This window comes from Triticum urartu, chromosome 4A (genome assembly GCF_056163025.1).
Source record: "Triticum urartu cultivar PI428250 chromosome 4A, HENAU_Tu73, whole genome shotgun sequence".
NCBI lineage: Eukaryota > Viridiplantae > Streptophyta > Magnoliopsida > Poales > Poaceae > Triticum > Triticum urartu.
The window spans coordinates 281,947,214-282,018,562 of NC_141876.1; the positions used below are offsets into that span (position 1 = coordinate 281,947,214).

Genomic DNA, 71,349 nt, shown 5'->3' on the forward strand with positions numbered 1-71,349 from the left:
AGATGAGGAAGCACTATGGTGGTGATGGTGGCTATGGAGATGTAAATGGAGGGCGCTAGGGTTTGTGGATGAATATGATGATGATGATGATGATGATGTTCTGGCTATTGTCGACGCTCTCCTCCGACTCCTCTGTTGATATTTCGATGGGGTCCCATTTATACAAGTTGTCCACGTAGACGATCTACCTCAGTTTCCATGCCATACGAACATCGTCTTTTGTGTTGCTTTCACAGAGACGCCTCTCGTTGATTCCTTCTTTCTCCATTTTCCTTCCCCTCCATTTCCGCACGTGATCTCTTCCCTGTTTAGTCCATTTCTGATGGAAACACATCAAAGAGAGGATTTGTGGAATACTTTTCATTCATTAGTCATTAGTAGCAATATCTGACAGGACTAGACTACGGACTGCCCTACCACTAGTGCTACCGGACACTGTGTCTTGGTGGCTCGCTCCGACGGTGGAGTTTTCGATGAGCACGGCATACCATGATTTATGCCAGTCACCGTTATGGAAAGCCCCCTTACCCCTAAAGATTAAGATCTTTGTGTTGCAGTTATTACACAATCACATTCCTTTGGGGACAGAGGTTCTTAATTGGCACGGCCCGGGTGATGGCATGTGCCCCCTTTGCGCGGTACAGATACCGGGACCCATATCCTATTCTCCTGTACGGCGGCGCGGGTGTTATGTACGTTCATCCGTGTTGCGCTGGGGCCCGATTGGGAGGCCCTGAACCTCACGGAGTTCCTCCAGTGCAAGGCTACCCAACAGTCTCAACATAGCCGCTTATTCTAGCTTATCTTTGCAGCAATGTCATGGACACTTTGGATGACTCTCCGAGGAAAGTGTCTGACTCCTTCAAATTCCTTGCTTTTCTGCAACACCGACATCCACTCTCGAGGCAGCATGAGCGTGATCGTCTCGGCCTCGTGATGGATGCACTTCTGGCTACAACACGGCAAGTATCATCCTCGTCACGCTGCTTGGCGACAACCACTAGGTGGCTTTTTTTTCCTATTTCTTTTATGTTTTCTTGGGCATGTGTGTGCTGTTGCCCCAGCCGTCATTCTTGGTAAGATGTTTGGATGCTGGTTGTATGAATCATTGCTTTATTTATAAAACGGGGCGAAAGCCTATTTCAAGAGAGAGAATTCTTCAAGCAAGTGGAAGATGAGTATGTTATCAATCTCTCCGAAAAAGGGGATTGTAGAGTTATATTATAATTTCCTTTGTTGTTTAGTAATCCTTCTTAATTGTTAGAGGCATTGCATATTTTGCTACTATTATCGATATATGGTCATTGATTCATTGATGATGCTATGTTACTACACATTTGTTGTCCTATTATACTGCATTGCAAAACAAAATTACCAAGGAGCAAATTCATGTGGCTTGCCATGAAAGGAAGGACACAGCTTATTTCAACGCCTTGTTTTCAGAAGCTCGGTAAAATAATGCTTCATATGTGTCAACAATATTTCTCCTGGATTAAAGAATTTCTTCAGGCGCAGCTGTTTTAGTCCACAAACTAGAAGCATCCATCCAGCTTTTACTGACCAAAGAATCGTCCACGCGTACGCCTACGCTGCATGATCAACTAGAAGCATCCATCCAGCTTTTACTGACCAAAGAATCGTCCACGCGTACGCCTACGCTGCATGATCTTTCGGGCTCATTTCCACCCGCGATGGCTCATCGTTGTCAGAAGAGGATGAAGAGGAGGAGGAGGACGACGAGTCCGTATGATGCCCAGAAGGGCCGCGCGGTGGCAACTCTGACCCGTGTTCTTGCTGACTACCTGGGCAAGAAGAAAACACACGTCAGAACCCTCTATATTTTTTTGGAAACTATCACAATGAGAATAGATTTGTTCCAGCTCACACACACTAGTCTCCAATTTGTTCAGGCATGTTCCTCAGATAGTCTTAACAATCTATAAATTGTTTCAATAATAATGAAAATAATAAGTTGCATGATGATACCATTTGGATATGGGGTCCAATACAGTTTCCAAGTGCTTGCTCGTAGCACAAAATACGACAATTTCCTTACCCCTGTATACTAATGAATGCAAGAAATATTGTTTTAACTATACAAGCTAGAGTGGTCGCATGATTAGGCAGGTACTCTTACAGACAGACCAATTAGATCTTCTCTTTATTTATTTTCAAACAAGGAAAATATTTCAATGATTAAAATGTCTGACCAGTGCTATTTCTTCCTCTATTTCTACTTCAGTTAGAGCTGACAAATAGAATCACTGAAGCGATGATTCGTATCTCACCTGCATTTTGGGGAACTTTAGGCTGTAACTTTTTCGTGTGCTTCCTTATAAGCTTCTTTGTTTTTGTTATAGTTAACTGCCGAGCAAATGGAGAAAACTCGATATCATTCTCACTCCGTTCACCCTGAAAATCCTGATCACCATCTCCTTTCATAGTCTTCAGGACAAAATGCATTGCTTTCTTTTTTTGTGAACTGAACAATCCCTTCACAGAGGTGGCAAATCCATCACCAGCACCATCACTTGGTTTTCTAAGGAAAGATGGTAGTTGATCAGAGTTCCCACTTTCATCACCATCGCTGTCACTCAAATTTAAATCATTGGCAGCGATTAATCCTGCAGTTGGCTCTTTTTGGCTAGTGGATTTAGCTTTAAACTTTTTACCCTGTAAAAAAGAAGCGACGTCTAAGTCAAAGGATTGCCTTGAACCTTAAAGATCCATACAAGGCATCGCACGATCTGCTATTTAACTACTTAGCATTCAATACGGAATGCCATTCAGCTTCAAAAGTTAGAAAGCAAAATGAAAGAAAAGCACCTGCATGCCAGTTACTGACTTCAGTACTCCCCATACAATATGTTTCTTCACTCGTGAAAATAGTCTTGGCCATGTCCCAGTAAAATCTTCACGATGAAAGGTATCCATGAGTAGCCTTACATCACTAACAGCAAATGGCAATCCCTCATACGTGAGAAGCAATTCGACCTAGCATATCATCAAAAGCTTACATTATATGGAATAACAGCGAGCATATTAAAGAAAATTTCAGCAGGCTGTGTACTACGGTTACTACGTTGCATAAATAAAACATCATTTGATGAAGTATATACCAACCAACCTGGCTTATCTTTATATTGCGGAAGTCCATCATCTTCTGAGGTCTAGATTGCTTCACCTCATTAGGTTCTACAGGCTTCTTCTCTTCACGAGCAGAACGAGTTTGGGCATTTGACTGACCCTGGATTTGTGAAACAAGTTCATTAGCTACAGATTCAGCCACATTTTCCTCCCATGTTCTGTCAAATGATGACTGGTTACTGGGACTGTTTGTTTCTGCAACCGAAGTGCCTTTCTTAACTCGACGTGTCCCTGCTGTAGTAGAGACTTTGAAAAGTTCCTATATAAGGAAAAGGAGAAGCACAAAATGAGCAACAAAGGAGAAAGCATAATTAATAAATCACAACACAAATACCATGAAATGATATTTTAACCTGCCGCTTTTGTGGGTGCTGCTCATCACCAGGGAAGAAATATCCCCACATCATTCTGTACATTGATTCTGTTAAATAAATTTTCAGTGGATAGATGTCCACCTACATTAACAAGGTAGAAAGGAAACACTGTCATTCACCAAACTGTTTCTTTTGAGCAAAACCATTCACTATGCATGTATATACACAACCGAAAATAACCTGACAGTAATACTGTTTAATGTGTATTCATACAGCCTGATCTGTTACTCTTGTTCTTGTAAACTACAGAGTTGGGTAAAGCTAGCAATCAAAGGAAGAACATTCTTGCTAAACTCCAGTTCATCAAATGTAAAATCCACTGAACCTACCAGCAAACTCTCAATTACTGAGTTTCCATCAGTCGGAGCTCCTTGCCTAGCATTAACACGAAGCATTGCATTCCTGCATTGAAAATTAGTGTTGAACCATGGTTCCTCAGAATGGAGAATATATGTTCTTCCAAGCTAAAATGAATCAAATACATATGAATCAGGAAAAAGAACAGAAAATGAAGAACAAACTGTAAGAACAAAAGTTCAGATTCAAATATCACACTCGGCATCCATGCCTTTAGCTTAGTTCACTCCTTTGTCTTAATGGAGCCACGGTTAATCTTGGATGTACTTCTGCTGAGCTCAACTCACACAGAAATGAATAGAGTCAGAACCCATAGTCCATGAACTCTACATGTGTCACTTATTAGTAATGCGCGATGCAGATGCTTGGAGACATGCTTACCAAAAATAAAATGTTTTTTCTTGCCCCGCAGCAAAGGCAGGGTGCTAGATTTTTAGTGCCGGTGCTTGATTAGACACTACTCCCTCCTTTCCGGTTTATAGGGCTTATCTCAAAATTTTAGTTTTTCCATTTTATAAGGCTCAATTTGGTTGTTCCCCATCACATGTTCAGACTTCAAGGTGCATTAAATCATTGCATGCAAGTATTAAGAGAAAACTGACCAATGCATGCACTTTATGCATGCATGCATTGCAATTAATGCATTCGTAAACATAATTTTTTGAGGAAAACAAGAGCATTAATTGGGTGCTTTTGCAAAATACAAAAAATATTCCACCACTCATCATCTACCTTGGTTGGTGAGATTTTTGAACTGAGCCTTATAAACCGGAAAGGAGGGAGTACTAGTGTTAAGGTTCTTATGCTTGATCACCATCTAAGCTTCTATAAAGAGGTGCTTGCATAGAAGGAGATAACTCTCAGACGGGTGCTTGGTGCCGTGGCTATGCTTCTCTTTAAGTGCCCATTCAGAAGCTTCTTGCATTGTGCCTTTGTGCATGCTATTATATATTTCATTTTTAGCAGTATTCCAAAGTTACACTAAGATATATTTAGTGTAGCTATCTCCAGCAAGTAAACTATAAAACCATCTTAAGCACCCACAAAGAGGTGCTTGCATTGGCGGAGATAACATCATACGGATGCTTTGCGATACTTTTTGCGTTGCACCTTTGTGATGTCCATCTAAGCACTCACAAAGTGTAGCTGTTTTCTCTCTCTCTCTCTAAGTGCCTATGCAGAAACTTCTTGCACTGCACCTTTGTGATGCCCTTATATATTTCACAGTTAGCAGTGCAAAGTTGCTTTGAGATATATTTTGTGTGTGACAAAGTTTCACATAGGCAATATTCCTGTTGTTGGAAAATGCAGATCCCAGACTAAAAGTAATATCTTACAAAATGAAAGAATCTGCAATTAAGTTGGCAAAATGAGAGGCTGAAGAGTCCACACATGCCTAAAAGAACTCTCACGTCACTTTATTCTTGCAAAAGAGATATTGTAGTTACTATCGCTTAATGCTGCAAGGGAGAAGAAGCCATCCTTACTTGCCCCATTCAGACGGTGGATTCCAGGGTGCAACAACAGTATCTGATTTTGCATTAGCAAGACCATTTCTGAGAACAAACAACTTGGTTGTCAACTGAGCAATGCCTATGTCTTTGTAGTCCCGGTCAAAATCATAAATCTACATATACATACAGAAAAGGTCAGCAAAAGATCTAAATAAGCATGCACATTCTGTTATTCGGAGAAGAAACTAAAGATAATATTGTATGTGAGCCCTTGTTCCGTCCGGCCCATAAGGCCCAGGCTAGTTCCAAAAAAAAAAGTTGTACTGCCGCTTTTCTGTTCGCAGGCTAGTTCCAAAAAAAAGAAGTTGTACTGCTGCTTTTCTGTTCGCCTTTTTTTTCCTTTTTTTAGGGCTTATTGAGTTGTGCCATCAGCAGAACCCTTTTGCACTTTGTCTGTCTGCTACTTCTGCGTGTGCGTGTGGCGTGAACATTTGTTGGATCTTGTGGCTCTTGTGGTTTGTTTTATGTATAAAGTGAGGCGAAAACCTTTTTTGGCAAAAAAAGGGGAGTCGGACTCCACTCAAAACAAAAAAGAGGAGCCAGATTGCCTTAAAAAAAAAGAGGAGCCAGATCATGTCCGGTCAGATGCGTCGCTCCACACTAGAAAAGCACGAGGTGCGTTCTCTCTCTCGCAACATGGTAATCAGACCAGGTCAGGGCACTGGAGACGGCGGTGCCGGCGGCGGGGTCCGGTGAGGAGGCGGCGGCGCATCTGGGCGTGGCTGCTGTGCGCCAGCTGCGCGGGCGACGGCGGCCGGCTGGGTCCGGCGAGGAGGTGAAGCTGGAGGCGGCGAGCTTGGCTGAGGAGAGGAGAAGGAGCTGCAGCTGCTGCAGCTGAGAAGGGGAGGAGGTGATTGGAGAGGAGAAGGAGGAGCTGCGGTTGCTGCATGCTGTTTGTGGTGAGAGGGAACGACATGCTGCTGCTGATTTGCTTCTGCGTGCGTGCTGATTGGAGAAGAAGGGTTTGAGTGACCAGATTGCGACCAGACTGTCCAGTAGGGGCTGTGGTCCTGAAGGTGGCAGTGACTGCTGCTGCTGTTGCTACTCAGTTGCTGGAGTTGGTGCTAGTGGAGAAGAAGAGAGTGTGACTGGAGCTGCTGCTGCTGCTGCTGGGCTCCTGGAGTTGGTGGCTAGTTTCGTGGTGCTAGCGAGCGTAGAAGAGCTGAGTGGCTGCTGATTGCAGAGGAACAAGGCAGCACTAGAGGTGGCACAGCTAGGAGAAAAAGAGGTGGAGGCAGTCATGGGGGCTGAACTGATCGCTGCTATAAAGAAACTTGCGCAACTCACGACTGCGAAGGCTGCGAGGGGTCAACTCTTCCAGGTGGCGTAATTGTTGTGCCTAGTAGATCAGGGGTTCAAGCTTGACCTCATGCCAAATGATGTCAAGCTGAACGGCATGAGCAGCTACCTGAGCTAGTTGAGGCAGGCCTTGTTGATCTTGGAAGACAAATGTCTGACGGGGTATGTTCTGGGAATGGTTGACTGACAAGGAGAGCTCAGAATGGAAGAAGTGGAGTGTTACTGGCTCCCTGATATTGGCCTCGATGTTAAACTCCCTGACTCCAGCCATTGCAGTGTCTGTTGAGGCATTACCGAATGCTTTTGCTGTGTGGAGCCTGCTGTCCGTGAGGTATTCCGGTAAGGGCCACCAGATGCTCGTGTCCCAAATTGAAGACAGGGTCCATGTTGTTCCTCAAGGTGATAGAAGTGTGAGTATGTGCAACGCCCCGACCAAATCCATCAGTCCACCCACCAGTTCCTGGCCGTTGCGCCTGGGATCTAGACTGGCCCCACAGACCAACACTATCCTTCCTGCGCTTAACTTTGAGGTTCCTTTCGGATGGGCTCCCGGAAAAGAAGCTGCACCTTGTTGATATGAGTAGTCTTCCATTCCTATTAAGTCGGGATGTCACATATACCCCCCTCAAAGGAACCGACGTCCCCGTCGGCCCAGCAAGAACGTTCTCTCTTGGCACACATCTGTTCGTGCTAGTACCAGCATCCACATGTGCCATGTGTATGCATCACTAACCCGTACACGGCCATGTAACCGCGAGGGTCGGCTCTGATGCCAATTGTAACGCCCCGACCAAACCCACTGGTTCCTGGCCGTTGCGCCTGGGATCTAGAGTCTTTTCTGCGCATTTTGTCCACACTCTGAACACCCGAGATTAATTTCCCAGTTGGTCACCCATCCTCAAATTGCTCCAAGCAAAGCACGCTTAACTTTGAGGTTCCTTTCGAATGGGCCCTTGGAAAAGAAGGTGCACCTTTGGTGATATGAGTATACCAAATCGGGATGTCACAGTATGTGAATGAGCTGCAACATTTTTGGGCAGATCTAGATCAGTGTGATCCTGTTGACCTTCCACATGCAGAGTCCATGGAGATTGCCAGGAATTGGGTTGAGCGCAGGCGTGTGATGCAATTTCTCAAAGGTCTAGATCAAGGTTTTGAGAGCAGCACAATGTGCTGCTTCATCAACGATGCTTTTGTCCTTGATGAGGCCATTGTTGCGATGTCCCAAGAAGAGGTACACTCTAGTCGAGAAGAGGAGATGGAAATGAATCTGCTTATAGAGTGGCTGACCAGTGAGGTTTTAGGGGTGTTATAATTGTGGTCAAACAGAGCATATAAGTCATTTCTGCACTGGACCCAGAAGAGGCAGAGGCCGAGGGTACAGTGGCAGTAGCAGCCTAGGTGGTCAGAATGGGAGTGGCGGTTCTTGGAATGCTCCTCATTGAAATGTAGCTGCTTCAGTTGAAGGGAAGCAGCCTGCAGGAGGACAGAAGACTGCTACGAGCTATGGCAATTTTGTCGATACAAACGAAGGTAACATTGAATACGCATCAATAGCAACCCCATAAAATAAACTCGGAATGGGTGCTTGACTTTGGAGTATCATAATATGTTGCTGGAGACTTTAATGAGTTTAATTCTTATGTTCCACACTCTCTCCTTTTGTGTTAAGGGCATCATAATACCGTAAACCCACATGTGAGTAAGGGGATCATGAGCATATCTCTTTTTGTGTTAATCCGCTGTGATGTATGGACATATCCAATGTTATTTATCAGTGGTGCAAAGTATCTCCTTATGTTGATTGATTGCTATTCTCTGATGACTTGGGTCTATCTTTTGAAACATAAATATGAAGTGTTTCAGTGTTTCAAAGTTTTTATGCACTTGTTCAGACTTAATTTAATGTGAAAATTCAAACACACGGATCTGAAATGGCATTGAGTATGTTAACAAGACCATTGGTGCCTTCATGTCGGACAAGGGCATCCTGCATCAAACATCTTGTGTGGACACACCTCTTCAGAATGGGGCGGTAGAGAGGAAAAATTGCCACCCTCTGGAGGTTGGCCCGGGCATTGATGTTCACCATGAATGTGCCCAAGTTCATGTGGAGTGAAGCTATCATGATGGCCACCTTTTTGATCAACCGCATGCCATCCCGGGTGATAGGTATGAAATCACGGTGTGAGTTGATTTTCACCGAAAATAAATTCCACGTTCCTCCCAAGGTGTTTGGTTGCACTTGCTTTGTTCGTGATCATAGGCCATCAGTCAACAAATTCGATCCTCTGGCAGTCAAGTGTATCTTTATTGGGTATTCTTCACGACAAAGAGGTATACATGGCGATTCCACCTGGGTTCTCGACTTCTGAGACCGTTGGCAAGGTAAGAAGGCTGAAGAAAGTAGATGCAGGCATGGACAGCCCGACATCCCGGCCGGGCTCGGGCTCAGCTTTTCCGTCTGTAGCCCGGTCCGGAAGCCCGAAGATAAGCCCGAACAGGGCATAAACCATTATTTTATTAGATATATAGATATAATATATATTTTAAATATCCTGAAAATTATTATTTTAATCAAAAAGTGCACTGATTATTTATTTCTGGCGAGGCCGGGCTCGGGCTTGAGATTTTAAGGTTGGGCTTTGTAAGGCCTGGCCCCGAGAATGCCCAGGTTTAGAAGAAAGCCCTTTACGGACTGAAGCAGTCTCCAAGAGCTTGGTTTGACAAGTTTAGACTGGTGGTGTGTGACATAGGGTATGGACAATGCACTGGTGATCATACATTGTTTTATAGACACTCTAAAGGGAAACTAACCATCCTTGCAGTTTATGTTGATATCATTATCACCGGTGATGATGACGTAGAGATAGTGGTAGGAGCTAGGGTTCTACCAGGTCTAGGCCAGAGATTGTAGGGGAAGGAGGGAGCTGGGCGCGGGTGAGCACGCGGCCGGCGGCGGCTGGGCGCCGTCGTGTGCGTGGAGGAGGCTGTGGCGGTGAGAGAAGGCGGTTAGGGTTTAGGGTTCCGGCTCCTCTGGGAGCAGGGCAATAGAATTGTCTTATTGCTTAATCCGAAAAAGAGTCTTACAGCTTGTTTATATAACCACCGGGCCGCTGGCCATCTCCACCGCGCCGCTGCCCTCCCCATCCGCGCCGCTATTCACCCCCTCCGGCGCCGCCACCGCCCAGATGCCGGCGCCCTCCACCGCACCACCGGCCGCCGCCTATACCCCGGAGGAGGTCACCGGGGTCCTCAACGACCTCGTCACAGCCGTCCAGGGGATACGGCCGTACCTGGCCAGCCCCTACGGGCCGCCGCCGCCCCTGCCGCCGATTGCCGCCACCGGGCCGCCGGCCCTGCCGTGGTACTCGCCGCATCCAGGGGCCTCCGCGGCGTTCGCTGGGACGCTGCAGCTGCCGCCGCCGCCCCGCAGTGGCCGGCGCTGGCTCCCGCCGTGCCTCTAGCACCCACCGCCTCCATCCAGCAACCGCCGCCGCTGCAGGCCCCTCCACCACTCAGCACCGGGCCAGGGCCGACCGCGCCGGGAGGTGTCCCGATCCAGCAGGTTCGCTTCCCTCCGTCGCCGTCGCCGTCACCGCTCCGGGCCTGGCTGTCCGTGTCGGCGCCGCAGCCTGTCTACACTACGGTCGGGGAACAGCCGACGCCCACCCTGCTGTACGGTGATCCGTCCGGCTCCGCGGGTCCTTACGCGGGCCGCGCTGACCCGCCGTTCCACGTTTCTCCAAGCTCGACTTCGCCACCTACGACGGGACTGAGGACCCCCTCAACTGGCTCAACCAGTGCGAGCAGTTCTTCCAGGGGCAACGCACACTCGCGTCGGACCTCTTATCACCTCCGAGGTGCCGCACAGACGTGGTATTACGCCCTCGAGCAGGACGAGGGCGGCATGCCCCCTTGGGAGCGTTTTCGTGAGCTATGTCTCCTTCGCTTCGGGCCGCCAATCCGCGGGAGCCGGCTGGCGGAGCTCGGCTACCTCCCCTTCACATCCACGGTGCAGGACTTCGCCGACCGCTTCCAGGCCCTTGTATGCCACGCGCCGGGCGTGACGGCGCAGCAACGGTCCGAGCTCTTCGTCGGCGGTCTCCCGGATCACATCCGCGTTGACGTGGAGCTTCGAGGACCCCAGGACCTCCAGACGGCCATGTACTACGCCCGCGCCTTCGAGTGTCGCGCGCAGGCCTTGCAGCAGGCGGCCCCGGCTCGAGGAGGCCGACGGAACGCCAGGCAGCCCCCAGCACCTGCTCCAGGCCGGCTGCCCCCGGCCGCTCCGGCGATTACCACCCCGGCCGCGACGCGGCCCTTCCGTTGGCTCTCTCAGGCCGAGCAGCTCGAGCATCGGCTCCAGGGGCTTTGCTATAACTGTGATGAGCCCTACGTGCCGGGCCACGTCTGCCCGCGCCTCTTCTACTTGGAGACGGCCGACTACGTCGAGGAGGACACACCCGCCGACAGGCACGGCGAGTTGCCGCCCCCAGTTGTTGCGGAGGCCGCCCCCGCGACCGCCCCGGCGACGGCGCTCGTGGTCTCGCTCCATGCGCTTGCCGGCATCCGCGACAAGCGAACTATCCTCTTGCCGGTGATGATTCATGGCGAACGCCTGGTGGCCCTCTTGGATACGGGCTCCACACATAACTTCCTGCCCGAGGCTACCATGCGCCGCTTAGCGCTTTAGCCGACGGGCGGGGAGCAACTTCGGGTCACGGTGGCCAACGACGACCGCCTCCGGTGTCATGGGCTGGCGCGGAACGTGCCCATCACTATCGGCGACGAGCACTTCACCATCACGTGCGCGGGCATCGACTTGGGCTGCTTCGACTTCATCCTCGGCGTCGACTTCTTGCGAACCCTTGGTCCCACCCTCTGGGACTTTGACGCCCTGACGATGACCATCTGGCGCCAGGGTCGCCGCGTCCGGTGGGAGGGCATGGGTGGCGCCTCTCCGGCGACGCCGCAGCTTCAGCTGGCCGCGGCCGCCACCGAGCCCGAGCACCCATTGCTAGATCACCTTCTGCAGCAGCACCGCGACCTCTTCGACGAGCCTCAGGGCCTTCCGCCAGCCCGGGTGTATGATCACCGCATTCATTTCCTGTCGGGCACGGCGCCGGTTGCAGTGCACCCCTACCGCTATCCCCAGCTGCAGAAGGACGAGCTGGAGCGGCAATGCGCGCTCATGCTCGCCTTGGGCATCATCCAGATCTCAACGTCGCCATTTTCGGCGCCGGTCCTCCTCGTCTGCAAATCGGACGGCACGTGGCGCTTCTGCATCGACTACCGCGCCCTTAATGCCCTGACACGCAAGGACAAGTTTCCTATTCCGGTGGCCGACGAGCTCCTAGATGAGCTCCATGGGGCGCGTTTCTTCACCAAGCTCGACCTCCGGTCGGGCTACCACCAGGTGCTGATGCACCCGGACGATGTCGCCAAGACGGCGTTTCGGACTCATCACGGCCACTTCGAGTTCTTGGTGATGCCTTTCGGCCTCTCCAACGCCCCGACGACCTTCTAGGCTCTGATGAACGACGTCCTCCGCCCCTACTTGCGTCGGTTTGTGCTCGTTTTCCTTGATGACATTCTTATCTACACCGCCTCGTGGGCGGAGCACCTTCAGCACGTCGCCATCGTCTTCAACGAGCTTCGGGCGCACCATCTTCATCTTAAGCGCTCGAAGTGTTCGTTCGGGACACCTTCAGTCGCCTACCTCGGCCACGTCATCTCGGCTGAGGGGGTTGCTATGGACGCCGACAAGGTGGCGGTGGTCGCGGCTTGGCCGACACCACACTCACCGCGGGCTCTTCGCGGCTTCCTGGGCCTCGCAGGGTACTACCGGAAATTTGTCCTGGAGTTTGGCCTCATCGCGTCATCACTCATGCGTCTGCTGCGCCGCGACGCCTTTGCCTGGGATGAGGAGGCGACGTCGGCGTTCAAGGCCCTCAAGGGGGCCCTCACGACGGGCCCCGTTCTTCATATGCCTGATATCGACCGCCCGTTTGTGGTGGACTGTGATGCCTCCGGTGCGGGGTTCGGCGCCGTCCTTCATCAGGGCGATGGCCCTCTAGCCTTCTTCAGCAGGCCCTTCGCCGCACGCCATCTTAAGCTCGCGGCTTATGAGCGGGAGCTCATTGGCTTGGTGCAGGCTGTGCACCATTGGCGGCCCTATCTTTGGGGCCACTCGTTCAGGATTCGCACGGATCACTACAGCCTCAAGTTCTAATTGGACCAGAGGCTGTCTACCGTGCCGCAGCATCAGTGGATCAGCAAGCTCTTTGGCTTTGACTTCACTGTCGAGTATCGTCCGGGCCGCCTTAACACTGTGGCCGACGCCCTGTCTCGCCGCGACGCGGACCACGACGCCACCGTCGGCGACTCCGAGGGGGTGGTGCTATGCATCCGCACGGGCCCTCTTTCGCCCTCTTCGCCGACATCCGTCGGGCCACCGCGGCCGCGCCGGACGCTCTGCTCCTTCAGCAGAGGCTTGCTGCGGGCGACCTGGAGGAGCCGTGGCGCCTCGCCGATGGCCTGCTCCTGCATGGGCGCCGTATCTTCGTGCTGGCGCACGACGACCTCCGTCATCAGGTTCTGCTGCTGGCCCACTCGGCCGGACACGAGGGTGTGCAGAAAACCCTACATCGTCTCCGCGCCGGCTTCTATATTCTCGGTGATCAGTCTTAGGGTTAATTAGAGATAAGGGTCGCTTGCTTAGGGGTCAAGTAAGCCTTGCTTGAGAGTCAAGTAAACCTCTCTATATAAAGAGAGGAGATGTATCAATCTAATCAAGAAAGAATTAAGAAGGAAATCCCTTCCATCTTGCCCGGCCGTGGGCAAAAAGGGCCCCGGCCGGCCCTCTCGCGCCCTCCTTCTAGCAACACCATAACAGATAGCAAGGTTAAAGCGGTGTCTGAGTAAGGCCTTTGAAGTTGAACATCTTGGTCAACTCAAGTACTTCCTTGGTATAGAAGTGGCCAGGTCTGAAAAAGGAATAACTCTTTCTCAAAGAAAGGTACCCATGACCTCCTCTGTGATGTTGGCATGCTAGGTTGTCGAGCTGCTTCAATCCCAATTGATCAAAACCATAATGTCTGCCTAATCAAGTGATCTAGTGTATAAAGAAACGATTTGTGGGAAGATTATTGTACTTGTGTCATGCACAACCAGACATTGCATTTGCAATAAGTGTTGTGAGCAGATATATGCATGATGCATGAGCCTAGGCAATACATAGAATCTTGAGGTACTTGAAGAGTTGTCCTGGAAAGGACTGATATACAAGAGTCGTGGACACCTTGTCATGGATGGTTATTGTGATGCTGATTGGGCTAGCTGCCTGGATGATAGGAGATCAACTTTATGCCATTGTGTTTTCCTAGGAGGAAATCTAGTGTCTTGAAGAAGCAAGAGACAACCAGTTGTTTTCAAATCAACTGCAGAGGCTGAATACAGAGCCATGTCTCAAGGGTTGAGTGAGTTATCATGGACAAGGAATCTATTAGAAGAGCTGAAGATATTGAAGATCAGTTGTATGAATGTATGGTGCGACAACAAGTCAGCAATTAACATAGCAAACAACTCAGTTCAACATGATAGAACCAAACATGTGGAGATTGACAGATTCTTTATCAAGGAAAAACTGGATACTGGGATTAGCAAGAAGAGTATGTGAGCTCAAGGCAACAGATCGCCTTATTTAGCTTGGGTAACCCTTTAAATGGAATTTCTATTTTCAAAAATGGGGTTTACCAAATTTTTCATGACTCTTGAGGTTCAACCCAATCCATCTTTTCTTTCTTTTTCCTTCCGATACTAAAAAAAGATTGAAAATGATAAAATGTTGTCATATCACGAAGAAATCTATCCCTCCCATAGCAATAACTAGAATTAAGAAAAGGGAATGACAAAGCATCTGGAAATAAACGATTAATTTTCCTCCCTCCCCCCTCTCTCCAGATAATTGTTCGCTGGCATTTTTTGAAAAGGCACTCCTAGTCTTTGAACTATTAGAAATCACAAACTTAATATTATACTTGGCTGGAGAAAAAATAAACTTACAATATCATTTATCTCAGCTTCAGAAAAGGCTTTTCCGTCTGCTAACATGCTCCACCCGACCTTGTTTATCCTCACCGAAACTCTCATGGCACATGAAGGGCTTTTGTTCTTTTCCTTTTCCATCAACCTCAACTGTGCAGCTTTCTGCATAGCACTTCTCAGCATAGAATATGCTTCTTTCCTACCATTTCGGACATTCACAAGTTCTTTCTTCAGACGTTTTACCTGGCAAAGCCATGATGGTAAACTCAGATTGAAGTAGTTTATTCATAAGATTCATGCTAATGAGAGCTTAAATATTTGCTTCATTAGTGTTAAGTAAGTACGAAAAAAGATATGAACTAACCAGTGAAGTTTACAAACAAATACAATTTGCAGGAAGCAAAATACTCCCTCCGTCTCGGTGCATTAGGCATCTGACGAAAATAAAATAATCCCAAAACGCTAAGGCACATAGGAGCAGTACTACTTGCATGCATATTAGTTAGACCCCATCTATTAATTGGAGGACCAATGCAAGCAATTTATGCAGCACACTATTTGGATTTGAAGAGGTCTCCTAATTAATAGCATGTTTTCAGTTGAGAAAGGAATAGTGTGATTGGCTTCCTCTACGATTCAATTTTTTCTGCTAGCCCAATCTCTACGTGCCTAGGTTGCAGTGCACCTCCTAAGATGCCTAATGCACCTAGACGGAGGGAGTATTATTTATACCTGTGTGGACAGGCAACAACTGTAATTCTCATACATACCAGCATTGACTTTGAACCAGTAGCAATTGATGTAGAATCATCCAATTTTGGTGACTGACTCGGATCACCAGATAATTCACTACTGGTAGACAAGATTCTGATATCATCAAACAGTATCTTCCGTTCTCTTTCTTTTACTTCAACATGGATCTTCGCTAATTCGACCTCTTCGACTCCATCTGGTACAACTGCATCAGATTCTTCAGCAATGTCGCTATCATCATCATCAAGGGGATAGCACAGATTACTCTTCCGAGTTCTGAAAAATGGAGTAGTTTCATTAGTACGAAGCAAATATCACCCAAGATATATATTGCCCAGTCAAGATGAATACAGCTAGCAGAAACCAAAATGCTATTACGAACTAAATAAACTTATTTCGGTTTTTATTTTAAGAAATATATTCATGTTTATGAATTCCACAGGAGTGCCAACGAATGTGGAGATTTTCGGGTCACAAAAAAATGAATTTGGAGATAGTATTTTATAGAATTTGCACTTTGTAGGTGGCAGATCTTTAAGTTTTTGCAGCAAGTACTAGAAAACAGAGGTGGTGTGATAGTGATTGAAGCCTCACCCGTTGATGAGCAAAGCATGGTGGATTCTAGGGATTATCCCAAATCTATACCATATTAGAGAGCATGAGAAGAGATTTTGATGCGGAGCATCCCAAGGTCATCCCCATGGACCTATCAACGTCTCCCACGACACCACTTGGACCAATGACAAGAGCACGAGCCAAGGCTATCGAAGATAAGGTGAACTCACTCCTCTCCGAACTACCACTTTCTATGCATGAGACATGGCTACTACAAGCGAAAACCCTATGTGTGATCAGGTACTTGGCGGAAAGCCACAGATCAGCTACACCCAACGGACAAGACAGCAAGGACGCCCAGCTCAATGGACAAGAAGAAGGACTGCTCGAAACTCCCAGTCACCGGACAACCGGCGACCCTCGGACGTCCGACGAACTCCAGGCACCAGACGACCGGCCCTCTCCGGACGACCGGCGCTACCACACCCGAGCCAAAACGCTGGACTTCCGAAGACTACCGGACGACCGACGCCCCGGACATCCGACCCCGACCGGACGTCAGACCCTAGCCCATCCGAGCCGAATCTATGGACGCCCGACAAGCATCGGACGTCCAGACCCTCGCGAGCCTCCGAATGACCGGTAACCACCGGACGTCCGACACCTGTGTGCTGATTTCGTGTTGGGCCGAAGCCCATGTACCCCTTCGACCTCTAAGACTATATATAGACCTCCTCCTCCTCCTCTTTTCTAGGGTCAGTGTTGTGATAGCTCATATTAGAGATAGAGCCTCGCTCATCCACATCGGATCTACTCCTTGAGAGAGACCGCGGCCCCTCTACAGAGAAGATCTCCTTGGATTCAAGACCCCCTTTTGGGTGGCCCCATCAAGACCTCCTTTGGAGAAGAACCGGTTACCGTGTATCGTCCCTTGTTGATCGTGGATCGTGTGAACTCTTTTGTGTTCGAGAATCTAGCATATGTGTGATCATTCTTGTTGGTTTTAGTGTTTCTCTCGTGTTTCCCCTCGTGTTCATCGTGTTCATCGCGGGATCCGCTCCTTTCGTGAAAGATCGGCTGTATAGGGTCCTACCATACATCAGATTTAAACATTGATAAATGTGCAACTTGTTCAAACTAGCAATATAGATATGTATTAGGGATTTATGGGCCACATTGGGCCAAGACATCCTATGCTGTATATAGATTAGAGAGTATATATCACACTTGACATTTAGCACTGACAAGTGATACTCCATCAATTCGTAAATACATGACTTCCCAAAAAGGATTCGGTCAAAAATAATAATTTTGACTACAATTATGTGAACTATTTTTTAGATTTGTAAGGTCAAAATAGTACCATTAGATTTTTCATAATATACTATGTTACAAAAAGTAACGGTCAAAGATACATATTGCAGACCGTGTCAATGCCTAAAACTTCATCTCTTTACAACCGGAGGGATTATATCACAAAAGCTCATATAAAACTAAAAAATGTCATTGTTTGTTAGTACCCATATAAACAAAACACCCAATAATCATTATTGGAGTATTTCCTAGTGTTTTTTAAGGAATCTACCACGTTAGATCTTCCCAATTTGTTGTGAAGGTACTGATAGCATAATAGTATTCAAATACTAAAATGGAAGTAATACAAGATAGACAGAATACCTGGGAGCTCTCGCAAAGAGCAGATTAGTCAAAACATCCATCATAACCTGAAATTGGCGTGATGTCATACCAGCAGTTATATCTGGAGAGTTAAATGCCAGCTCTTTCAGTGGCTTGACCTGCATCACCAAAAAAGAGTAAACACATACATTTGCTACCTCCACTGAGGCACTGACTATGCAAAAAGATGCTCCGGAAATGGTGCAAAGCAACATCAAATTATGGCAGAGAATAGACCTTTAGCTCAGGATTTCCTCCCTTGTGTCTTGTGATGCGGAAGTACATTTGGCATGGCATAAATACCCTCTCAAGTAAAGCACCAGTTCTTTTGACTTCTGACGATCTGCGATGTATTTTTGGCAGCCACTGAATACCAGCACCCGGATCAACATCAGTTGGAGCAACATGAGCCTGAACATGCTCCAACATTACAGAAACCTCAAAACGAGACCAGGTCATTTCTGGCTTGGACTCTCCGATGGATACGTTGCTGGCGCCAAGTGCTTTCTCAAACATTTCTTGACCAACTTGTACAACTGACTGAAATGAACGAACCATCACCCGTCCACTACCAGCAGCTAGCAGAAACCTACCCTGATGTAGTTGTAACAGATATCTCAATAATTGCAACAGTGTTCCTAAATATAGTGTATTATCAAAACTGAAATCATTCTTCCATAAACATGGCACTGAGTTAGTAAGGAAATAAGAAACAATGAGCTTGAAAGTAAATTCGCTAGCTGTCAAGGAGTGTTCACACACAATCTATGTACCTGCAATCCATCGTACTGAAATTGTGAAGTTTTGGCACCATTTGGAACATGGGAATTTCATAGGACATTAATCAAAACATCCATTCTCACTGGGAGTAGAATTTCTTACAACTTATCCATATGGGAATCGTATGTTCCAAACGGGACCTTGAGATTCGTCGAAATTTATATATTATCCAATTATATGGCAGTAATTTGTGAGTGAGATGCAAATATCAAATGTAGTTGCATTTAATGTTTTAAAATCAAATACAAACTTCTGGCCCATTAAAATGTGAAAATCACGTCAGAGTCATTTGTTATTCGAATTCTCTTATTTAGCAGACTGACAACCACTATCAGCTTGGTCCACTATTTCTTGTATGGGTAACATTGGTTATAGTCATTATCTGCCAGTAATGTGCTGAAGATAAAGGTTTGTGCATAGTTTTGAGTTTCGACAAGCCTGTGACTGAAGGAAAAACAATATGATATTTCTTAAAATGCTAATATGAACTGCCAAAAAAGCAGGGCAGCAGTATACTCACATTTGCTTCTTCTGAATGCAGATTGAACTGAGGTTGGACAATATTAACCATGAAAAGTCTCGTGCCTTCATCTTCAGAATCACTACTGTTTGAAGGCTTCGTTGCTACATCACAAGTTACTAGTCAAAGTAAGAAAACTATTAACGCAGCTGCTAAAATTTCCAAGTGTTTAGTGCAATGCTACTAAGTCATTTTTGAAGATAATAAAACAAAAAGATACCAACTTAGTTCTGGGGTCAGTACAAACAGCTAGCACGAAAAGGGATTGTGTGATAAGCATACCAGTTTCACTACTCGATGTTGGCTCTAGCTTGCTGGATCCGATGGAAGAAGCTGGGTCTGAACTCTTGGTTTGTTGGAGAGGATCTGAAGACTGTGATGCTGAGGGTGAAGAGTTGGGAGCAGCATCATTAGACATCTCAGCTTCTTTAATTGCCTGCTTTTTCTCAAGAATCTTTCTTTGGGTGTATTGGCGAGAAGGAGATGGTTTTGGAGGCTGAAATGCTTGGGTTAAACCACCAACCCAAGATAAGATAGCGGCTCTATTTTCTAGACTCCACAGAATTTTCAATCCATGAACGAATACTCGCTGACAATTGTCAGCAACAACAACATTAAACCCCTCCTCATCACTACCTGATTGCGCATCGTCACTTTCATCACCCCCATCAAACTCAGACTTGAATGATGTCACCTCAGATTTTTTCCTGCCATCCTCCTGCCATGCTGATAATCTAGCAGCATCGGCCTTGGGAGCTTGTTTTCGTATTGTGAAATAATCAGAGTACAGAAAAAATCCATCATCCCGGCTTTTCTCAGTCGATCTAGTTTTTGTTTTGCTCTTTTCACAAGCAGGATTATCTGCAACTTTGGTATGCAGACTCTTGCTTTCTACCTGGCCATCCTTCGAACTTGTTTGTTCAGGAGTATTATTAATAAATACCTTCAATAAGTGCATGTCTATGCCCATGTAGACAAGATCAAGAGGTTCGCGCTTGCAGTCAAAAGTAAATATCTGCTTACCACGACTGGAAGAAATTTCCAACCTGAGCTTTGTGAAGTGCAGTATCAGACCTTTAGCAGGATCATCAGCCTGTAGTGGTATATTGTTGATCTGCAATAGTGTAGCATCAAAACGAATACACTGTTCGGTCATAACTCTATCAAGTGGCAGATTTCCGGACCGGATAAATCTAGGAACTCCAAACCGTGGAAACCTAGAGAAAAGTCTTAATTTATGGGGAGGAAGAAAAAATAAGTTCCACCACTTTGATAGCCAGACCAAATCATGAGCTCCAACATTCAGAGTCGGAGAATCATTTGAAGATGCTTGGGTTTTTTGTTTACTCTCCATAGGTTCAGCAGTACTAGGTTTAAGTGAAAAGCTCCACTTTAGTGAGAGTGAAGTTGACCGAAATGGATCAAGTACTTTGTCTCGCGGTTTTCCCTCTACAGGTAGAGTAAATATATAATGATCCATAGGGTTGCCTGAATCACATCCCCACTCTATTGCAATGTCCATGAAAAAGGAGGGTGTTTCAAGGAAAGGTATAGTTGTATGAGGTGGAGGTTCTAGAGTGCACTTCTTCGCAAGACTCTCTAGGCTAGTGATGTACACCTTTAGACACTTTGAAGACAGACTGACATAACCATCCACATATCGTATTTCTATATAGCCAGTTGTGATTAGCAATTGATCTAGCTTCTCATAAGGACTTGTTGCAGCAGGGAGATGCCACATTGTTTCAGCAAGACATAAGCTGAATTTACCGTGGATGTAGTTCCGCATATCATCCCACCAGGGTAAACTGCGCTCTCTTCTAGGGGGTTCGGGGCGCTCAAAGTACCATCTTTTAGCTAGATTTGCCCTGCGCAATGCACATGTAAAAGCATAGCTTATATCGGCAAAAACTGGCTCATAGCCGACTCCAAAGGAGACCTCCCCTCTTTGAAAAGACAATGGTATGTCAGCATATGTTTTCATTGGTGGGGTATAGCCAGTAGCGGACCGTAGCAGATTTACTCGCCACCATTTCCCAACATAAACATCTTGTCGAACTTGGGGCTGAAAACAAGTCGCCTGCCACCAGAAACAAATAATTATGTAATTTGAAGTGATATTTGACCAGGACAAATTTTTTTCAAACGTATGAAGTACATATTGCAGAAATTATTTTTAATTCCCTAGCTTTAACACAATTATGTATTTGAACAAAGAGAGAAATTGCAGCTATATGATGTTTGAGTAAGTCTTTCTCTTTTCTATTGCCAAAGGGTGGGTTCATAGTTCTAATAGTATTCCATAAATGAAAGGAGTGAACAGCATCAAAGGCTAACCTGCTGGGCAAGCACAAGCCGTCCATCACATTTAGCAGAGGTTCCAGAAAAGAGTGGAAATGCGTAATCTCTTATATACGCAGATAATGATTTAGCTTTCAAAGTAAAATTGCTGCCATACAACCGGGAAAATGGAATATCATTTTTTGCACAAACAGGATCCACACTTTTAACAAAACTAATCATTCCTTCATCACCCCCATCAATCTTTGATAGGCTCACGTCAACATCTTTTGCACAGATTGACATAACTGATGCTCTCTGTTTACTCATCTTAAATCCTGACTGGAAGCCACTTGAACATGAACCTGACCCTTCTGATACTGACAACTTCTGACATGCCTGGTAATATGATTTAAATGCCTGTATATGGATTTCTTCTCTAAGCTTTTCAAGAGATTGCATGCCAGGCGCATCAACATAAACATCAGGGTTGTCATTGCTCTTTTCAGAAGCAGAGCCATCCAATTTTGCCTTGGGGGAGTCTTTGTTTTTGGCTGACTCAAGCTGATCGAGCAGATCCAACCTAACTATGGACTCACTAAATACATTCTTCATTAAAGCCATATGCTCATCAAGCCAACCTTGGAGAGGTTCTTCCTCAATTTCTGCTGTGAGGTCACGTACAATTAACCTGACATACCGAAATACCGTGGATTTTGATTTGCTCTTTTTACTGCTGCTGCTGCTGCTAGATTTCTTCTCAGGAAATAATACGGATGTTTTTGCTGCAGAAATAAGTTTAAATGCCCGCAATGTATCTTCAACTGCATCATCAATAGCCCGCAGCTGCAACCTAAAAGGCAGACATATATAAGCATCTCGCAATTGAATAACCCAATCACATGTAGTTGCAGACTGAAACTTCTTATCAGGAATGCTGTCAGAAACAGAAATCGGGATGCGTGAAATCTGCATACGGCTGCTTTTGAAAAGCTGTGCATCACAAAAAATAATCGCAACCCCTTCAATCAAAACACCAATCTTGGCATTCTCAGAAAAAATGGAGCCAACGTGAACCATTGCTTCAACCCCATCAGCAAGTTCACCTGAAATTTTCAATGATTCCACATCAATGGCAATAACTGATTCCCGTTTCTTTTGTGCCTTCTCTTGCTGGCTATTGTCTGTAGGTTCTTTTTTTGTCAACGTATCCATGTGTGCTGTTTCTTCTTTTACCTCAGTAGCAGAATTCTGGAGTTTCAGCCTGTGCAGAACTGATTTAAGCCGCGTGGCTACTTCAAGTAATTCCAGGCAGGGATCTGGCTCATACCTGACTGCTATATCTGTCACATTGATGAGGGAGCAGACTGCATTGTCATTCTGCCCACCAGAACGCTTGACGAACTTTGCCTTTTGCACATCAAAAAGTGTAACCTCCTCTGCAGCATTATCATCAAACTGATATTCTTTATGTGTTAATCTGGATCTTCCAAGTTCAACCTGCATGGAGTGCTTTTCCTTGTTCAGACACACACCAAATCGATTAGTCTCAAGAGAAGTGGAGAAGTTAACATTCTTATGATCTGGAAGCCTGGTCGAGTTTACATAGGCCATCCTTGGGCCACCATTAGCGTCATCAGTTATCATAACACGGCCACCCTGTGAACCAAAATTTACACGCTTTGGATCTGCTACGGACATATCTTCAAGCCTCATGTCACCAACATACAAAATAGAGCACTGTTCAACGCTAATCTTCACTAGCTGTGCTCCTTTAGCATTCTTGGTAGATTTTTGAGAAGTCTCATGTACAGGTCGTTTCTTAGGGGGGAGAATGCTTTTCAAAAAACCCTTGTAGGACATTGCAGTTGTACAAAGCAACTCAAGGTAATAAAAACAGAAATGCATTCCTATTCCAGATATATTAACAGAGAGAGCAGATTTAGCATGGTCAACACCGCTATCTTTGCTTGCCTCCTTTTGCTCTAGATCAAGAGTTGAGCAGCTAATGTGCAGTAAGGTGCCCGAAATGCATTCATTTATCAACTGTTGATGTTTCACAGCAACAAGGAATTTTAATTCTCCAAGCTTTGCATGCAGTTCAGGTCCTTGGTTTACCAACTTACTTGCAGAAAAATGAGTAGACAGCAAGCAACACTGCATAATCCAGTATTTACAGCTAAGGTTAGTAGTTATAAATGGTAACATACCAATTTGATGTGATTCATAATTTGGACACATGAAAGCTTGAAACCTTAATATTTCTGCAGTACCAAGCAGACATGAATCTCATAATTCATTAGGCTGGTCGTAATGGTAGTATCATAAGGGGTATCATGCATGCCAACAAGACTTTTTGGATGATATGGCACACAATTAAATGAGGAAAGAGAGGATGTAGTATTATATCATGATTCTGTATCATATTAAATGTTGTACTCCCTCCGTTCCTAAATGTAAGTCCTTTTAGACATTTCAAATGGACTACAACATACGGATGTATGTAGACATATTTTAGAGTGTAGATTCACTCATTTTGCTCCGTATGTAGTCACTTGTTGGAATCTCTAGAAAGACTTATATTTTGGAACGGAGGGAGTACTACTTTGTGTCATGCATGACAATTAATAAGGCAACCTAAGATACCAACTTATGATACTATGCATTACGGAAGTAGTATCATACACTAGTATCATATGCATGATACTAGTGTATGATACTCTCCATTACAACCAGCCTTAAATCATGTTGGCATGGTCTTGATAAATGGGAATGTGGGCACACAGCAATTTCTATTATTAAGAAAGTAATAACTACATTTACTTCACAAGCATATAAACTCCAAGAGTTTCAAGGATAAGTGCCTTCGAAGTGGAACAACATGCTACTGTAAAATTAAGTTGATCCCATCTGGTCATATCCAACGTTTAGGCAGTTTGGCATGCAGGTGAGTGAACAGAACAGCAAAAGGAATTGACTGTGTCAAATTACATTTTATGATATAGTATTGCTGTGGCTACGACAAGGAATATTGCAGAAATGGATCTAGCATTTGGACTCCATGAGTGTATGAATAGGCAAAAGATTGGTCCCATTTAAAATTAGCATAGACAAGGAATGTTCTAAATTGATTTCTCTCGGAAATGCTGAAATGCCAATTGATTTTTAAACTTTTCAAAACTCACATCATAAATTCTACATTATCAAGGTTCAATCATGACATTCAAATGCATTGATCATACAATCATATTACCATGGCTCAGTCATTACAAATGTGGAGCATTTTGAGAATATTCTTCTTAAAAATGTAAAAAGAAACAAACAACACATTGAAATAATTCGTGATTTGTACTGTGTATATCAAGCATCGGTATAGCTTAATGCAGTAGTCATGTTACAAGAATTGTTCAAAGACTCATGGACATTCAGAGTAGAACAGAGCGCATGATAAGGAACTTACATGGAACAGAGGTATGTCATCAAGACTATAAAGCACAACAGACAACTCGGGTACTGAGAATGTAAGTACCAAAGCCAGTGCTAATTTTTCTTTGGGCACCTTGTCTTGTTGTGGACTTTCATGAAGAACAAGGGGCTTCTTTTTAGCTGACTTCATCAAGATCAGTGGCTTAATTCTGCTTATAATAAGATTACATTGGCCCCCACTGATCTTGATATTTACTTCCGCTCGTATTGGCTCTGTTGACTGAGAGAAGGCAATGCATCAACACATATGCTATGAGAAACATATTACACAACAAAAAGTATAACAAAAAGAAAACAGGGCTGTGATAAAAATTGTCTTCCTGAAAACAAGAACTGACCATATGATCACCTCCTTTGTATGCACATGTGAGGATGCATATGCATAAATGCAACACATGACGATGTACCAAACATCACCTACACACGGTAGACACACCAAGCTTTTGGACTCACTCTATTGGCCATGAGAACAGCTTTGGCGAAGTCAAGTATGCAAATTACCAAGATTTTCTCTAGTCATATATTGGCAGTTATGAGTCCACATAGCCAAATCCACCTATGTATGAGCCCCGCTCCCTAGCCATCGCCGCCCAGCCCTCGCCGTCGGTGGCCACTCCAGCCCCGACGTCCACCCTCCCGGCCCTCCCGCCCTCTCCCGCATGGCTTCCCCGCCCCCCGCCGGGGCCGGTCGCTCGCGCGAGCTCCGTTGGCTGGAATCCAGCCCGTCGTCTGCCTCCGTCGCCGCTGTCCTACCGGCAGGCGCTTTGTGACCGTGAGCTCGCGTCCTCCGAGCTCACCCTAGAGGTCGCCGACGCCCTGACCCCCTCTCCACCGCATGCCCCTCGCCCATGGCCCCGCTCCGAGGTGCATCCAGTGTCCCTGGCGGTTAGAGCCGAGGACGCTAATGAGGCCGAGGGCAGGTGGCCTACGGGCGTCGCCGCCCCCGCCCATGAACGAGTGTCCATGCTGCCTGAGCTCTGGGCACATGCGCGCCGAGTGCCGGCAGGCCATCAGGTGCAAGCGCTGCCGCTTCTTTGGGCACATCGCGCGTGACTGTGAGGCACCGCGCTCCTCCCCTCCCCACCCCCCACCCCCACCGAGCGGCCCGTCGGCGGCCAAGCGCGTCCGCGCCCCGCGAGTTCCTCTGCCTCCAGTGTGCAGGGTCCCAGCCGCCCCGCATCCTCCAGGTCTGGTGCTCCTGCTTCACCCTATGGCTCCGCCCCGGTTTCCTCGCACGTGTCCTCCGGTGCGATGACGTCCTCCACCCCGCCACCCGCCATGTTCGGCCATCCATCTCTACGGCCAGCGGGCGCGCTCTGCTTCCTCGACCACTCCCCGAAGATCGTGGCCGCCGAAACCGTCCTGGAGCGTGCACTCGTGGTGATTGTCGCGGGTACCCGCTCTGGTGTCGCCGTTCAGATGTGGCGGCTGTGCTCCGGGACCGTTTCGACCTCTTCGACGATGCCTTCTCGGTTCACCTCCGCCCCGATGGCGAGTTCCTGGTATGCTTCGCCGATGCGAGGGTGCGTGCTTGCATGGCGGAGCGGCCCGTCCGCACCCCGCGCTTCCGTCTGATGTTCCAGCCCTGGAGTCGTTCCGTGGGCGCTGAGCCACTCTTTCTTCGTCTCCGTGTCGAGATTGAAATTTGTGGCATCCCGGAACACGGCTGGCACCGGTCGTCGGCCAAGCGCCTACTCTCCCCGTTTTGCCTCATCAACAACCTTGCACCGGAGACCCGCGACGCCCGGGACATGGCGGTCTTCCGCCTCTTGACCTGGACCCCTAACCCAGATGCCATCCCCCGCACCTTCGAGCTCTTCCTGAGCCCGACACCGTTTGGCCGGAGGCCAATCCTGACGTTGCTGAACGCCATGCCGTTCATCTTCTCCGATGGCCGGTGCCCATCCACGTTCGACCCTCGGAGGATTTCCGGTTGCCTCCTCCTTCCCCGCCCCCTCCTCCAGCGGAGCCCAGTTCTTGCGAAGACGTGGATCGCTTCCCGCCGTGCCCGCCTGCCTGGCCGACCTACCACAGCTTCCCACCTCGCGATGCTGGTGCGCGTGGCAGCCACCCCAGGCGCACGGGCTCGGCCGCCGGCCGCCGCCATGTCCCGCCCCTGTGCCGTGGCTGGCAGGGCATTCTTCGTCCTTACCCCGCGGCGCATCCTGTACGTCAGGTGGGCACGGTCTCGCTGCGTCTGGGTTCTACTTTGGCGCTAGAAGAGCAGGGACAAACTACCAGGGCTTCGGATGCCTCTGATGCCCTGCTGGGGCTCTGGACAAAGTTGCAGGTACGGTTGTGCAGCCTGCCTCGGCGGCTAGTCAGTGTTCAAATTCCCTCCTGGCCAGCTGGAGATCACGACAGATGAAGCGATCCTGTCGCCCGTTGGAATGGGTCTGGAGCCTTCTGATGCGGGCCCCGACGCCCGTTCGCCTGCCTCAGTACCAGGCTTGGGGCTCTTAGCCAATGGGGGCGCGTCTTCCGCCGCCTCGCCATCCCCTGCCTGCCTGCGGACCCTCTAGGTGGTTCCCGTGTGTGCCCTGGCTCGCCCACCCAGGCGGATCGCCTGGTACCTCCCTCTGCCGTCACCAATCCGGTCCTTGGAGACCGCGTGCCTGCCACCAGGCCCACGCCTGCTACCACCACCCCGGTTGGCTCCTTGACGCCAGCTCTGGAATCACGCGTGATCTTGTCTCCTTCCGTGGTTCGGGCTTCGAGGCTAAGTGGCAATCCTTCACCGGGCCTGCTGCACTCGCCTGCTGGGGCGGGCCCTGCCCTGTATGTCACGAGCCCCGAGGCCATGCAACAGCCCACGCTGTGTTCCCTGCTGGATTCTGTACAACAAGAGATTGACTCAGTCTTGCCGCAGCCCAAACCTGCACCCCGGCGACGTTGAAACGCGATCCCTCCCAGCTTTATCCCGCGGAGAAGCAGCCGGATCACCAAGGCAAACTGCGGCCTTGACTCTGAGATGAAAGCCAAGCGTGTCCTTCTACGCCGCCTTGAGCTTCTCGAGGAAGATGGCCAGGTGGACGATGCCATCCTGGCCAATTACGCTCAGCTCTTTGCACGACCGCTTGCGGAAGATGTGGTGCAGGCCTTCGCGGACTACTATGGGTGGAAAATTCCCCGTGGTGTCACGCACCTCCTTGATCGTGCGCCTGTGCAGCCGATTCTCGTCTCAACTTAGGGCATCTCCCCCCTTCCCCCAGCCCCCCCCCCACTCATCTTATGGATTGTAATCTCAAATTTGTGTTCTGGAACGTGCGTGGGCTGAACTCGAGGCCCAGGCGCACGGCCGTTTGTTCCATGATCTCATCTGTGTCCCCCATGATTGTCTACTTGAGTGAGACTAAGCTTGTTGTGGTCACCCTCACTATCGTCTCTAAGATCCTTGGCCCCTGTTCGGGGACTTCTTCCTTCCCGCATCTGGGACACGCGGCGGCATCCTAGTCGCTTGGCGACGCTTCGAGATCACCCTCTCTAGGACAGAGATCGGCGACTACCATGTGTCCGCCCTAGTTACCTCGCTCGCTGGTGGGCAGCATTGGTGGCTCACTGCCGTATGTGGCCCTCAGGACGATGACGCCAAGGTGGAGTTCCTCGCTGAACTGCACAGCTTTTGGCTCACTTGTGCAGGCCCTTGGATTGTTGGAGGCGACTTCAACATGATCCTTTCCTCAGTCGATAAGAATAATAGACGCTTGCATCACCGCTCCATGAACCGTTTCCGTCGCTTCGTCGCCGACATGGAGTTTCATGACATCTACCTCCATGGTTGTAGATATACTTGGTCTAATGAGCAGGACAACCCCACCCTCGTCCGCAACGACAGGGTCCTCTGCATGCCTAGTCGGGAGGCCAGCCAGCCACACTGTCTTCTCCGATGCCTTGCCACCGTGATCTCTGATCACGCGCCGCTTCTGGTGGATTGTACTCAGCGCCCCGGCAACCACAAACGCTTTCAATTTGAGCGGATTTCGATTAAGATTGATGGCTTCCATGATGTTGTTGCCGCTAACTGGCATGCCGAGCCGCCCGATCCGGACCCCTTCCGCCGCCTATACCAGCGCCTGAAGTACATGGCCTGCCACCTCCAAAGTTGGACTACATGACGCATCGGCCAGGTGTCCCTCCAGCTTCTGGTCGCGCGGGAGCTTATCGCTCGCCTGGACGTGGCGCGGGACTCCCGACCCCTCTCCCTGTTGGAGGCTTGGTTGCGCAAGAATCTAAAGCTCAAGTACCTCGGGCTCACCTCGCTTGAGCGTTCAATTGCCCGGCAACGTGTCCACCTTTCTTGGCTCCGCGACGGGGACACCAACTCGACATTCCTCAAGATCCATGCTTCCCACCGCCATCAAAAGAACCACATTCTGCAGCTGCGTGTTGGCGACGACCTGGTCCCTGACGAGGTTGGAATGGCCGAGGCTGTGTTCCATCACTTCGCTGGCATACTTAGCATGGCGGACACACGGCACTCTACACTGGCCTTTGAGGCTTTTGACGATCGCCGCTTCGATCTATCGGCGCCGGAGGTCCCTTTCTCCGAGGCCGAGATTTGGGAGGCGGCCAAGAAACTCCCTTCCAGGAAGGCGCTGGGGGCCCGATGGCTTCACCTCGGAGTTCCTCTGTGCGTGCTATGATATCATCAAGGACATAGGTGACGTGTTCGATAAGCTTTACCATCAAAATCGCATGGGGTTTCAAAAGCTTAACGAGGCTCCCATTACCCTCCTCTCGAAGAAGCCCGATGCCGCCTCACTTGCGGACTACAGACCGATCAGCCTTATCCACCTCTTGGCCAAGCTCTTCGCCAAGGTTTTGTCGCTTCGTCTTGCCCCTCACCTTGGCACGATGGTGTCCACCAATCAGAGTGCTTTCATCACGGGACGCAGTATCCATGATAATTTCATCCTCGTCCAGCAGACCGCCCGAAAACTGCATAACTTGAAGGTCCCGCACGTGCTGCTCAAGCTCGACATCGCGCGTGCGTTCGACTCCGTCTCGTGGCCTATTCTTCTCTAGATCCTCCGTCATCTTGGCTTGGTCTGCGGTGGTACGAGTGGATTTCGATCCTGCTCTCTACCGCTAAGACGCGTATCCTGGTTAATGGAAACCCCGGCCCTCCCATCTGCCACGAGAAAGGCCTCCGGCAAGGCGACCCAGTCTCCCCCATGCTCTTCACCTTGGTTATTGATGCGCTCAACTCGCTACTCCAGGATGCTGTCAGGACAGGCGTCCTTCGACGCCTCACCGAGCGACGGATGGCCTCGAGTATTTCCCTCTATGCTGACGACGTGGTCATCTTTTGCCACCTAGATCCTTATGAGCTCCAGGTTGTTCGGGAGCTGCTTCGGGTCTTCGGGTCTGCCTCCAGCCTCCACACGAACTTCTTGAAGTGCTCAGCCACGCCGATCCAGTGCACAACAGCGCAGGCTGAGCAGATCGAGAGAGCATTGTCTTTCCCGATCACGCACTTTCCGATCACCTATCTTGGCATCCCCCTCTCAATCCGGAAAGTCTCCGCAGCAGCGCTTATTGCCTCTGGTGGAGCGCCTCCCTTCTTTCGCGAGGGGAGAGATTGGCCTTCGTTCGGCACGTGCTCGCCGTGATGCCAACGCACCTGCTCATGGCCATCGCCATTCGACCTACTATCCACAAGAAGATCAACCGCATTATGCGCGACTTCCTTTGTCATGGCAATAATGATCCCTCTGGTGGAGGCTGCCTGGTCAGTTGGCGCAAAGTTTGCCGGCCACTGGAGTTTGGCGGATTGGGTACCCGGGACTTGCAGCGCACAGGCATCGCCCTTCACGCACGTTGGCGCTCAAGGCCACGCACAGCTCTAGACCATGGAAGCATCTTCACTCTCGTTCGACGCCAAGGTTCAGGCCATCTTCGACGCGTCCACTGCGTGGACCCTCGGGGACGGCAACTCTTGCTTGTTTTGGGCGGACCGATGGATTAGGGGCCAATCCATCGCTGACCTTGCTCCGGCTGTGCTTGCTCTGGTCCCCAAACGCCGCATGAGGACGAGAACTGTTGCCCAGGGGCTGCACGACAGGTCTTGGATTCAGGACATTCTGGGTGCCATGGGACCCGTGGCCATGGTGCAGTATGTCGAGCTCTTGTGTACCTTGCAACAGATCACCCTCTCCCCCAACCCTGATTCCCTTAGATGGCACTGGACGGACTCCGGAATTTAATCTGCGAGGTCTTGCTACCACGCCATGTTCATCGGCTCGACGACCGCGCCACACTGGAGGCTCACCTGGCGCACGTGGGCTCCTTTATGCATACGGTTCTTCGCTTGGCTGGCTGGCCTGGACCGCTGCTGGACGGCCGCCCGGCTCGCGCGCCATGGCCTGCCACACAACGATCTATGTGTGCTTTGCGATCAGGAGTTGGAGACCATTGATCACTTGTTCATCCATTGCCCATTCTCCAAGATCATCTTGCATGAGATCTTTGCCTGGTGTCGTGCCCCTATCCACCCACCCCAAGACCCCCAGACTTGCTTCCTCAACTGGTGGGCGGCTGTCGTCACGACTGCGCCTGCTGCTATGCGCAAGGGTTTGTCCTCCCTTGTGCTGCTATCTGCCTGGTCCATCTGGCGCCATCGTAACGCCTGCATCTTTGACAACGCCACCCCCTCCACCCACCTGCTGCTTCAGGCCATCAAGGATGACGCGCGCGCCTGGGCCACTGCTGGAGTGAAGTATATAGCTAGTTTCATGCCGCCTTGATCCTTTGGGCTGAGCATTCCCGTGTTCTGCTCCTGTAACTCCCCTCTACGTCTAGCCATGCGTATGTCGAGAGGTGTTACCCCCTGTAACCTATACACTGTTGTTCTCTCCTACCTATCAATGGAATGATACACAATTTTGCATATTCACGAAAAAAATCCACCTATGTATTCTAATTAATGATCTCAAAGCAATACCTCAGACAGAGATTTCAAAAGAAGTGGATATGGCTGTACCACATCACTGGAAAATACAACTAGTGTAATGATAGTTTTATTCCATAGTTAATACAGATGTTACTTTTGTTTGCACAGAGACCTAATCAACCCAAAATTATGAAAGAACTGTAAATCTATTGGTTCATAAGTGAAGTGTTTTCCAACAAATGCAGCAATTTACAGTAAAGATCGAGTTGAAGCCGGCAGAAATTTCTTGAGAAATCATTAACCAACAGCAGTACAAATTTACACTGCAAGCAAACTAAACTGACCTGAGTGGGAATATTAGCTGAAACAACAGTTGCAATTTTCACAACCTCTAATACAGACGTAGAACCATCCATCAGAAGCTGAAGAAACAAATAATCATCATAATGTAATCTAAGTTGAAAAAACTAGATCACTCATAGGAGAACACGGAAACATACATGAATATCTGTCACGTCAGTTTCCAACCAAAGGTGTGTTGGAGCCACCCCTAAGTCATTCTGAGGCTGTGACTTCATAAGTCTCACAGAAATGCTACCAAATTCGTTGTTGATCGAGAGGCCATGGTCCTTTGGCAAAAACTTCAGATCTAGCTTGGACATATTGAAGCTAACCTTCCAAAGAACAACTACATTTTAGTGAATGGTAACCCGGCAACCAACTTACATTAAAAAAAATGTAACATGTAACAATTTCAAATGGCAAAACAAAGAGCTGTAGAAGATGCAGAGGTGATGTCAACAATAAATATTTGAAATTGCACCTGGAGTATACAATTGTTATAAACTACAGTACATGTGTTACTCCCTCCGTAAAGAAATATAAGAGCATTTAGATCATCTAAACGCTCTTATGTTTCTTTACAGAGGGAGTACATGTTATATCATATCAGCTCATGATATTTGTTTTGGACACTTCTTAGAGTACTAGCATGTTTTCAATCAAAGAGTCATAGTTAAATGTATTAAGAGGCAGAGCATTGTTTTTCCATGCTAAAATATTACAAGTGGAGAACAGTAGTTAGGTAACTGAAAAACATAAAGAATAACACATCTTAGCCTGGTTGTGCATTCATCAGGAATTCGAATTATCTAGCCTACAAAAATATTGGTGTGTTGCGGAGCTAAGTGAATATAACTAAGAATATTATGGTCTCATCCATTTGGTGGACAAAAGTGGCCTATGCGGGTCTTGTTTAATAATGTCACAAGAAGAAGCTAGAAAACATAGAACTATATATGGAGAAAGACAATGCCCATATATAACAAAAAATGGTAAATATCAGTGGTACTGCTGGAAATAAATACAACCTTTTCAGGAATCAAATCGATCTTCTTATTCAATGACAAAAGCTTGCTCCCCTCGGGTTTGGCAGCTGATTTATTATCCACAGTAGATTCATCCTTCTGATCAGCAACAGTAGAAGTAGAGGGCTTCTTGGTGAATAGTTTTTCTTCCAGGTTCACAACAATTGGACCAGACATCAGATCCAAATTCTTGACTCTAATTCTTTTATCCCTAAAGAGTGTTATAAATAATGTTACAACTGCAAAATACTCAAGTGGATCACATGTATTCAGGCTGAATGGGCCAATATATAGGAGTGCAGGAGATGAGCTAAAGCAAGCCAACTCAATCTGGTATTGACATCACACTTGTTAGAGTTATAATATAAGTCATGTACCCCTTTGTATTTATCTCGTTGTATGAGGGGTTTCTTGCATATGTTCCACACCTGTACATGTATATATATATATATCGGCCTATGGCCTCATGGGAATACAAGTTGCATATTTCTAACATGGTATTAGAGCTAGGTCAATTTTATAGCACGCGCAACTCGTGCGATTGATCCATCCGATCGATCTCCACCTGATCGATCACCAACCAAACCAGGCTGCTCGAAGCTCGTTCTTCTCGATCGAAACAGGGCCCCGTCCCGCAGATCCCCGGCTGCAATATCCTGCCGCTCCAGTCCGGTCCCGATCCCTGGATCCCGCGCGGGTCTTCGTCCCTGGGTGCTGGGCCTAGTCTCGCTCCGACTGGACCGTCGTCCGCCGGCGTGGCGGCCGCCGCCGAGGTGACGTCCCGGTCACTTTGACGCCCCGCCGCCACTCCCGTTGACCCCGATCCCGTGGGCGCCCTCCGACCCGTCCCTCGACCCAGCCCGCGTCTCCCGCCTCCTCGACCGCGCCCGGGCCGCGATCTCCCGCGTCGACGACTCCCCGCTCTGCCGCCGCCTCGCCTCGCTCGCCCCCGCCCGCCTCTCTCTCCCACTCGAAGCTGCTCCATAGCCAGCGCCTGATCCGCCGGCCTCGATCTCCCAGCAGCGCTGCTCTCCCACTCGAAAGCTGCTCCATAGCCAGCGCCTGATCCCGATCTGGTTGTTCTCATCGGATCTCAAAAAAAAATGTCTGCTGCATCGGGTTTTGTTGCTGTCCGTCGCTGTCCGGTGATCTTTGATGGTACTAACTACACTGAGTTCACTGGCTTCATGCGCATTCACATGCGTGGCATTCGTCTTTGGGGTGTTCTTTCTGGCGAGGTCTGCTGTCCGCCACGTCCAGTTCCTCCGGTGGCCCCTACTCCGCCAACTCCATCGGTTCTTCCTACGGATGCTAATCAGGCCGCTAAGGATGCGGCTAAGGTTGCTGATGAGGCTGCTGATCGTGCTTATGATGAGAGGGTTTTGGCTTATGAGGAGGCTCTTCAGTTGTATCATGGTGCTCTGTCTGCTTACACCCAGTGGCTTGATGATGATGCTCGTGCTGCAGTTGTTCTCACTGCTAGTGTTCTGCCTCAGTTTGCTTCTGAATTTCTGGGTCTTTCTACTGTCTTTGAGATGTGGACCCGTCTTCGTGAGCGCTATCAGCCCTCTGGTGATGCCCTATACCTCTCTGTGATCCGTCAGGAGCATGCTCTTCAGCAGGGTGACTCTACTGTTGATGACTTCTATGCACAGGGTTCTGCTATCTGGCATCAGCTTGATTCTCTCCGTAGTGCTGGGTGTCGTACCTGCCCCTGTTGCCAGGCTGTCCAGGCCAATTTGGAGTTTCATCGCGTCTATGAGTTCTTGTCTCGGCTCCGTAAGGAGTTTGAGCCCCGGTGTGCTCAGTTGTTTGCTCGTGGTCGTATTTCTCTCATGGAGGCGCTTTCTGAGATTCGTGCAGAGGAGACTCGCTTACGTGGTGCTGGTTTGCTGGAGGTTCCCTCTGTGCTTGCTACTCGTGCTCCTACGCCACCTGCTCCATCGACCACTTCTCGCTCGAGTGCTCCGCCGCTCTTGCCCACTCCTTCTGGAGGCTCAGGTTGCCCCCGTCCACACTGCGCCTATTGCAACAATGATGGTCATCTTGAGTCTCAGTGCTACACGAAGAAGAAACACCTGCGCAAGGCTCGATCATCATCTTCAGGGACTTCGTCGTCTACCTCGACAGCTTCAGCCATTGCTTTGACTGAGCAGGATATTCTGAGACTTAAGCGTCTGCTCGCGGCTTCAGGTTCTTCCTCGACGGGTACTGCCGGTTCTGTGACTGATGCTTCCCGCACTGCGCAATCACCCTCTACACAGTCAGGTACATCCCCATGGGTTCTGGACTCTGGAGCTTCTTTTCATATGTCTTCTCATTCCTCCACTTTGTCCTCTCTTCGATCACTGGATTCTCCTATTCATGTCTTCACTGCTGATGGTACTCCACTTTCTGTTGCTAGTAGAGGCAATCTTACTACTCCTTCTTATTCTGTTCCTGATGTTGCTCATGTTCCTCGACTTACCATGAATTTGTTTTCTGCTGGTCAACTTACGGATTCTGGTTGTCGCGTCATCCTCGACGTTGACTCTTGTTCTGTCCAGGACCGTCACACGCACACTCTGGTTGGGGCTGGCCCTCGCCGCCGTGATTCTCAGGGTCTTTGGGAGTTGGACTGGCTTCATGTTCCTTCTGCTGCCACCACCATCGCCAGTTCTTCCGCTTCTGTTGCCTCCGTCACTGGTTCCTTCCAGCAGTGGCATCATCGACTTGGTCGTCTGTGTGGTTCTCGGTTGTCTTCTTTAGTTCGTCGAGGCCTTCTGGGGTCTGTCTCAGGAGATGTCTCTTTAGAGTGTCAGGGTTGTCGTCTTGGCAAGCAGATTCAGTTACCATATTCACATAGTGAGTCAGTGTCTAAGCGTCCTTTCGATTTAGTCCATTCTGATGTATGGGGTCCGGCCCCTTTCGCTTCGAAAGGTGGTCATAAATACTATATTATTTTCATAGATGATTTCTCTCGTTACACATGGCTTTATTTCATGACTTCTCGTTCTGAGGTGTTGACTATTTATAAGCGTTTTGCTGCCATGGTTCATACTCAGTTCTCTTCACCCATTCGTGTTTTTCGTGCTGACTCCGCTGGCGAGTATATCTCTAAGATGTTGCGTGGTGTTCTTGCTGAGCACGGGACTCTCTCTCAATTCTCTTGTCCTGGTGCTCATGCTCAGAATGGTGTGGCTGAGCGAAAGCATCGACATCTTCTTGAGACGGCTCGTGCATTGATGATTGCTGCCTCTCTCCCGCCTCATTTTTGGGCTGAGGCCATCTCCACATCCACCTATCTTATCAATATACAGCCTTCCGCTGCTCTACAGGGTGGTGTTCCTTTCGAGCGACTTTTTGATCGTTCTCCCGATTATTCGATGCTTCGCTTGTTTGGTTGTGTTTGCTATGTTCTTCTTGCCCCTCGTGAACGCACCAAACTGACCGCTCAGTCTGTTGAGTGTGTTTTCTTAGGCTACAGTGAAGAGCATAAGGGCTATCGTTGTTGGGATCCTATTGGTCGTCGGATGCGTATCTCTCGAGATGTGACTTTTGAAGAGTCTCGTCCCTTCTACCCACGCCCATCTTCCTCGACTTTTTCAGTGCAGGATATCTCTTTCCTCACTTTTCCTGACTCACCTATCACCCCCGCTGACACTGTACCTCTCCGTTCCACTTCCTCTCCTTCTCCACATCTCGTTGACTTGCAGCCACCATCCTCCCCGGTCTCCTCGCCCAGTTCTCCACCTTCATCTCCGGTGACTTCCTCTCCCAGTTTGTCACCGGATTCTACACCTTCATCTCCGGTGACTTCTTCGTCGTCACCCCCTGATTCTACCTTGCCGATTCCTCCTTCTATTATTCCATCTCTTCCTCAGCATTACACTCGTCGTCCACGACCAAATGATGCCTCTGTGGATGGGTCGTCATCTTCCTCTCAGCCTACTTATGGCTTGCGTTCTCGTCCTCGTCCGCCTGTTGATCGCTTTGGATTTCCCACCGCTGGTGCTGCTGTTCTTGAGCCGACTTCTTACCGTCAGGCTGTTGTTCATCCTGAATGGCAGTTTGCGATGGCAGAGGAGATTGCTGCTCTTGAACGCACTGGTACTTGGGATCTTGTTTCTCTTCCTCCCGGAGTCCGTCCGATCACTTGTAAGTGGGTCTACAAGGTTAAGACTCGCTCCGATGGTTCTCTTGAGCGTCACAAAGCTCGTCTTGTGGCTCGTGGTTTTCAGCAGGAGCATGGTCGTGATTATGACGAGACTTTTGCTCCTGTGGCTCATATGACCACTGTTCGTACCCTTCTTGCCGTTGCCTCTGCACGCCACTGGTCTATATCTCAGCTTGATGTTAAGAATGCCTTTCTTAATGGTGAGCTGCGTGAGGAGGTGTACATGCAGCCACCGCCTGGGTATTCTGTTCCTGATGGCATGGTATGTCGTCTTCGTCGCTCTCTCTATGGCCTTAAGCAAGCCCCCCGCGCCTGGTTTGAGCGCTTTGCCTCTGTGATCACTGCTGCTGGTTTTTTAGCAAGTGCTCATGATCCCGCATTGTTTATTCACCTTTCTCCTCGTGGTCGGACTCTTCTTCTTCTTTATGTTGATGACATGATCATCACGGGGGATGACTCCGAGTATATTGCCTTTGTAAAGGCCCGTCTTAGTGAGCAGTTTCTTATGTCTGATCTTGGACCTCTTCGCTACTTTCTTGGGATTGAAGTCTCTTCTACCTCTGATGGCTTTTTTATATCCCAGGAAAAGTATATCCAGGATCTTCTTACTCGTGCTGCTCTTACTGACGAGCGCGTTGTTGAGACTCCTATGGAGCTCAATGTTCACCTCTGTGCTACTGATGGTGATCCTCTCCCTGATCCGACGCGTTATCGTCATCTTGTTGGCAGTCTTGTCTATCTAGCTGTCACTCGTCCGGACATCTCTTATCCGGTTCATATTCTGAGTCAGTTTGTCTCTGCCCCCACCTCGGTTCACTATAGTCATCTCCTTCGTGTTCTTCGATATCTTCGAGGCACAATCTCTCACCGTCTATTCTTTCCTCGCTCCAGTTCTTTACAGCTCCAGGCCTATTCGGATGCTACGTGGGCTAGTGATCCTTCCGATCGCCGTTCACTTTCTGCTTACTGTGTTCTTGGTGGTTCTCTCATTGCCTGGAAGACGAAGAAACAGCTTGCAATTTCCCGTTCGAGTGCCGAGGCTGAGTTGCGAGCAATGGCTCTTTTGACGGCAGAGGTGACTTGGTTACGGTGGTTACTTCAGGATTTTGGTGTTTCTGTCACTACACCGACTCTGCTTCTATCTGACAGTACAGGTGCTATCAGCATTGCACGCGATCCTGTGAAGCATGAGCTCACCAAGCATATTGGTGTTGATGCTTTCTATGTGCGCGCTGCTGTGCAGGATCAGGTTATTGCTCTTCAGTATGTGCCTTCCGAGTTACAGTTGGCGGATTTCCTGACAAAGGCTCAGACTAGAGCACAACATGGCTTTTATCTCTCCAAACTCAGTGTTGTTCATCCACCATGAGTTTGAGGGGGGGTGTTAGAGTTATAATATAAGTCATGTACCCCTTTGTATTTATCTCGTTGTATGAGGGGTTTCTTGCATATGTTCCACACCTGTACATGTATATATATATCGGCCTATGGCCTCATGGGAATAGAAGTTGCATATTCCTAACAACACTACCACACATATACACTCTTAACAAACAATAGTTAAGTTTTTGCTCTTTCACAACAACGAATGATGCAACACATGCAGTTTCTGTAATCGAATGGGTCCCCCGAATATGATCAAAACAGCTAGGGTGGCAATTTAAGCTTCACATAGGCATAGAACAATTGTTATATGACCCTGATTGTTAGCCTTATGATAATTGATTATCCTGAACTTCATTGAACAAAAGTAGACTGAAAATACATTTTCTTTTAGGCTTATCAATAAGTTCTGGGGGTGCAGGAAGTAACTTATGGATAGATAAAACCGCCTTATCTACCGCAGAGTATTACAGGCAAAAGTTGAATCGCAGAAGGTGGTTTCCGAGATTATATTTGTGACTCCTATGGTTCACATGAGTGCATTATGGTTATGTTGCAGTAAGAAGCATTAAAAAGGTACAGCAAATAGCAATCAGTTGTGTGCGGAGACATGTGATGAAAATAGTAATCAGTTAATCGCCAACAGCTACTACTTCTCAATCAAAACACCTGAGATACTAGCCATCAATGACTAGTTTCCTACTAAAATGACCATACAGTGTCGAGAGTGTTTGCAAAGCATCCCCTTGAGGGGTTACCTCTGATGAAGCTCACACGAGAGTGCTATATCCTCAAGCAAGAAAGAGCTGCAGTCAGTAGTGTCCATAGCTGAAGGGTATTGTCCACTCACCCACCAATCCAATTTGTTAAATGGTGATGAAGAATCATTTTCCGTGCCATCTATCTCTAACGCTTGTAGAAATAAAGGTATCAGGTGTATTTGAACATTAAGAACTGGATGCAGTGCTCCAGATTTAGATAAATCAATCTTAAAGTCCTTGATGCCAAGAGCAGCTTTTGGAGTCTACAGTAAGAAAATGACAAGTTTTCCGTCAAAAGTAATATCACTAAAAAAAATTGACAGAGGGAGGAAGGGAGGGAGGTACCTTGAGCCTGAGGTCCACTAGAGAAAGTGATAAAAGGCTGGCAACATTTGTTATAAGCCTCCATTTTGCTTGGCCTTTGGAATTTTCTTTTGGTTTGGGCGATGAGGCTGAGGTTGGCTTGCGCGGGGCAGGTTTCTTTTCGTTTGCAGATTTGGCGGGTTGCCTGAGCACAATGTGCAATTCAGAAATTCGCAGTTGCAGGACTGGGCCTTGAGTTAGTATGGTGAGCCCCAGCTGGGTGAGTGGCTTGCGCAGGCCGAGTCTAATTTCACCGACAGAGATGGACTGGAGCGGTCCCTGCAAAAAGAAGGATTGGCACTGGTTGTGATGAGCAAGTAATAAAATACTACTGTACTACTTACTACAGTAATGATGAAGCAGGGCAGGGCAGGGCAGGGCAGGGAGATGCATACTTTAGGAGAGTTAATGGTGATGCCCCTGAGATAATTGAAACCATAGGAGCGGCAGCCGATGGAGAGTTTCGCCATGCGACGGAGCACCCATGCCAGAGCCTTGGCAAACAAGCTGCGTTTGTTTGTTTGTTTGTTAGACATTATACAAGAGAAAAATCCCAAGAAAAGTGAAGAGCAAGTGCAAGAGAGAAGAGCCAAAGGGCATACAGGAGGGCGACACACGAGGCCGTGGCGGCCAAGGCGGCAAGGAGTAGGAGCTTGAGGGTGGAGAGGAGGAGGCCGTAGCGGAGGACGAACTCGAGGGCCTCCCAGGAGACGACGAACCCCACCAGCAGCTGCACGAGGCCGAGCATCATCGCCGCTGCTGCTGCATTCACCACCGTCGCGTGGCCGCATCAAACTGGGAATTCTCCGTGGGGTGGGATGGGGTGGGATTGGCCGTGCGTATGTCGCGGTGGATTGGATCCGATCGACGGGGGGAAGGAGAAGGCGGAGTGGAGGGATCGCAAAGTAAAGTAGTGGTGGAGAGGAGGAGTGGAGAGGAGGTGGTGCGCCATTTCCGGAACAAGCAGAGGAGAGGGAACGGGAAGAACCGAAGAAAAGCCACCGTTATACACACGCACGTCTTCTTCATCTTAACCAAAAAACCCTTCTTTTTTTTTGAAACACAAGACCCTTATACACACGCACGTACACTCGTCTCACGAACGCATGCCCGCACGCCCTACCTATGAGCACCTCCTAAAGACTGAGCCGGCATATCATCTTGAGGTTAATGAACTCGCCACGAATGTCTTCGTAGTTGACGAGAACGTCTCCCCTCGTGGGCTGTAATATCACTATCCTTCTAAACTCAGACCCATGCGGAGTTCATCGGTCCCATAAGAAGACTTGGATCGTCTTATGGATTAGTGCGACATTCGAAAGCGGGATGAGACTACCATGCGAGGTTTGCAGCAGAAAATCCACACCTCGTGCAAGCAGAGTATGAGTTCTGAACGTTGCGGAATAATGCAGTGAAGAATGTGGTGAGGAAGAAGAAGAGGGGGAGACAAGGCTGGGTCCTCGACAGTGATCGAGCTCAGTTCGGACGAGGTGAAGAACGAGGACGACGAGTCGAGCTCCGACATTGACTAAGACAACTTGTGAGTAGTTTGCGGTAGTTTGTAGTCGAAGTATCTTCGTTCTCAAATACGCATGATTGTATGTATCATTCATTAAAGAAGGAGGGGAGAGAGACTCTCAAAAGCTCCACGGTGATACAAAATATTTACATGCGGATTTTATTTGGCATCTCCTCGCTCTCTATGCACACTATTTCTGGTCTATCCACACTCCACTTGCTTCCTCGAAGCCATTTATTTCGCCCTTAAACATCTCTGCTTTTGCCGAGAGCCTACCCTCTTCTCGGATTATTTCCGTGATCCTAGCCAGTGATGGGGAAGCCCCGTTGAACGCAATGTTGTTTCGATGTTTCCAGATAATCCACATGCCAAGGAGGCACTTGGCTCACATAGCCCTCCGGTGTCCCGTACTCTAATCCTGCCTGATGCACCAGTCGCTTATAGTCTCAGCATGCCTTGGCTCAAACCCTCGTTTGCCGGTGACCGTGCCCATCCAATGCCAAACCTGTCATGCGAAAACACAGGTGATTAGGAGGTGTTGAATTGTTTCGTCCTGCTGATCACAAAGTGGGCATGCATCCTGATGAGGTAGACCAGGTTTGGCTAGTCTATCAGATGTCTAACATTAGTTCTGGATGGCAAGCCAGGAGAAGAATCGGCACTGCATGGATGCTCTAGTCTTCCAAGTGAACGATGTTGTTGGCGACACTTCGAGGCCCATGAACTTGGCGGCATATGTAGACCTAGCCGAAAAGTGCCCCTCTTTTTCCTAGGCCCGGGAAATCGAATCTTCCACCACCTCAAGTTGCATGGCCGCCACCCTAGGCCATAAGCTGAGAAACTCATCCAATGTCGTAGCCGTGAGGTCCGGTCCAATGTCTCTTGCCCATGTATCATTTGCGGACGCGTCAGAAACTATCGATGTAATCTTATTTTGCGGTGTGTTTGTTGGGATCCGATGAATTATGGGTTTGTCGTCAAATTATTCATTGAAAGTAATTGAGTCTTTTCTGAACTTTATTATGCATGATTGTTATATCTTTGTATTTCTCTCCGATCTATCCATTTGGTTTGGCCAACTAAATTGATTTATCTTCAGTGGGAGAGGTGCTTTGTGATGTGTTCAATCTTGCGGTGCTCTATATCCCAGTGACAGAAGGGGACAAGACACGTATTTGTATTGTTGCCATTAAGGGTAAAACGACGGGGACTATTCATATTCATTGGGTTTACTTTGTCTACATCGATAATGCCATCTTGCTTAAGGCGTTACTCCGTTTTTCATGAAATTAATACCATAGATGCATGATTGATAGCAGTCGATTGGTGGAGTAATAGTAGTAGATGCAGGCAGAAGTCGGTCTACTTGTCTTGGACGTGATGCCTATATACATGATCATTGCCATGAATACGTCATTACTATATGTTTTTCTATCAATTGTCCAACAGTCATTTGTTTACCCATCATATGTTATGTGTTCGAGAAAGAAGCCTCTAGTGAAAACTATGGCCCCCGGGTCTACTTTTATCATATTGCTAGAAAACCAAAAATACTTTGTTGTAATGTTATACTTTTCTTTTTATCTATCTATCACTATCAGAATTAATCCTTGCAAGTAACGAGTTCAAGGGGATTGACAACCCTCTTGCCAGCGGTGGGTGCAAGTATTTTCTTTTATGTGTGTAGGTGATGTCGATGGAAATTTGATTGGTTCTCCTATTGGTTCGATAACCTTGATTCTCACTGAGGGAAATACGTATCTCTATTGTATTGCTTCACCCTTCCTCTTTGGGGAAATCCCAACGCGGTTTATAAATAACAAGAAGAATTTTTGGTGCCATTGTTGGGGAGACATCATCTAATTCTTATCAGGTCCCTACATACAAACTAGTCCCTCCGTCCCATTATATAAGTATTCTTTATACTAGTGTAGTGTCAAAAATGTTCTTATATTATGGGACGGAGGGAGTATTATCTACTTGGTCTACTCTTTATTTGCCTCTGTTTTTCATCTCCCTCCATTTCTCTAAAAACAAAAAAACAAAAATATTTTACTTTGTTAGTTTGGTTGTTTGATTGCTTGTCACCATGTCTAGTGCTACTATTCCTCCTCTCTCCCCAGATTTTGAGGTTCTTTACTTCGAACAGAAATAAGGGGAAGTCTAAAGGATGTGTGGTTTAAATAATGGAGTCTTATCGTATTTGTACCATAAAAGGTGATATAAAAATCTTGCTCAGAAACTTTGTGGGGCTCACTATGCCTAATAGACAACTTCTGGATTTTGCTACTAAAGGAAATTTTATTGAAAGTGATGCTAATGTTGCTTATGAAATAATATAGGGGATAGTAGGAACTCCACCCCCACAAAGGGGAATCAGTTATACTCAGTGTGACGTCCGGATAGTTAAGCTACAATAATCCCCTGCTAATGATGCCATGTCACCATGGTTACTGTTGACAAACTCGCGTTGATTAGAAACCGATTCAAATTCAAATTCCAAATCGAGTCAAGTGGTAAAAGTTTTCAAATATTAAAACTAAAATGTTCGGGTGGTGTCAAATAAATTGTAAGTAATTATAGTGGGGAAACCAAACTTTTATGAAATGCTTAAATGCACTAAAATGATTTAAATAGTAGCAAACCTAATTATTTAAATGTCTTTACTAATTAATAAAATATCAAACTAAATTATTTGGGGACTAGACTTTTTTATGACAGTGGACTAAATTGAAAATCTAAATTAGATGCTAAGTATATATTTTATAAAACTAAATTTAAAAAGAAACTAAGCTAAAACAAAAAAAGAAAAAAAAGAAAACAATAATGCAACAATTTTTTTAAAAGGAACACCCCACCCCTTGGGCAGTTCGTCCCACTAGGCCAACCCTAGGCCGGCCCACCTGTTGAGGCATATCTCTCTCGATGTGGTTTTGGTGATTGATGACAACGTGTTTGCGGACTAATCGTGTGCTTTGAGCATTTCAGAGATTCATCCTTGGCATGAGACGATTTATTCCCCTCAGAGCGTCATTCAAGATGGTGTAGCTCTTTCGTTTCTTTTTCGGCGGACTAGTTGCGTAGAGGGCACCGTACTATTAAGAGGGGGCCCGCTTTGGTATTGCTTGGGTGGAATCAACACGTACACATCCGCTTCTCACCCTCCGAGCCCTTCCGCCTCTATGGAGAGATCTTCTCTCTTCTTGTGGCCTTTGTCTGGTACCCAGCGGTAGTACCGCTTAGGGGTCACAAGCGGCAATACCGCTCCGCGGCGGTAGTACCGCCGGTGACTCCCCAGCAGTACTACCGATGGCTTGTCAGGTCCCTACCGCGTCGATTCGAGGGGTCTTTTTCTGTGTCGGATTGTGCGGTACCTCGCTGCAGTAGTAGTGCGGCAGTATCGCCCATTAGCGGCAGTACCGCCCTTCCACCGCGGCAGTACCGCTCGGTTCCCTCTTTCCCTTTACCCTTCTTTCTGCGCGGCAGTACCGCCGAAGGGAGCGGTAGTACCGCTTAACCCAGCGGTAGTACCGCTGTCTCCCGCGGTAGTACCGCCCTCTGTAGGGCTGTTTGGGGGGGGGTAACGGTTGGATTGTTCGGTCTTCTTCCCCAAAGTTGACCTACCTCTTCCCTCTCAAGCTCCATTAATGCTCCAAGCTCCATTTTCGCCCGATCTATCTCTCTAGACAATCAAACTTGTTGATTTGCTCAGGAGTGGTTGAGAAGGCCCCGATCTACACTTCCACCAAGAGTTTTTTTATTCCCCCACCTATCCCTAGCAGATCTTGTTACTCTTGGGTGTTTGAGCACCCTAGACGGTTGAGGTCACCACGGAGCCATAGTCCATTGTGGTGAAGCTTCGTGGTATTGTTGGGAGCCTCCGATTAAGTTGTGGAGATTGCCCCAACCTTGTTTGTAAAGGTCCGGTTGCCGCCTCCAAGGGCACCAATAGTGGAATCATGGCATCTCGCATTGTGTGAGGGCGTGAGGAGAATACAGTGGCCTTAGTGGCTTCTTGGGGAGCATTGTGCCTCCACACCGCTCTAACGGAGACGTACTTCCCCTCAAAAGGAAGGAACTTCGGTAACACATCCTCGTCTTCACCGGATCCACTCTTGGTTATCTCTTACCTTTACTTGTGCAAGCTCATTAGTGTTACTTCTCTTGCTTGCGTGTTTGTTCGTTGTCGTTGCATCATATAGGTTGCTCACCTAGTTGCATATCTAGACAACCTACTTTGATGCAAAGTTTAATTTGGTAAAGAAAAGTAAAAATTGTTAGTTGCCTATTCACCCCCCTCTAGTCAACCATATCGATCCTTTCAATTGGTATGAGAGACTCGTCTCTTTACTAAGGACTTTGCCGTCCGAAGAGTATGGTTGATACCGTAGACGGTGTGGAGGAACACTCCGGTGTGAATCCGATCTCGTCTACGGGCGATGGGGGAACCTCGGTCTCTCGTGAGGAGTTCAATGTGGCCTTGGAGACATTGAAAACCTCCATGACGACCGAGGTTGAAAGCATGTTTACTAAATTCATTAAAGGGTTTAAACTATCCACCGCACCGTTAAAAGCGGGTGATCCCACTGACAAGGTGACGGATGCTATCTCCGACAAGGGGGAAGCTAGTAGTGAAAAGGCTCCTTGTTCTAGTGGTAAAAATGGCACCGGCATCTTTGCTCATGTGGAACCACCACTTGTTTATGGTGGACCGGTTCCTTCCACTCATTTGAATCATGCCGGTCCTCCCCCTAAGATTGTGAAAAATGAGGACTTTGATTCTTGGGTTTATCGCTTTAAGCGTCATTTAAATCATGTGAACACTAATCTTTGGAGAATCATTGAAGAAGGTTTCCATCCGCATGATCCAAGCAACTTCACTCCTCGAGAAGCCGCGGATAATCAATTCAATGAGAATGCTCTCTTTATCATTCAAGATGCAATTTCACCCAAAGATCTATGATAACCCACAAGTATAGGGGATCAATTGTAGCCTCTTTCGATAAGTAAGAGTGTCGAACCCAACGAGGAGCTAAAGGTAGAACAAATATTCCCTCAAGTTCTATCGACCACCGATACAACTCTACGCACGCTTGACGTTCGCTTTACCTAGAATCAGTATGAAACTAGAAGTACTTTGTAGGTGTTTTTGGGTAAGCTTGCAAGAAAGTAAAGAACACGAAAATAAAAGCTAGGGGCTGTTTAGATAAAGACACAACTAAATTAGTTTTAGTAGAGAGCTTTTGTCAACAAGAAAGTTATTTGTCCCTAGGCAATCGATAACTAGACCGGTAATCATTATTGCAATTTTATTTGAGGGAGAGGCATAAGCTAACATACTTTCTCTACTTGGATCATATGCACTTATGATTGGAACTCTAGCAAGCATCCGTAACTACTAAAGATTCATTAAGGTAAAACCCAACCATAGCATTAAAGTATCAAGTCCCCTTTATCCCATACGCAAACAACCTACTTACTCGGGTCTGTGCTTCTGTCACTCACGCCACCCACCATAAGCAAATCATGAACATATTGCACACCCTACAGCGGGAATCCCTCACGCTTGCGCGACACGGAGAGCACCATAGGACAGCATCAATAATAAAACATACAACTCAAACCAATCTCGATCATCAAATAGCCATTAGGACAAAACAGATCTACTCAAACATCATAGGATAGCCATACATCATTGGGAAATAATATATAGCGTTGAGCACCATGTTTAAGTAGAGATTACAGCGGGTAAGAGAGAGGTTACACCGCTGCATAGAGGGGGGAAGAGTTGGTGATGATGGCGGTGAAGTTGTTGGTGAAGATGGCGGTGATGATGATGGCCCCGGCAGCGCTCCGGCGCCACCGGAAGCAAGGGGGAGAGGGCCCCCCTTCTTCTTCTTCTTCCTTGACCTCCTCCCTAGATGGGAGAAGGGTTTCCCCTCTGGTCCTTGGCTCCCATGGCGTGGGAGAGGCGAGAGCCCCTCCGAGATTGGATCTATCTCTCTGTTTCTCTCTGGTTCCATGTTCTCCCCTGGCTCTGTTTCACCGTTTCGTATATATATGGAGATCCGTAACTCCGATTGGCCTGAAACCTTCGCCGTGATTTTTTTTCTGAATATTAGCTTTCTTGCGGCAAAAGAAGAGCGTCAACCGCCTTACGGTGGGCTCACGAGGGTAGGGGGCGCACCCTAAGGGGCGGCGCCCCCCTGCCTCGTGACCACCTCGGGCACTGGTTCGCGTTGATTTTCCTTCCGAATTTTCCATATTTTCCAAAAATAAGCTTCGTCCGTTTTTACCCCATTTGGACTCCGTTTGATATGGATATTCCGCGAAACCAAAAACATGCAAGAGACAGGAAATGGCACTGGGCACTGGATCAATATGTTAGTCCCAAAAATAATATAAAAAGTTGCCAAAAAGTATATGAAAGTTGAATAATATTGACATGGAACAATAAAAAATTATAGATACGACAGAGACGTATCAATCTACCTCACCTTCGGCCCTTCGCCTTGGCCAAAGATGCATGGCTTTGTGTTGTCTCTCTCTACCGGGGAAGCGCAAGCATTCAACGCTCCAACTATGAAGTAGTGCAAGATGAAGCCGATGAGTTTGCAATGAAATAAGATGAAGAACCTCGTGAGCTTTATCGGAGAGTAACCAAACTCGCGGTCTCACTCCGAGATCACGAGAGCAAGGAAATGGATGACAATTGGATCAAGCACAAATTCCTCAAGGCAATGATGCCTTACCACAAGGCCATGTCCTCCGTCATTCGTCAAAGGCCGGACTTCCACACTTTGACCTCAAGTGAAGTGTTGGATGAGTTTGTGGCTATGAACATCTTGGACAAGACCCCCGACAATGTGGTGCTTCGTTCTCAAAGGGCAAAGAAGCCCAACCTTGTATTGAAGGCCAAGGTTTGCATTGAAGAAGAAGAAGAGGAAGAAGAGGAAAGCAACCCCGAAGATACAAAGTATGCCTATCATGAACACATGGCACTTGCTTCAAGGAAATTTTGGAGTAAGAAAAACTCAAGGCCAAACTTCAACAAGAACAACTCAAGTGGCATGAAGAGCAAGCAATGTGTAAGGACTTGCTACAATTGTGGCAATGTGAGTCATTTTGTTGCGGAGTGCCCGTATGAGAAGAGGGAAGACAATGGTGGCAAGCTCATTCGAAAGGACAAAGCCAAGTCTTTCCCCAACAAGAGCAACTTAATCAAGAAAACCCCTCACAAGGCATTGGTGGTTCAAGAGGAGTACCATGAGGATGATGATGATGATGATGATGATGAAGATGGTGAGTCGGTTGCCATGGCCTCCGTTGCCATTGCAAAAACTCCACGACTATCTCTCTTCGACTCACCCAATGAGAACATCACCGCCAAGTGCCTCATGGCTAAATCCACCAACAAGGTAACTCCCAACATCAAAACTACCATCATTAATAATCCTTCCTTGATGGATTGCATTGATGAATGTGAGGGATCTAATGTGGAGGAAAATGAGTTTGAGTCCTTTATGGGTAAACTCAAGGGTAAATCCAAGAAGCATTTTGTTGCTCTCTTGGAACAACTTGGTGAATCCAATGACGTGATCGAGTCTCATGAAGATACCATCTCCAAGATGGAGGGGCATAGTCGTGACTATGTCGATGAGATTTCGGATCTTTCCAATGCTCTTGAGGAAGAGCGTGGTCTTCGTTTGGCTCTTGAGGAGTCACACAACGATGATCATGCTAAGTTAAAGAAAGATTTTGATCATGCTCTCGTGGTTTCTCGTGTGCTAAACTCCGAGAAGGCCAAACTTGGGGTTGATCTTGCTAGACTCAAAGAGGAGTTTGATCTACTTGACAAGGCTCACAAGGTCTTGAAGGGTGCTCATGCTAGACTCAAAGAGTTTCATGATCAACTCCAAGTAAAGCTAACCAAGGAGAAAGCCACCTTTCCTCGTATGATATTAATTGATAATGCAAATGCTACTAACCCGTGTTGTGAGCATGTGCATCTTGTTGAGAAGAACGCTAAGCTAAAGGTGCAACTTGAGAAAGGTCTTGTGTCTTGCATACAAGGCGAGAAGAGCCTCAACGACCTCTTGACCAACCAAAAGGGAGTTGTGGCCAAGGAAGGGATTGGGTTCGTGTCCAAGTCCAAGAACGAGAAGAAGAATGACAAGGCCAAACGACCTCCTCCTCTCAAGCAAACCTTTGTGAGGGAGGGTGAGGGTGCTACTAAGGAGAGGGAGAAAAACTCCATGAAGGGTAGTGATGCCAAGAAGGGAAACGCTCCCCTTCCCAACAAGGCCGACGACTTTAACCCTTCTTATGTGTTGTGCCGCGCTAGAGATGGGCATGTTTACGCCAAATTTGTTGGTTCTCCTTATGAGTACATTGAATGGTCTATTTGGGTTCCTAAGACCCTTGTTACTAACATCAAAGGACCCATTACAAAATGGGTACCTAAAACCAAGCATTGATCTATTGTAGGTGTTTGCTTCCGGTGGGGGATCATGGTTGCTCGATAGTGGAGCTACTAATCATATGACCGGAAGCAAGGACTTGGTGGTGGACGTGCAAAAGATTACATCCATGCCCACCAATGTTGAGTGGGGTGATGCCTCGTCTTCTAAGGTATTTGGACTCGGCAAATTTGTCATTTCTCATGATCTTACGATCGAGAAGGTCATGCTTGTTGAGTCCCTTGCATACAATTTACTTTCCGTTTGTCAACTAGCACTCATGGGCTTTGCCACTTTCTTTGATATTGATTCCATGGCCCTCTTGTGGAGCAAGACTTTTAAAGTAGCCTTTGTTGGGCATGTCGAGAATGGTCTCTATGTGATTAACTTTTCGAAGCGACCCACTAAGACCACGACATGCCTAATGGCTAAAGTTGACGTGGGATGGCTTTGGCATCGCCGTTTAGCCCACGTCAATATGAGATCTTTGTGTAACGCCCCGAGACCGTTGCGCCAGGTGTCTTCCAGTTATTCGCTGGTGTTGCCATGTCTTTTGCTTGCGTGTTGCATTTCATCATGTGTAACACCCTCGATGCGACTATATCTCCCACGTGTCGAGGCACGACTTAGAGACATAATTGCATTGAAGGCATATGTCGCAAGTTAGGCAATCTTCACAACATCCCATGTAATATGAATAATAAAGGGGAGATAACATAGTTGGCTTACACTCGTCACGTCAATCAAGTACATAAATAACATTACATCATCCAAACACTCATGGCCCGACTACGGCGCCAACATAAAAGATAACCCAACAAGCGACACGGTCCCGTTCACCCCCAACTGGGCACCACTACTGATCATCGGGAAAGGAAACATAGTAACATCGAGAGTCTTCGTCGAACTCCCACTTGAGCTCATACGCGTCTCCTGGAGCGGAATCATCAGGCCCTGCATCTGGTGTAATAGTAATCTGTGAGCCATAGGGACTCAACAATCTCGCACCCTCGCGATCAAGACTATTTAAGCTTATAGGTATGGCAAGGTAAAAATATGTGGATCTGCAGCAAGCGACTAGCATAATATGGTGGATAACTTATTCGCAAAAGAGAGCGAGAAGAGGAGGCAAAGCACGAGCGAGAAACTAGAGAACAACCTGCGCAAACATTACTCCAACACCGTGTCCACTTCCCGGACTCCGCCGAGAAGAGGCCATCACGGTAACACACTCAGTTGATTCGTTTTAATTAATTAAGGTTCAAGTTATCTACAACCGGACATTAACAAATTCCCATCTGCCCATAACCGCGGGCACGGCTTTCGAAAGTTCAAATCCCTGCAGGGGAGTCCCAACTTAGCCCATGAAAAGGTCTCACGGTCAACGAAGGAATAGACCTCCTCCCAAGACGTTCCGATCAGACTCGGTATCTCGGTTACTCAAGACACTTCGACAGGTTAAAACAAGACCAGCAACACCACCCGAATGTGCCGACAAATCCCGATAGGAGCTGCACATATCTCGTTCTCAGGGCACACTCAGATGAGACTAGCTACGAGTAAAACCAACCCTCAAGTTTCCCCGAGGTGGCCCTGCAGGCAGCTCAGTTCGGACCAACACTCAAAGGGAGCACTGGCCCGGGGGGGGGGGGTTAAAATAAGATGACCCTCGGGCTCTGGAAACCCAAGGGAAAAAGAGGCTAGGTGGCGAATGGTAACACCAATGTTGGGCATTGCTGGAAAAGCTTTAATCAAGGCGAAATATCAAGGGGTTCCCATTATAACCCAACCGCGTAAGGAACGCAAAATCCGGGAACATAACACCGATATGACGAAAACTAGGGCGGCAAGAGTGGAACAAAACACTAGGCGAGAGGCCGAGCCTTCCACCCTTTACCAAGTGTATAGATGCATTAAGATAACAAGATAATATAATGATATCCCAACAAGTAAATAAATGTTCCAATAGGGAACGGCCTCCAATCTTCACCTGCAACTAGCAACGCTATAAGAGGGGCTGAGCAAAGTGGTAACATAGCCAAACAACGGTTTGCTAGGACATGGTGGGTTAGAGGTTGACATGGAAATTTAGGAGGCTTGAAAGCAAGTGGTAGGCATCGTAGCACTGGCATAGCAAAAGAGCGAGCAGACTAGCATAGCAAAGATAGTAGTGATTTCGAGGGTATGATCATCTTGCCTGCACAGTTGTCAGAGTTGACTGGAACCTCGAAAGCAAACTCAACAGGCTCCTCGTTAGCGAACTCGTCTCCCGGCTCTACCCAAACAAGACAAACAAGCAACAAGGATACAATCAACACGTGCAAGAACCAAACAAGACGATGCGATGATGATATGCTATGCGGGATGCAAAATGCAAGATATGACGGAAATGCATGAACCTGGCCTCAACTTGGAAATCCAAGTGTGCCACTGGAAAGATGAGATGAAAACGCTTGAAAACGATATAAAGAACGCTGGAATCAGAGTTACGGTTTGAAAATGGCAAGCGATTTAAATATGACACCGGTCTGCGATTTACAGCAAGTAGGCAACTAAATGCAATGAGATGAACATGCTACAGCACCCAAACATGACAACAAAATACATGGCAGGGATGCATACAAGATGCTTAACAAAAGTCTAGCACTGAGCTACGGCCAATTCATCCAATAACAGGTTCAAACAAGCATGGAAAAAATGCATATGACAAACAGATCTCAGACTTAGTGAAATCAACACTTGTCTGGAATTTCAGATCAGGTAGCCCTCTTCGGAGCCACAGAACTACATGCTATTGGAACTGAACATGGCAAAGTAAAGCATGACATGGAGCTACTCAAAGAGCTTAACAAAAGTCTCTTAGTGACATTGAGCCAAAAGGGATCAAAAAATACAATTGCAAGCATGTGAACATAGCAAAAACATAATCAGTTTTCATACTTAGTGAAAACTGGAGCAAGCTGAAATATAGCTCAAGTAGGCATGTTCACGAGCTCGATGCACTCACTACGGTGCAAGTCATGGCAAGACAAGCATACATATATCAAGAAGGCACAAAATGCAAGCTATATATGGCAAGAACAATAGCATATCATGCATGGATCAACTACAACATCACCGGCAAAATTGCAAACAAGTTGACAATCTACCCAGATTCACAAAGTAGCAAAATTAGAGCTCGATTGACTCAAGCTAGGGTGCTCCATAATTGCAAAAAAAGACATGGATGGATAGAGCACTACAATATTAACAAAACATCCTTACTGATCATCCTCAAAAGAGGCACGGATCACTAGGAAACAACAAGAACATATGGCATCATGAGATAAACAGCTCCAGGACTTAGTGAAATTACTAAGTCCCCGAAAACAGAATTAGCAAGTGCACCACTTTGCAAGCTTGCACTAGTCACCACACACATCACAAAAATACATGAGTTGCACCTCTGGAAAGATGACAAAACCCTTAACAAAACACATGTAGAGCATCAGGGCATATCATGCACACATTAATCATGGCAAAAATGACAAAAACCTAAATGGAGTAGCAGATCTGACAATAATCTCAAGTAGCCCTCTTCTAACAGCATTTCGGTCATCAAGATGAACCCAAATGAAAATGATGCAATGGAACAAAATGATGTACTCTCTGAGATGAACATTTTGATATGCTATATGCATGAATCGGAGCTACAGACGCAAAGTTACGGGGTCATGAACATGAGCACTTGGACTGAAAATATCAGGGACTTAGAGAAAATTCAACCTCCGAGATCTAGGGTTACTGTTCACGCACGCGAACCGAGAACTCCGGCGAGGCGGCGGCGGCTCCAGCGAGCTCGAAGAAGTGGCGGGGAGGCGCGGGAGAGGTGGATCCGGCCACTCCCGGCCGGATCTGGCAGCGGAGGTGGCGGCGGCGGCCGGCGGGGCCTCGGGCGGCACGGGCGAGCGGGCGTCGGCGAGGGGCGCGGGCCCGGGGCGGCGATGGCCGACGGCGGCGGCGCAGCGGTGGGGCGTCGGTGGCGAGGGAGGTGGCGGCGCGGGCGGATCAGGCCGCGGGGGCCGGCTCCGGGCTCCCCGGCCCGCGGCGGCGGCGAGGTGGCGGGTGCCACGTGGCGGCTCCGGAGTGGCTGCGGGCGGCGGAGCGGACGCGTCCGGTCCGTCCGGACGTGTCCGGCGGCGGCGGAGGAGAAATCTAGGGTTTCGGGGAGGAAGGAGATCCAAATTTCGGGGGGGGTGTTTAAATAGGCATAGAGGGAGCTAGGAGAGTCCAAATGAGGTGCGGTTTTCGGCCACGCGATCGTGATCGAACGCTCTAGGTGATGGAGCAGAGTTTGGTGGGTTTTGGGCCAAATTGAAGGGGTGTTGGGCTGCAACACACACGAGGCCTTTTCGGTCCCTCGGTTAACCGTTGGAGTATCAAACGAAGTCCAAATGATACGAAACTTGACAGGCGGTCTACCGGTAGTAAACCAAGGCCGCTTGGCAAGTCTCGGTCCAATCCAGAAATGTTTAACCCCCACACATGAAAGAAAGGTAGAAATGACCACCGGAGGAGAACGGAGCGCCGGAATGCAAAACGGACAACGGAGAAAATGCTCGGATGCATGAGGCGAACATGTATGCAAATGAAAATGCACATGATGACATGATATGCAATGCATGACACGCAAGCAATGACAAGGCAAACAACAACGAATAACTGGACGACACCTGGCACATCGGTCTCGGGGCGTTACATCATGTCATCATTCGCATTGCATCATCATGTTTTCAAAACTTGCATCCGTCCCGGTCTCCTCGTTCCGTCCGTTGTTCGTTCTGAGCCTAGACACACTTGCACGCGCCCGCGGCATGTCCGAAATATTATTTTATAAGTGGCCAGAAAATGTTCTCGAAATGGGATGAAAGTTGGCGTGTGGTCTTATTATAGTGTAGATAGACCGCCTGTCAAGTTTCATCACATTCGGAGTTCGTCTGATAGCCCAACCGTTAAACTATAGCGGCAATATAGTCGGTCAAACGTCAGATGTTTTCGGTCTCCGGAAACAGTTGCCGGGCTGCACTCCTCCCCTCTCATCTTAGTCCAACCCATTTTTCACAACCCACCTGCAGCCCACCTAGTCCATCCTCCTTCCCCTCTTCGCTTCCGGAGTTGTCCGATGCGACCGCTTGGTCCGAAACCCTCTGTGCACAGTGCATCGAACTCCTCGCACACGCGTCCGAAATCTGTCCCGGACCCGACCCGGACAGTCATTACCGCTGTATCCGGATCAACCCCAAACATCTACAAAATGTCTCCTTTTGTTAATTGGACTTCCTAACATATTTTCTTCGTTCGTCCGATTACGATCGGAGGGACGAGATAGCCCCTAACCTATCCTACTCGCTATATATATTAGCCTAACCCTAGACCAACTCCCTCTTTTTCCTCACCCGCCGCCACTCTCTCATCGGGATCCTCCCAGATCCCCTTCTCCACCAACCAGCGCTCCCCCATGTCCCTCCTCGATCCCCATCACTCGCAGCCACCCAAAAAAATCCTTCCAGTCACCGGGAAGCTCGTCGGCGCAAGCTCCTCCCGTGCCCTTCCTGAGCCGAGCGCCATGGCCCCGCCGTATATCGCCGGAGCAGAAACCCCTTGCCCAGCCCGCCAGAGCTCTGCCTCACCACCACCACGGTCAGCTAGGCCACAGAGGACCAGGTCGCCATGCCCCTGCCTTCCCTTCATTTGCTCGCCGTGCTCCTGTCTCTCAACCTCTCTAATCTCTCTCGCCTCTTCCTTCTCCAGCAGAGACCCGACGCCTTGGACGCTCACGTCCCCGATCTTGCAGCGCCGCGGCCTAGAGCTTCTTCGCCGGAGGCCTTCGCCTCGTCCGCGTCGTCGGCGTCCATCCCCGCCTGAATCCTCGCGTCCTCTCCGAACCTTGAGACTGCTGCTTCGCCTCTGCATCGAACGAGTCTCTGCCTTCGCCGCCCCGCCAAGTTCCTCGCCACCCCGTGTGCTCGTTCTTGCTGTCGACGCCGCCAAGACCTTGCCTCGCCGGATCCCCCGCCCACTGCCGGGAATCGGTCCCTGACGACCTCGCCTCGCATCCGGTGGCCGTCCCGTCGTTGTGTGTCGCCGGAAGCACCAGCTGCCGCCGCGCCTGTCCCCTGCCGGGCTGCCTCGACCTGCTGCTGCCGTTTTCTTCAGAGACACGTAGAGCGCACGCAGCCAGCGCCTCCGCTGCGCCTCACGTTGACCCAGCGGCCTCTCCCAGGCCCAGCTTAAGCCTGCCGTCTCGCCCGAACTAGGCCTTGGCCCATGGTGAGACGCCCCCCCAGAAGCGTCCCTTTTGTTTTTTTCCAGTTGGCCCAGACTTGCACCAGTTTCAGCCCGTGGATGTTTTTTTCCAGTCTCTGTGAATTTAGCTAATTTCCAGAGAATTGCAGTTTTATAGAAAGCCCCCCTAGTTTCATGCATTTAATAACTTCACAACCGTGCATCGGATCTAAATAAATTATATATGAAACTTGCTTAGAATTTTGTCTAGATTCATAATATCCAACTTTCATCTATGTTTGAAATGTTTAAAATGTTGTTTGATTAAATTTGCTCCTATGCCATGTTAAAATGCTTTAATTCATAACTAATTAACCGTAGCTCCAAATTTTAATAAACTTTATATGTAAATGGGGTGGAAAAATGCCTAGTTTATCATGGTGACCTTACTTTGCATGTTTAACAATTTTAAAATTGTGTTTAGGGCAGAACAGTACCAAACCTAATTTATGCATATGAGGAGTTTCCGGACTTGTCGTTTTGTTGTTCCGGCCTCATTTAAACTTGCCTAGATTAGATGGTTTCATCATGTTTCACCTCTTGCCATGCTAACAACATTTAATCTTGTTGAGTACATAAACGAGAGAGAACTAAATAAGGTATGTGGTGTTCCGTCAATATGCAACAGAGTTGCATATTGAGCTCCACTTAATTTATAGGATTGTTTGTGCATGTTGCCATGCCATGCTTCATTAAACTGGACATGCATCATACTTGATTGTGTATCATGCCATGTTCATGTGTTGGTTGTTTACTATGTTGTTTGCTCCTTTTCCGGTGTTGCTTCTTCGGGTTGGTTCCGATAACGTCGTGTTATGAGGATCCGTTGACTACGTCCGTTTATCTTCTTCATGGACTCGTTCTTCTTCCTTGCGGGATTTCAGGCAAGATGACCATACCCTCGAAATCACTTCTATCTTTGCTTGCTAGTTGCTCGCTCTTTTGCTATGCCTATGCTACGATACCTACCACTTGCTTACCATGCCTCCTATATTGTTGAACCAAGCCTCTAACCCACATTGTCCTAGCAAACCGTTGATTGGCTATGTTACCGCTTTGCTTAGCCCCTCTTATAGCGTTGTTAGTTGCAGGTGAAGATTGAAGTTTATTCCTTGTTGGAACATGGAGATGTTGTTCCTTGTTGGAAAATGTTTACTTGTTGGGATATCACAATATATCTTATTTAATTAATGCATCTATATACTTGGTAAAGGGTGGAAGGCTCGGCCTTATGCCTGGTGTTTTGTTCCACTCTTACCGCCCTAGTTTCCGTCATATCGGTGTTATGTCCCCGGATTTTGCGTTCCTTACGCGGTTGGGTTATAATGGGAACCCCTTGATAGTTCACTTTGAATAAAACTCCTCCAGCAAGGCCCAACCTTGGTTTTACCATTCGCCACCTAGCCTTTTTCCCTTAGGAGTCATGCATCCCGAGGGTCATCTTTATTTTAAACCCCCCCGGGCCAGTGCTTGTCTAAGTGTTCGTCCAAACTAGAGCCCCTTGCAGCGCCACCTCGGGGAAACTCGAGGGCTGGTTTTAGTTGTACGGATTGCTTATCCGGTGTTGCCCCGAGAACGAGATATGTGCAGCTCCTATCGGGATGTCGGCGCATCGGGTGGTCTTGCTGGACTTGTTTTACCATTGTCGAGGATGTCTTGTAGAACCGGGATACCGAGTCTGATCGGAATGTCTTGGGAGAAGGTCTATTCCTTCGTTGACCGTGAGAGCTTGTCATGGGCTAAGTTGGGACTCCCCTGCAGGGATTTGAACTTTCGAAAGCTGTGCCCGCGGTTATGGGTAGATGGGAATTTGTTAATGTCCGGTTGTAGATAACTTGAACCTTAACTTAATTAAAATGAGTCAACTGCGTGTGTAACCGTGATGGTCTCTTTCCGGCGGAGTCCGGGAAGTGAACACGGTGTTGGAGTTATGCTTGACGTAGGTTGCTATAGGATCACTTCTTGGTCATAGTTCTTCGACCGTGCTTTGCTTTCTCTTCTCGCTCTCATTTGTGTATGTTTAGCCACCATATATGCTAGTCGCTTGCTGCAGCTCCACCCATACCTTTTACCTTACCCATAAGCTTAAATAGTCTTGATCGCGAGGGTGTGAGATTGCTGAGTCCCCATGACTCACAGATACTTCCAAAACCAGCTTGCAGGTGCCGATGAGACCGTGCAGATGACGCAACCAAGTTCAGGAGGAGCTCGATGAAGATCTTGTCCTTTGTGTTGTTTCGTTCTAGTTGATCAGTAGTGGAGCCCAGTTGGGGTCGATCGGGGACCTTGTCGCATTTGGGGGTTCTTCTTTTATTTTGGCGCCGTAGTCGGGCCATGAGTGTTTGGTTGATGTAATGCTATTTATGTACTTTGATTGACGTGGCGAGTGTAAGCCAGCTATGTATCTCTTTCCCTTATGTATTACATGGGTTGTTTGCGAAGATTACCTCACTTGCGACATTGCTTTCAATGCGGTTATGCCTCTAAGTCGTGCTTCGACACGTGGGAGATATAGCCGCATCGAGGGCGTTACACTTTGCAAAGTCTTCTCAAGGGGGGCCATGTCCGTGGACTAACAAATGTTAGTTCTGCCAAAGATCGTGCTTGTAGTGCTTGCATCGAATAAAAGCTACATGAGAAGGCTCACCCTCCCACGACTATCATCTACTCGAAGAGGCCTTTGGAGCTCCTTCACTTGGATCTCTTTGGACCTCCATCCTTTGATAGTCTTGGGGGTAGAAAGTATTTCTTGGTAATTGTGGATGACTATTCAAGATACACTTGGGTATATTTCTTCAAGAGGAAGAGCGAGACCCAACAAACTGTCATCGACTTTACAAATGAAGCTCAACGACAACACAATGCAAAGATTTTGACAATAAGAAGTGACAACGGCTCCGAGTTCAAGAACTACATCTTGTATGAGTTTTTGAGTGATGAGGGAATCAAGCATCAATATTCCGCACCTTATACCCCTCAACAAAATGGTGTAGCGGAAAGGAAGAACCGGACGTTGATGGACGCGGCAAGGACCATGATGGCGGAGTTCAAGTCTCCCTACAACTTTTGGGCCGAAGCCATCAACACCGCGTGCCATGCATCTAATCGGCTCTACCTCCGCAAGGGCTTGAACAAGACTCCATATGAGATACTCACCGGTAACAAGCCCAACCTCAAGTACTTCTGAGTGTTCGGGTGTAAGTGCTTCATTCTCAAGAAAGGTGTCCGTTTGTCTAAATTTGAGGCTAGAGCGTATGAGGGCATATTTGTTGGTTATGCTACAAACTCTCATGCTTACCGTGTTCTCAATAAGTCCACGAGACTTATTGAGGAAACTTGTAACATGGAGTTTGATGAGAATAACGGCTCCCAAGTGGAGCAAAGTGGTACTTGTGATGTAGGTGATGAAATTCCTCCCCAAGCCATAAGAAGAATGGGTATTGGTCATATCCTACCCATTGAGGAACCCCTTGTGGCCGAAGGAGAAGGACCATGTTCTACTCAAGTGGAACCTTCACCAACCCAAGACCCACACGCTTCCGAAGAACAAAGTGAGGGCCCTCAACCTCAAGAACAAGACCAAGGGCAAGATCAATCTCAAGATGGTGTTGTAACATCAAGTGATGCCCAAGGTCAAGCTTCCTTCTCCGAGCAAGTTCAAGATCAAGTCCCACGAGATCAAGAACAAGCTCAAGACGACGCTCAAGATGATCAAGTGAACACTCCTCGTCTCACCCTCGAGGAGGAATTGGAGCGTCGTGCCGCCAAGGTTGCTTCCAAGCTCTCCACCAAGGATCATGTCATGACGAATGTGGTTGGAAGCTTAAGAAAGGGGGTAAGCACTCGTAGACAATTAGCAAACTATTGTGAACATCATGCGTTTGTCTCTTGTGTCGAACCCCACAAGGTCTATGAGGTGCTCGAAGATCCGGATTGGCTCAATGCCATGCATGAAGAACTCAACAACTTTGAGCGCAACAAAGTGTGGAGATTGGTGCCAAGACCGACGGTGAACCACAATGTCATTGGAACCAAGTGGATATTTAAGAACAAGCAAGATGCTCATGGGAGTATCATTCGCAACAAGGCTCGTTTGATAGCACAAGGCTACTCCCAAGTCGAGGGTATCGACTACGGTGAAACCTTTGCTCCTGTTGCTCGTCTTGAATCCATTCGCATGTTGATTGCATATGCTTCTCATCATAACTTTAAGTTGCAACAAATGGATGTGAAGAGTGCTTTTCTTAATGGTCCTATTAATGAATTGGTTTATGTCAAGCAACCCCCGGGTTCGAGGATCCCTACTTTCCCGATCATGTGTATCAACTCGATAAGGCACTCTATGGCCTTAAACAAGCCCCACGTGTGTGGTATGACCACCTTACCGAGTTGTTACAAGACCGTGGTTTTGAAGTTGGGCTAATCGACCCCACTCTTTTTACTAAGAAGGTCAAAGGGGAGTTGTTTGTGTGCCAATTATATGTTGATGATATTATCTTTGGTTCCCCTAACAAAGCTTTCAATGAGGAATTTGCCGCTCTCATGACCTCAAAGTTTGAGATGTCTTCCATGGGAGAGTTGAAGTTCTTTCTCGGGTTCGAAGTGAAGCAAAGGAGAGAAGGAACTTTCATCAACCAAGCCAAATACACTCAAGACATGCTTAAGAGATCAAGCTAAGTGATGTCAAGCCGGCGTCCACTCCCATGCCCACCAAGTGCCAACTTGACATTGATCCCAATGGTAAAGCGGTGGATCAAAAGGTATGTCGCTCCATGATTGGCTCCTTACTTTACCTTTGTGCATCTAGACCGGATATCATGTTGAGTGCGTGTCGGGGGTTGGGTGCGACATATGCCAAAGGATGGCTTATCATGGTGGGGGCGAGTAGAACGTCGCCGGTGCCTGGAAACAGGATAAGGAGAAGACATGCACGCCGGCGAATCTTACCCAGCTTCAGGGCTCTCCGGGGAGATAATACCCCTACTGCTGCTCTACGGGGTCTCCGCATGATCGCTATGGCAAAGTGTTTACACGGTTGCTCCTTGAGCTGTTTCCTGGAGGTAGGAGAAGGCAAGGCTAGCTCTCTCCTTCCTATATGATCTGGTCTAGTGCTAATGGATTCCAACCCTTTGCATGGATGCCCTGGGGGGGCTTATATAGGCCTACCCCCCAGGGGTATAGTGGTAATCCGGCTGGGCGCGGGCCCAGCCGTCAGTCTCTCTGGCCGCTGTCTTATCCGCCGACTCCTGGGCCTCGCCGACTGGTGGGCCCCGCCGACTGGCTTGGTGTGGAGCCGACAGGCCGCGTCTGCCACGGGCGGGTCTTGCCGGCTGCAGATTACTGTAGCCGTGCCTCTAATGACGCAGGCTTGGTCATGAGGTCGTGGTGACAGCCCCACCGTCTGGCGGGCGATCACTTTGGCCACTACTTGTCGTGTCTGATTAATGGCGCGTGGGCCCGTGGGAGGGGTCGGCCGACTTCTGGTGGCCGACTCCCATCCGTGTCGACTGGTGGTGCTTTCGCCGTCTTTCGTACGCCCGCCGATTGGTGGGACCCATCATCCCTGGGTCGTACCAGCAGGCCGTCGTGGGCACAGGGCTCCGCCCCTGGGGCTGATGTCAGGGCCGGCATGGCAACAGCGTCGCGCCGCGCGGAGATCACCGCGGGTACGACGTACTGTAGCCATGCCTGCCCTTGGAAAAGGGGTGGGAGTGGACCTCACTGTGGCCACTCCCCGTCCCGTTCCTCTTTATGAGGGCATGGGGGTTGTTGGTGTCGCGGGCCGACTCCCCAAGGCCGGCTTCTCTGGAAGTCGCCAGTCAGGAGTCGGCTCGTCCTGAAGTCGTCCCTGGGACTCGGCCGCGAGTGGGCAGCCGGCCGCCTCACCGCCGACTCTCAGAAGGCGGCTCTTCGTCCTAGGGTCTCGAGGGGCGCAGTCTTCCTCAATGTCTTGAAAGGTTTTGAGCCTGGGTTAGCCTACCCGTGGCCCATTACTCCGACAGTAGTCCCCGAAGCTGGTGAGGCTCCGAGGGCGACATGTCGTGGAGCCTCAACAGTTTCTTCTCTCCGGCGGTCGGATCTAGGCTTCGCTAGCCGTCTTCTGTCAAGCCGACTAGTTGGAGTCGGACTTGCTCAAGGCCGACCTGCCCCTAAAAAAGTTTGAACGTTGTGGCGGAGTTCAGGCGGCGTGCCTGATAATCTTCCGGGTTGCCGCCCGTGGTTGACCCGTCGTGAGGCGCCATGTGGCGGAGCTAGTCTGATCGCCCACGCGCGCGACAGGACAGGCCTACAGGCGGGGCCCGCCACTACCGCGCCACGGCATGCGAACGGATCCGTTGCGGCCGCGCGGACGGTTGGGGTTCCCGCACGGTTATTGCGCGTGGTAACTTCGTGTGGTAAATCGTGGGGGTCATGGGGTCCCGGGCGCAGTTAATCCCACGTCCGCCCCCTCGACTTCTCAGCCCACGAGCCTACAAGTAGGCGGGGAGAGGGGGGCGGCGAAGCACGCGCGCCCATTCTCCCCACTTCCTTTCGCTCCTTCTTGCTTCTTCTTCTTCTTGCCGCTACTACTCCGAACTGCGCCGTGCCCGCAGCGATGAGCTCCTCCTCCGCCGCCGCGCCTCCTGCTGTTCGCTCCGGAGTGTTGGATGGCTCCGAGGTTGACGACAACGACATCGAGATCCTCAGCCAGACACGGCGGCTGCCTGGCAGGGACTTAGTGCGGGTCCGCCTCGCGCCGGAGGGAGAGATATCGCCGGCGCCGGAGGAGGGCGAGCGGGCGGTCGCGCCGCCACAGCCGCCCCCGCCGCCGTCTAGAAGCGCGCAAGGCAAACAGCCGGCGGATCCGCCCTTGCCGCCGACTGAAGATGAGGCCGTGGCAAGGCTACTCCTTCAAGTTGGCTCGCCAACGCGCCGCCATCTTGAGAAGGCGACTTCGGCGCCATGCCCCTTGGAGACCGGCACCGCCAGCTCGACGATTCCAGACGCCGAAGCGACGAGCGCCGCGCCCATTGGGTGGGTGCGAGGAGGTGGCACGGGCCCGCTGAACCAGGCGCTTCTGGATGTCCAGACGAAGCTGCGAGCTGAGAGCGACGCCATCCAAAAGTGCACCAAGGCGCACCTGGCGTCGCGGGCAGCCATCCGGGTATGCTTTCTCCTTTGTCCCTGTTTTCTTGTTTCTCTCTGTGGGGGTGCACCAGTGCACCCACTGGGTGTAGTCCCCGAGTTTTGGGCCGGCTGCTGAGCAGGCGCCCCAGAACTCCAATTGGTAAGTTCCGGGTACTAACCTTTGTTCTGAAATACTTGTTGCAGGACTATCACAACCGCAGTGTCACCGCCTTCAACCGCAACGTTGAAGAGCTGGGCAAGCGGACTGCCGACTTGTCGGAGAGCCGGAGTGAGTCCTTTTTCTTCCTTGCGGGGGCGCGTTGGCGCACCCGCGGGCTGTAGTCCCCGAGATTCGGGCCGACTGCTGAGCAGTCGGGCCAGATCTCCCCGGCGACCTTCTTTGTTGATGACTTAATGCCTTCTTTCTTCTTTCTCTTCAGAGGCCAACGCCGCTCTTCAACAGCAGCTGAGCGAAGCCAACTCTGCGTTGCGCGCCAAGGGGGAGGAGTGCAGCAAGCTCGCCGCAGAGCGTGATCTGCTGGCCGCACAATTGGCAGAGCAGAAGGAGCTGCTTACGAAGATGCAAAAGGAGGCGGAAGAGGCGGAAGCTGCCCTCCTGGCCGAGTTCCCGAGCGAGCGCTCCTCCTAGACCGACAAGGAGGCAATGCTGGTCTCCGGCTTCCACGAGATCGAGGACCTCGTTGACGATGAGCTTCTTTGCTTTCCTTCTTCGAGCCGCCGACTATATGTCGAGCTGACTCCTGGTTTTTTTGACTTGTTCTTCATTCTTTCCGTCTTGGCAGATTTCTTCCCCGGCCACTCGCAGGCCGCCATTCAAGCTATCGAGGCCGACCGCGAGGAGCGGAGGGCAGGTGGCACGGAGATCGCCGCTGATGCCACTCGGACTCTTGACGAGCATATTCTGAGCATTGGGGCTCGCCTGCGGCCGGCCCACCAGATGCTGCGCCGGTTTCAACGTGTCGGCGCCCAAGCGATCGCCGCCCTATGGCCAGACGTGCAGGCTCCGCACACCCCCAGTTGGACTGCCGACTGGCTGGAGGTCGCGGCTGGCCGTCTTGTGGCCTGGAAGGGTTCCTCGGCCCGGGCCGGAGCGTGCCGAGCCTTGGAATTCGTCAAGGCGTGGTATCTGGGGCTGGACCTAGACCGGCTGGCCACACTCCGGTCAGAGGCCTAGCCGGAGCTGGCAGCCGCAGAAGATGCCCTTGTCAAGCGTGCGACGGCGATCGTCGAGTACACCGACACCAACATCTTTGTCCCCGAGCGGGCTGAAGACGGCGAGGAGGTGCCGCCGGAGTGGTTTGGGCTGAACCCCGACTACGGCGAGGACTCGGCAGAGGTGATCGGCTCCAGCGTCGAGGAGGAAGATGAGGCGGAGGACGGGAGCGAGACGGAGGCACCGGAAGACGGAGTGGATGGCCAGCCTCAACTCGACCGTGCCTCCAGCAACGAGCCGTGCCCGCCCGAGCCGACTGCTGCCGGAGGTGATCAAGCAGAGACCGCCCAGCCGGCCGCCCAAACATCCAACACTGCCGTCTCCTCCGATCCTCCAAACCCGTCTGCCGCCCCCTAGGCTGCCACCTTGTCTTTGTTTTATCTGTTCTAATAGTTTTTGAAGAACTCGTTAATCCGCACAATTCCACCCGTGGGGTGTATTTTGAAATTCTGCTCGAAGATTCGGCCAAGGGCCTTTGTTATGTAAATATTCATCCGACTTCTATCTTTCTTGCTCATTGTTCTTTTGGCCTTTTCCTTTGTCGTCTTCCCTCAGTTGCCGTCTTTGTCAGTCAGATAGCCGCTACATGGACTACTGCTGGATCAAATTCTTGGTCACTTTGGGAAGGCAAGTACTTAGCCGTTTTTAGGGTTGTTTAACAAGTCAGATAGAAGGCAGCAAGCCGACTATTCAAGAGTCGGTTTGCGAAAAAAGGCTGGAAGCCAGCCTTAAGCTATGTTTGTGCTTTGAGTCCTTAGCCATTTTTCATGTGGACGCCCATTCTTCCTTACTCCTGCCCACCAGACAGTCGCTCTGCGAGCTGCGGCTTCTGGCAGGAGACGGTTTAGACGCCACACACTACTTGTCCGGCTGCAGGAAGCATTTCATAGCGCAGGTCGGCAAGTCCCCGGGCCGACTAGTCGAACCCGGTGCCAAACGGCATAACAAAGAGTAATATACTCAAAGGCATATTTTTTATCATATAGATAAAAGAGGGCAGTCCCCGAGCTCTTCTCGGGGGGCCCGAAGTCTTGGTACTTTTAATACAAAAGGTAGCGTGATACATACTATGTTTAACTGTAAAATTTTCTGAGGAGATTTGCATTCCATGGCCGCTCTGTCTCTTTGCCGGAGTCGTCCCTCTTGCGTGCTCGGGGCTTCTGAGCGTCGATCAGGTAGTAGGAGTTGTTGCCCAGCACTTTGCTGATGATGAAGGGGCCTTCCCAAGGTGCCGACAGCTTGTGCTGGCCGGCTGTTCGCTGGATTAATCGGAGCACGAGGTCACCCTCCTGGAAAGATCTCGGCCTGACCTTCCTATTGTAGTATCTGCGCAAGCTCTGCTGGTAGATGCTGGACCGGCTGAGTGCCAACAGCCGGCCCTCTTCCAGCAGGTCGACGCCGTCTTGTCGTGCTTCTTCTGCTTCTTCCTCGGTGTACATGGTGACTCGCGGGGAATCGAATTCTATGTCCCTTGGGATGACGGCTTCAGCACCGTAGACGAGGAATAAAGGCGTGAAGCCGGTTGACTTGTTTGGAGTCATGCGCAGACTCCAGAGGACGGCTGGCAACTCGTCGAGCCAGCAGCCATCCGAGCGCTCCAGAGGCTCGATCAGTCGGGGCTTGATGCCAGACAGGATGAGGCCATTTGCTCGCTCCACCTGGCCGTTTGACTGTGGATGGGCGACGGATGCTAGGTCCAGTCGGATGCCCTATGTCGCACAGAAATGGGCCAAGGCGCCTTTGGCAAAATTCGTGCCATTGTCGGTGATGATGCTGTGTGGTATGCCATACTGAATTGTGATGTCGGAGATGAAAGTCACGGCAGTCGGACAGTTCAGTTTCTTGATTGGCTTCGCTTCTATCCACTTGGTGAACTTGTCCACCGCGACAAGTAAGTGAGTTAAGCCACCTCGTGCCGTCTTGAATGGTCCCACCATGTCTAGACCCCAAACTGCGAAGGGCCATGCAATGGGGATGGTCTTGAGTGCAGAAGCCGGCTGATGCGGCTTGGAGCGGAACTTCTGGCACCCTTTGCATTTTTGGACCAACTCCTTGGCCTCTTCTAAGGCCGTTGGCCAAAAGAAACCGTGTCGGAAAGCTTTGGCGACGAGTGCTCTTGAAGCCGCATGGTGGCCGCACTTGCCTTGATGGATGTCTTTGAGAATTGCTTGGCCTTGCTCTGGCTCTACGCAGCGCTGGTAGACACTAGTGATGCTGCGCCTGACCAGCTCTCTGTTGACTATGGTGTAGGCTGCCGCTCGGCGTTGTACTTGCCGAGCTAAGGTCTCATCAGTCGGCAGCGCTTTTCTCACCAGAAAATTGAGGATGGGCTGGGCCCATGAGGGTGCTGCTATTTCTTCGACTGCCAGAACTGTGACTTGGACGAGGGCGGCTGGGCTGGGAGGCGCCGGGCTGGAGTCAACAACCGCTTGCTGGATTAATGAAGTCCCCAGGCCGACTGGCGCAGCTCTTGGGCCGAGTTCTGGAGTCTTCGGGCCGGCCACCATAGTCCCCGGGCCGGGTTCTGCAGTCCTTGGGCCGGCCTCGACTGTGGCGGCTTTGGAGCCATCTGCCAAAATCCCCGTACCGTCCGTCGGGGGTCTGGAGTCGGATCCGACTTCTTCGGGAGGAGCCGGCATGAAGATGGAGTCTGATTCTGGTGAAGGCTTGACAGACGGCTTGAGGAGGCGTTGAAGGGCGACGCCAGATGGTATTGCTTGGCGGGTAGAGCCAATTCGTGCCAAGGCTTCTGCTTGGTCGTTGTCGTTTCTTGGCACATGGAGGAACTCGCACCCCTCGAAATATCCACTGAGTTGCTGCATAAGGAAACGGTAACTCGCCATGTTTGCATCTTTGGCGTCCCAGTCACCGGACGACTGCTGGACCACTAAGTCCGAGTCGCCATAGCACAGGATTCGGCGAATGCCAAGTTCTTTGGCAAGCCGGAGCCAGTGAATGAGCGCCTCGTACTCGGCGACGTTGTTGGAGGCGGCAAAATGGATTTGCAGTGCGTATTTGAGCTTGTCGCCTTTAGGAGAAGTGAGGACAACGCCGGCTCCCAAGCCGGTGCGCATCTTGGAGCCGTCAAAATGCATTCGCCAATGGGTGGAGTCGGGCGCTGGAGGTAGGTACTGGGTCTCGGCCCAGTCGACGAGAAAGTCGGCCAGTGCTTGTGACTTGATGGCGATGCGGGCCTGGTAGTGGATGGTGTAGGGAGCTAGCTCTATGGCCCATTTGGCCACTCGGCCAGAAGCATCTCGGCTTCCGATGATTTCGGCAAGTGGGGCCGTGCAGACCACAGTGATTGGATGCTCTTGAAAGTAAGGCTTCAATTTCTTGGCGGCAAAGTGCACGCCATAGCACATCTTCTGGTAGTGGGGGTAGTTCTGCTTGGAGGCCGACAGTACTTCGCTCAGGTAATATACCGGTCTCTGGACAGGTAATGCCTTGCCTTCCTCCTTGCGTTCCACTACAATGACTGTGCTGACTACCCGGCTGGTGGCGGCGATGTACAGGAGCATAGGTTCCTTAGCAGTCGGAGCCGCCAGAACGGGTGGAGTAGTCAGCATCTTCTTCAACTGGAGAAAAGCTTCGTCCGCCTTGTGGTTCCACTCGAAAAAGTGGTCTTCTTCATGAGCTAGTATAAGGGGAGAGCTTTCTCGCCCAGCCGACTGATGAATCGGCTGATGGACGCCAAGCAGCCGGTGAACTTTTGCATGTCCAGCAGTCGGCTGGGTACCTCCATCCTCACAATGGCCTTGATCTTTACAGGGTTGCACTCTATGCCGCGTTCAGAGACCAGGAAGCCAAGGAGTTGGCCGGCTGGTACTCCGAAGACGCACTTCTTAGGGTTGAGCTTGATCTGGAATCGGCGCAGGTTCTCAAAGGTCTCCTTGAGGTCTTCCAGCAGTGTTCCACGCTTTTCCGTCTTCACCACCACATTGTCCACGTAGATGTGGGCGTTTCTGCCGAGTTGCTTGAGGAGGCACTTCTGCATGCAACGCTGAAAGGTGGCGCCGGCATTCCTCAAGCCGAACGTCATGGTGAGGTAGCAGAAGGCTCCAAATGGCGTGATGAAGGCGGTCTTCAGTCTGTCAGCCGGGTTCAGCTTGATCTGGTGATATCCTGAATATGCATCCAAAAAGCTCAACAACTCACATCCGGCTGTGGAGTCTATCACCTGATCAATTCTTGGTAAAGCAAACGGGTCCTTGGGGCAGGCCTTGTTGAGGCTTGTGTAGTCAATACATATTCTCCACTGCTTGTTCTTCTTCAGTACCAGGACCGGGTTGGCTAGCCACTCTGGAAACAATACTTCCATAATGAAGCCGGATGCTAGGAGTCGGGCTATCTCTTCTCCGACAACTCTTCTCTTTTTTTCTGATAGGCGGCGCAAGGGCTGCCTGACTGGCTTTGCATCAGATCGGACATGTAACTTGTGCTCGGCGAATTCCGTCTGTACACCTGGCATGTCTTTGGGGGACCATGCGAAGATGTCCCGATTCTCATGGAGGAAATCGACGAGCTCGCCTTCCTATTTGCTGTCGAGGTTTGCGCCTATGACAGCGTACCTCTCTGGGTGCTCTGGATCCAAGGGTACCTTCTTTGTCTCCTTGGCCGGCTTGAACGAACCCTCAGCCTCCAGCTCCTTTGGGTTAGGCGACACCTCTAGCTGCTTGCCGGCCATCGCCACAACCCGGTCAAGGAGCCGCTTCTCGGCCGCGATCACCAGGGACTCGGCCAGCCGACTACTCTCAGCCGCGCAGGCAGACGACTTCCGGTAGTCGCCGGCTACGGTCAGAATCCCCCTGGAACTGGGCATCTTCATTTTGAGGTAGGCATAGTGGGGGACCGCCTGAACTTGGCCAGGGCGGGTCGGCCAAGTAATGCATGGTATGGGCTCTCGAGGTCCACCACCTCAAACCAAACTGACTCTCGGCGGAAGTGATCTTTGTCTCCAAAGAGGACGTCCATCAGGATCTTGCCGATTGGTGAGCAGGAAATACCATGAACAATGCCGTGGAGCACAGTCCGGCTGTTCTGAAGCTGTCTTTGCTTGATTCCTAACTTCTCCATGGTGTCCTTGTACAGGATGTTGATGCTGCTGCCTCCGTCTATCAGAACTCGCAAGAAACGAGCAGCTCGTCTATCCATGGCAAAGGTGGCATCCAAGACCAAGGCATAAGAGCCCAGACTCGGCATCACCTCTGGGTGATCAGCCCTGCTCCAGCTGATAGGCTTCTCGGACCAGTGCATGAACTCTGGCGCCTCTGATGCTACTGCATTCATCTCTTGTCGCTGCAGCCGCCTGCTGCGTCGATCATCAGCCACGCTGGTAAATATCACGTAGGCTCCATGCTCTTTGGGGTACTCGTCTTGTACTGCGCCGACTGGCCTGACAGCCGGATGCTGGGGCGGAGGCTGCTGCCCAGCAGGCGGGGGAGGTAGGAGGCTGTCTCCTTTGGCGATCCTGGTGAGCCAGTGGCACTTCCGGGTGGTGTGATTCGACGGCTTCCCGCCGCTATGGAACTTGCAAGGACCATCCAGAGTCTGCTCGTATGAGAAAGCCGGCAACCAGTTGGACTTGCCACCTTTCTGTCGCTTGGGTGGAGGCTGCCCATCCGGCTGCTGGTCTTCAACTGTTGCGACCTGCCGGCTGCTGGAAGCCGGCTGCGGGGCCTTGCGCTTGTGGTCGTTCTGCTGTTTCCGCTGACTGGCGTCTCCTGCCGGAGTTCTTGGGGCCTGAGGGGCCACTTTGCCAGTCGCGCTAACTTGAATCTCCACCTTCATGGAGGAGTCAGCCGTGGCATACTTGTCTGCTATGATCAGCAGCTCGTCGAGGGTTTCTGGCTCGTCGCAGAGGAGCTTGTGCTTGAGGAGGGTGCCTTCTCTGCACCCGATGGTGAAGTACTCGATAGCCTGCACCTCGTGCACGCCCTCGTAGGAGTTCTGAAGCTCGGCCCAATGCGTGAGGTAGTCGCGAGTCGACTCGTTGGGGCCTTGCATGCACAAGGAAAGCTGACGAGGCTTGGGAGGACGCTTGTACGTGCTTGTGAAGTTGCGGACGAATGCTTCACTGAAGTCGACCCAGCTGTTGATGCTGCGGGGCTTCAGGCTGTTCAGCCATGTCCGGGCCGTGCCCTGGAGCATGAGCGAAACATATTTTACGGCGACACGCTTGTTGCCGTTCGCTATGTTGACAGCCGTGGAGTAGTCAACCAGCCAGTCCTCCGGCTTCACAGAGCCGGTGTACTTGGGCGTGTCTCTTGGGAGCGTGAACCCTTTTGGAAAGGGCTCGTCTCGAATGCGGGGCCCGAAACAAGGCGGACCCAACTCGTCTTCTTCTTCCAGCGCCAGTGATCGGTGAAGTCGGTCGATCCGGTGGCGGGCGTCGTTTTCTCCGACTCCCTCTCGGTGGCCAAGGTGGTTGCCGAGAGTCTGATGGTCAACAGGCGGCAGGGAGACTCGCCTTTCCTTGCGAGGAGGAGGAGGCGAACAGTCGTCCCGTCGTTCCACTGCTCTCGGGCGGCCGTCTTGGTCGCGCTCTATGGTAATGTGAGTCCGACTGTGGCTGACAGCCGGATCCTTGTCTTTCCTTCCTCGTGCGCCGCCAGTCGGCGTCCGAGACGTCGCGCCTTGATCTCGGTGAAGGTCGTCGTTTTGCCGCTGCGTCACCTCCGTGCGGCAGCCGGCCTCGTTCTGTGCGGCAGCCGCGTCGAGGAGCCGCTGGACTCGCTCCATCATCAGGCGGCGCTCTTCGCCCTCGAAGTTGTCCAGCTCGTCCGCCGCCGCCTGGGCGGCTTGAATGTTCTCCGCAGGCGTGGCGTACATAGGGCGATTTGCCCCGAACAGGTTGGCGATGGCCACGCCGGGCTGCTGGACCACGCCAAGGCGGCTGGGCCCAGCTGGGGCTGGCGAGCCACCCACAGCGCGATCCATCTCACGCTGGTAGGCTTCTGACAAGCGTCTCATGCTAGCCAGCTTCTTCGCGCC

General features: G+C 49.5%; 2 protein-coding genes and 1 pseudogene across 3 annotated transcripts; 2 read left to right on the top strand and 1 right to left on the bottom strand.

Moving 5' to 3' along the window:
* Nucleotides 1-1,402: 1,402 nt before the first annotated feature.
* Nucleotides 1,403-40,696, bottom strand: LOC125551630 (protein ABERRANT POLLEN TRANSMISSION 1). 2 transcript variants are annotated; one of them, XM_048714900.2, is made up of 22 exons: nt 40,316-40,696; nt 40,109-40,220; nt 39,696-39,992; nt 39,348-39,613; nt 33,054-33,261; nt 32,184-32,357; nt 32,028-32,105; nt 24,766-25,011; nt 21,363-23,462; nt 19,308-21,105; nt 19,026-19,129; nt 17,963-18,319; nt 17,726-17,844; nt 15,511-15,769; nt 14,759-14,983; nt 5,366-5,505; nt 3,851-3,923; nt 3,501-3,602; nt 3,128-3,406; nt 2,827-2,994; nt 2,289-2,673; nt 1,403-1,802 (listed from the first exon to the last, which is right to left on the bottom strand). In XM_048714900.2, exons 1-22 carry the CDS (start codon nt 40,462-40,464, stop codon nt 1,654-1,656), a joined length of 7,788 nt encoding a protein of 2,595 aa, XP_048570857.1. In that variant the 5' UTR covers nt 40,465-40,696; the 3' UTR covers nt 1,403-1,653. The 2 variants fall into 2 exon arrangements, with proteins under 2 accessions (XP_048570857.1, XP_048570859.1); XM_048714902.2 differs by lacking the exons at nt 39,348-39,613; nt 39,696-39,992; nt 40,109-40,220; nt 40,316-40,696 and having other exon boundaries at nt 32,184-32,352; nt 33,054-33,192.
* On the top strand, nt 9,709-12,379 carry LOC147975606 (uncharacterized). The gene has a single exon (XM_087518269.1). It carries the CDS (start codon nt 10,602-10,604, stop codon nt 11,385-11,387), a length of 786 nt encoding a protein of 261 aa, XP_087374395.1. The 5' UTR covers nt 9,709-10,601; the 3' UTR covers nt 11,388-12,379.
* On the top strand, nt 33,279-35,750 carry LOC147975607 (uncharacterized; annotated as a pseudogene).
* Nucleotides 40,697-71,349: the final 30,653 nt, after the last annotated feature.

Coding starts and splice junctions, on each gene's coding strand:
- LOC147975606 (XM_087518269.1), top strand. CDS start 10,602: ATGCCCCCTTGGGAGCGTTTTCGTGAGCTATGTCTCCTTCGCTTCGGG.
- LOC125551630 (XM_048714900.2), bottom strand. CDS start 40,464: ATGATGCTCGGCCTCGTGCAGCTGCTGGTGGGGTTCGTCGTCTCCTGG. Junction 15,770..17,725: donor CTCTTTGCGAGAGCTCCCAG/GTATTCTGTCTA, acceptor TCCATTTTTCAG/AACTCGGAAGAGTAATCTGT. Junction 1,803..2,288: donor TAAAGTTCCCCAAAATGCAG/GTGAGATACGAA, acceptor CTTCTTGCCCAG/GTAGTCAGCAAGAACACGGG.